This window comes from Poecilia reticulata, chromosome 12, assembly GCF_904066995.2.
Source record: "Poecilia reticulata chromosome 12, P_reticulata-male-v2, whole genome shotgun sequence".
Lineage (NCBI taxonomy): Eukaryota > Metazoa > Chordata > Actinopteri > Cyprinodontiformes > Poeciliidae > Poecilia > Poecilia reticulata.
This window is the reverse complement of record NC_088841.1, coordinates 3,513,856-3,574,803: the sequence shown is the minus strand read 5'-3', so window position 1 is coordinate 3,574,803 and position 60,948 is coordinate 3,513,856. Positions and strand designations below refer to the sequence as shown.

The following is a 60,948-nucleotide window of genomic DNA, read 5'->3' as shown; positions in this document are numbered from 1 at the left end:
ATGAATTTATGGTGACCAAAAGGGAAAGCAAGAGAGCGGTCAACCGTGGAGGGAAAAACCCTCACCAGCAGTCCATTGTACAAGCTTTAGATGAATATTGGTATTGGTATCAGTTATTGGCTAAATGAGTTTCAGCATATTGACATATCGGATATCGATCAAAAATCCAATATTGTGCATCCGTATTTAATACCAACGTCGCCACTATCCCACCCTACTTTACAATCTCTAAAGTTGCAAGTCAAGTACAATTAAATACAACTGTATAATACAAATAGTGGCAATTATACAGCAATTGGATGTAACTAAATATCAGTTAGTCTGAATTCTTCCAACTACAGTGAAACTAGAGTTAACAGCAGCTTCATTCAGACTCTGATTCCAGTGAATGTGTTTGATAACGAGGTCTTATAAAACGATCCAGCATCTGGGAAATGCTTTAGCCGTGAAATCATTTGGGATTGTGTCTGTTTTCATTTTAGAGGAATTACCTAAGACCAGGAGTAAAAATACGGCTGCTGTACAACTTTCTCTGGAAATATCCGAGAGCCAAGCAATCTTAAAAAAAACCACTCAGCATGCCTGTGCAAGTCAGAGTGAGTTACTGTACAGCTACGTAATTCACCTTAAACTCAAACAGATCGATTCCATCAATACAGTGCTGCGAAAGCCAGAGTATTTTTAAATCCTGTGGATATGTAACCTTAGTCACAGCAGCAAACAGAGCTGGATGTTCCTGCACTGCAGCGTGTTGCCTCATTGTGGACCACAAGTTGTGTTTCTACTATATTTTTATATTTATTGACACAGCTCTGGAAAAAATGAAGAGAACCTCATTGTAAACCTCGTGGTTATTCCATTTATCTGAACTCTTCCTGAGTTAAAACATTAGAATTGTTGTTTCTGTATGCTCCTGGGGCAGTCTGACATTTTAAAGATTGGCAATAGACGATGGCCAGAAAACTGCGATTGGTGCTCTCCTATTTATAGACAAACTCATTAAAGTTCATATTGAAATTCTTTAAGGAAGCCAGATGTGTATTATTACACAACCCAAAGCTTTGAGAAGTTTAACTGAGTTTTTTAGTTTATCTGACCTTTTTTTTTTTTTTTTTTTTTTACAACAGGAAAGTTTTAAACCGTTTGTACTTTGCTACCTCCCACAAGCTAAACCCTCTATAGTTTTGAACCGGGTTGCAGACTGGAGAGTTTACCCTTTTCTATTCATGTGGACAGCAAAAATGAGCTTTATAACCCTGAACTGATCTTACACGTCATACCAAACAACAATGGAAGATGACATTCAGATTCAAAAATATATTGAGCCCAAATGTAAATTAAATGTTCCTGTAAATTGAAAGAGTTATTTTAGATGCTGATGGTTGTGAACATGTTTGTCTTGTAGTGAATTAATTCTATAAACCAACCTGACAGAGAGAAAAGGCTCCACTTCGTCGTCACTTCACACAAAAGACTACTTCCACTTTGTTGTTCACCATTCTTGTCTTCTCATTGTTAACCGCTCGCCTCGTCTGGAGGATTTATGTCCTATAATCTATGTTTAGCGCAACTTACAGGTCTGTAGGAGTAAAAGTAGTCTTTAGGTTGAGGTCGTTTGGGTGAAAACTTTTCTGGAAACGGTCCCATGATGTGGATGTGGGTGTTTTTGAAACTGACATCCCATTTCAAAAAAAAGAAGAAAAAAATCCCATGTTGCCTTAGAAATGCAGTTTGAAATTCATGCTGTTTTATCTGACTCCTGCATCTCTGCATGTTTTTCGTCAGTCAGCCCCTATCTGATGTCATTTTCAAAAGTCTTGGAATTGATATGAACTACAGCATAGTATAAGTATTTTAGTTGTTTTATTTTAATAATTTTTAGCTAGTCTTTAGAAGACAGACATTGTATTTAATAAAAATAACTAAGTACATGTAATTTATCTGACTGAAGAAATAAATCTTATTTTTGGAAAAGTTCCAAAAGTTTTTAACATTTTTTTTACGTTCTTTATATTAGTAATAAAAGTTGATCCAGGTTTCATTTTCTTTCTTTCTTTCTTTCTTTCTCTTTCTTTCCTTCTTTCTTTCTCTTTCTTTCTTTCTTTCTTTCTTTCTTTCTTTCTTTCTTTCTTTCTTTCTTTCTTTCTTTCTTTCTTTCTTTCTTTCTTTCTTTCTTTTTCTTTCTTTCTTTCTTTCTTTCTTTCTTTCTTTCTTTCTTTCTTTCTTTCTTTCTTTCCTTCTTTCTTTCTTCCAGCCATCAGTTTATTTACTGTAAATAAATAAACTTTCCAATATCATTCAAAAGTTCTTGAACAACTCTGGATGGTACATTCCAGTAAAATGAAATATGCGGCTAAAATACAAGACTATGGTTTTGTGGCCTTTAGCTCTTAAGTTTAAGTTTGTCTTCCACACCAGTCTGTATTTGTATTCTCCTGGTGAAGTTGTGGCTGGGACGGATCAGCTGACCTGCTTGTGAAGCTGAAACACAATGTTTCCTGGAACAGCCTCTCTCTACCTGTCTGCACATAGCTGAGTGTTTCAGCTGGAGCCGACCTCAGCACAATCAGACTCTTGTACGACTCTGTTCCCCCCCCTCCCCATCCCTCCAGGCGGTTTGGATTCTTACGGCACAGCTGACTCCCAGAATCAGGAATGTTAAGTCAGTGGAGGCCCTCTCACATTTAAACTCCCAGCATGCCCTGTCAGCACACGTACACATGGGTTCCTGGCAGCTGCCAAAACTCACCCGCAGAAAAACCAGCAAACCGGCTCTGACAACAGGATCACCAGGAGAGGTGGGGGGAGGAGGAGGGAGTCGAATTACCCCTAACTACCATCCTGCCCCCAACACACCCCCTTCTTGTCCCTCACATGTTCAGCTGTACACTTTTTCGGTTGAGTGAACAGAGAGATGAGGCAGCAGAGAGTCATGGACTGCAGAACAAGCTCTTGTTGTGTGGAGCTGCAACCGTCCTGATTATCTCTGGTGACAGCAGAGTTCATGTTCTCCACACAGGTCACAAGTTCTTTATGAAAGGAACTTAGAATTGGTCAAAAATACCAACTGGATCCAAATTTAAAATGCAAACTTTGTCCTTTAAAAAAAATAAAATCTTTAAAAAGGGATTGCATCAGTCTAAACCAGAGGTGTCCAAAGTGTGGTTCGGGGGCCATTTGTTGCGCATAAAATCGTTTTGTTAGGCCCAGAACCACGAGTCAAGAATGCTAAAAGTTTGGCCAACAAAATAGAAAAAAATTGATGACCCTCAAAATTTGGAAATTGTCAGTTTTTCCTTTAATAAGGCAAACAGCCTGAAGGCATTTTTATGATTTGGATCTTTACTGATGTGCAGATTTCCAAAAAATATTTATGATTTATGTTTTATTGTTGAGCAGATAAAGCAAAGTGAAAAAAATTCAAATCACAATAAACATTTTATTTTTTACTTTTAATTGAATTAATTTTATGGCCCACTAGTAGCTTCAATTTTCCAGTTTTGGCCCTTGGGGCAACAAAAGGGTGTGGCTAAGTGGAGCAAAGACTGCAGCGCAAGTTCTGCTTTTCCCTGGACTCAGTTTAGACCAGAGGAGTCCAAACTGTTGAACTGACCAACGCAAGACGCTGATTTTCTGTTGTGTTGTTTCATTTTTCAATAAGGCTCTGGCCTTAGTCATGTGTAACAACTATGATGTGTTCGTATCCATGAACTTAAGAAAAAGTTTGAAGAGCCATTATTTAGCTTAACATTTTTTTGAACATAATGTTTTAGATTCTGGTGTTTGTCAGATTCACTCTCAGCTGGTTGCCACTAAATACATTTTGTATTACCATACTGTATTTTCCTTTGATGTTATTGCTGTTATAATATATGCAGCTGTTGTGATTTCTTGTTTTTCTTTCTGCAGGTTCAGTCACTTGTAGGGTGCTAACTTGTGTTCTCTCTGCTTCTCTCTCCTCTACTCCCGTCTCCTCTCTCTTTTTCTCTTTAAACCTTTTCTCCTCCTCTCACTTCTTTTTCATGGCAAGTCATAATGTTCCACTTGTGAAAGTAAACCTGTTGGTCCTCACTTTGACACTCAGACAAATGGGCACAAATTTTTGTGTTGTAGTTTCTCAACTCTACTTAAAAAGATGTTTTCTCTCATTTTTTTGCATTTGAATGAATTAGGGGAAAAAATGCACATTTTAGCTTTTCTATTGTTTCTGTTTTTCGTTGTTTTTAAAGCATTTTGTAGATGCACATCAACTTTGTCCAAATTCTCTCCAAGGTTTTAACTAAATAACCCAAAGAAAAAAAATACAGAAAAACAACTAAAGGTCAGAAGTTTGATGATACAACTAATAAAGTATTGTATCAGAATCGATATCGACCTAGTATTTACTTAGTATGATATCGATACCAAAATATGTGGTACTGCACATTACTCCATTACAGAAAAAGTCTATAATATACGTTTAATACCATAAAAATCACAACACTGAACCGTAAATTTAAACTTGTTTTAATCAAGGAAATCTTTATACTTTCACTCTGGGGGAAAAAAAATTAAAAAAAATCTGGAACTTTAAAATCACATCTTTGTTTTATGAAAATTAACTTTTTTTTTTTTTCTTTAGTCAGGAAATTCCTTTAGATAATACATTTTCTTTTATTTGTATTTGAAAATATCTTTTGCTGGTTTTGCTTTAGAATATATGTAAGCAGATTTCTTTTTATTAATTTCAATATACTTCTCATTTGGGGAGAAAAAAATAAAATTAAATCCATCAATGCATATCAGTCCAGATGTCGGATACAACAGCTGTACCAGACATCCATCATCGTTCCGGCCCCCGGACCACCACAGAGAGCCTGGTGGTGGGGGGGGGGGAAGAGAAAAACTCCTCGCCGTTTCTGATGTAGCGCTAGAAAGTTGGACCCTAGTGACCGTGTTGTTGCTGTGTGTTGTCCATCGTGAGGCCCGCTCCCCGCGTGTTTAAAGCAGCGACCACCAGGGATGCTCTGGTGCTCGCCCTACTGAAAACACCGTGAATTTTGCTTCGCTAAAACAATTGTATGTATAACATAAAACCCAGCTGATCTGCACTGTAACTGACTGCTGGAGTCAAAGCTTTAATTTATTCTATGACCCCCCCTCCCGCCCCTCTGGACCCCCCTGTGCTATGAAGATAATCCTCCCCCTTATATTTTGGGTAATCTTTTCAACGAAGAGCCTACAGATCTCAAGCTGTACGTCCCTCTCTGGTTCTCTCTGGACCAGAATAGGATGAATGCTCACCTCCTCTATTCTCCATAAAATCCAGCACAGGAAAAAAAAAAAAGATCTTAAGCAGGTCCTCGGTCTTTAAATATGAACTATATGTTCCAAACTGGATGGTGGTCATTGGTTTCAGTCCTAGTTATTAAAAACCAATCAGCTGGTTTTAGTAGCACCTCTCTCTTATTCTTTTTTCTTTAAACATAAAAGCATAACTCATCTTTTTTTAAAAACCAATGAGAAATATCTCATTTGCGAATTTTTTCCACTTTCAGAGAATCACACAACCACTCCAACCCTTAACCCTACAAACGTTTTTGAGATAATACACCAATAAGTCCCTGCACATGTACTTTTTACGCCACAATACTTTTTAGTAGGCTATTACAGCACGATTTGTCATGCATTTTTATCTGTCGCTTCTGCTTTTTTTTTTTTCTTCTTTAGTGAAAAATACCCCTAATGTCGCACATCTGTCGTGTAGCTTGGACTAACAGCTGCTGTAATTCTCCTGCTCAGTCGTCATCCACGTCGTCCCCCTCGGACTCCTCTCTCCTCTCGTACATCTTGTCCCTCTGCCGCTCCTGGATCTCCTTCATCTCCTCGGCGTACCTGCTGAAGGCTCCTCCGAACTTGCCCCAGGCTTTGAACGGGATGGTGATAGAGTTCCTGTAGCTGGGCTTCACCTCGCTCACGCGCAGGAACACTCCGTATTTGTTGGAGCCGACGTCGAAAAAGAACCGCTTAGAGTCCACCATGATGGAGGTGCCCTCGGGGAGCTCGCTGAAGCCCCCCGCGGCCGTGCCCCCCGTCAGCTCCTCGTCGTCTCCCCCGTAATCATCTATGAGCTTAGCCAGGGCGTCTCTGAACTCTATTAGCCCTTGCGCCGGAAGGGCAATGGTCTGGCCGGCCAGCATGCCACCCACGGGCCCCCCGACCCCAAAGCCAGGTCCGCGGTTTACGGTCTGCCGGATCCGCAGGAACCTACCCCGCTGGTTCTCCTTCAAGTCCAGGTAGTACTTGCGGTTTTCCCGGACAAGAAACTCGCTCTTTAGAGCTCGCCTCGGCCCACCATCTTCACCCGCGGTGGCCTGGGCTATTTGCTCCGGAGTGCTAGGCCCCAGCTGGGCGTAGTGCTCGATGAAATCCCCGAGGTAGTCACGGAACTCCGCCGCAACTGACAGCGAGAGGGTCAACCGACTTTTGGAGCCCCCGGCCCCTACCTCGGCGATTTTAATGAACCTGCCTTTACTGTTCTGTTTGACATCCAAATAGAAGCGCTTGTTCTGAATGTCGAGGCGCTTAGACGCCAGCTCCTGGGTCTCCTGGTCCCGCTGAAAGTGCTGAAAGCCGCCGCCGCCTCCTCCTCCTCCACTACTTCCACCGCGCTCACTCCCACTGTCGCCATCCGCCATCTTCAGCTCCACCATTCGGCTTCTGCCCCCCTCTTTCTGAGCAGCAACTCGCTGCGTGCAGTCGTCAAGCCAGTGTCGCGCGCCCTCCCCTCACGTTCTCCACTGAAGCACTGTGATTGGCCAAAACGCTTGCCACTTCGACCACTTCACACGTTTATGGCGTTTTTTATTGGTCAATAAATTTGCCTGCTAGCGTCCATCTATAATATCACTGGTCAGCCATTGGTCCACAAAACAGTCGAAGTTATGTCAGCGAATACGTACTTTTTTCAAACTTTTTATTTTATTTTATTAAAGCTGTAAAATCACAATAGTTGTGTAACATAATTTTTTTGTACTTTTAAAATACTTTTTTGAATAATAGGAAAAATAGTTTCTTCTTCAATAATGGATATAACATGACGTTACTGCCCAGCTCTTTAACTAAAACCTGGAGTATAGTTATTGGAAATATAAGTAACTATCAAATGGGCAGATTTTTTTACACTTGTTTTCTAAGCTATGGTGTTGCTACATTGTTGTTGCATTACCAGATTCTGCCAGTAGATGTCGCTCTTTATCCACCAGACCCTCCACTTCTCAGTCAAGTGTGACAGCATCCTCTGTAAGATTAAATGACAACTAAAATGTGGTTTGGTAATATGAAAAAAGTCAAATTGACAAGAGCTCTCACAGTAGTAACACTCGATTTAAGTCTTGCTCAAGTCATGTTTATTTGTAAAGCACATTTCAGCAACAAGGCAGTTCAAAGTGCTTTATAATGAATACATTATAGTGTTCAATTATGAAACAAGCAATAAACATTATATTTTGTCAAATATTATCAACAAAATTATCAGGCAAACAAACATCAAATACATTGGTCAATGTTTCACTTTCTACTAATCAAAGGCAACTCTATCTAAACAAGTGGGTTTTTAAGCCTTGTTTTTAAATAACTCAGTGTTTCTGTGGTTTTACAGTTTTAGATTAAGATGTTTTGTTCAGATATAAAAAATGAAAGATTTGAAGTTTAATCTACTATATCATTTCATCAGGTTCTCCTCCCTTTAAGTCACAGTCCAGTACAAACCTGTAAATCAAGTTCCAAACTTTCACCTGTACAGCCGAGCATTATGAAGGACTTTGTTTCCATGAAGCTGTCAGCTGGAAGTTGCTGGAACCTCAGTTTCAATTTCCACAATGGTGCAGCAATTACATAATTTCGTAGCATAATTTTAAAATTGTAAGGGTGCTGACCAAAAAGCACACCCTCAAGCTTGACTGAATACCAATCAAAATGTCTTCTACAGAAAAGGTTTACGGTAAAATGAGACAAAGTTTAAGTTGAAGTGATGAGAAGTATGAAAAAAATTTAGGTTTTCCAACATAATGATGTTACTTTCAAGTAGTTAAAATGAAAGTAACTAGCACACTTAAATACCAATCCGCATTTCAAAATCTTTTTTTCGTATGCTACTCTTGTAAAATTTAAATCAACAGCCGTAACAACACCAGTATAATGTAAGCTAATTATAAGTGACGCTAATGATAGTAGCTATGTTACACACATAGAGTAGTTTTGGAATGATCAAGCATGCTGTTGACATGTTGGTATGGTGGGCACCGTAAAAATTTATTAGGGCCCCAAAAAGGCTTGGGTCGGCCCTGGCATTAGTGCTGCCATTGTGTTCTCGGTGCAAACAAAGAGAAAATAAGTAAACAGCACAATTTTCAATTTTCAAATGATTTTATTTCTTCTAGACAAATGTGATCATATGTAAAAAAGAAAAAAAGTATTTGTCCTGGCTGTGCCCTGCCCTCTTTTACGGCTCAGTTTTTAGAGAAACATTTTTGGCCATGAAACTGATATGAAAGGAACTTGATTTTTTCTAACACATCACACACATACTATGCTGTTATGATAGCTTCAACAACTATGTAAAGAACATATATCTTTTCAAAATAAAAGTTACACACCGTAGCTTTAACAAAAATCACAGCATAATAAAGAAGCACACCTGCACAACAAAAGCCTACTTTCACTCTGCTGAGTAACTCGTTTACTCTAGCAGGAGCTGCTCACACAGAACACTCGCGATCATTTTTCTTTATTTAAATTTATTTTCACAGTCACAATAACACTCCACTCTAAACAAACAGCTTAGTCGGTCCAGTTTTAAATAGATCCAAACTGTACAGAGACAGATACACACACCCACACACACACACACACACACACACACACACACACACACACACACACACACTTCACATTATTGCACTCCACCCAGTTCAGGTTGGAGTTTTAGGTTATTTAAAGTCTTTTGGAGATGCACTGACCCCATATTAATAACTGTATTTGTCGCAAAATTGAAACCATTTGAAAGTAGGTTTATTTGAGTTTATTTTTTTTACATGTTTGACCAAGATAGTCAGTTTCTTTATTATTTATGTTAAATTGGCTGTTATACTCACAACTGCACTGATTGAACAGATTAAAGTTGGTTTTACATGTTTGACCAAACTTGTGAAGCTGTTAGTGTGTTTATGTGAGCTGTGCTGGTGCAGAGTTATCAAATTATGTCTCAGTTTAAAAAACGAAATGTTTAAAGTCCACTCAGCTGCACTGGATCGGAATCGGCCCATACTTAACTTCAGATATTGGCATCAGAAATGAAAAAAAGTGGATTGGTTAATCCGTATCGAATAACAGGATGACTTCAGTAGTTTTGTTAAAAAAAATAAAATCTGATGGTTCTAAAGTCGTTTCAAGCATCACTGATCAGTAGTACTGGGGGTACGGTGGGTAGGTTCCTCTGAGGTGAGAGGCGGCGGGCAGCATGACTCCTGGGAGGCTGCTGTACTCGTAGATGGAGTCCAGGGGCAGAGCGGAGGTGCTGGACAAAGGCGAGCTGTACTGAAGGCTGTGAGGGTGAACGTAGGTCGAGGGGGCGGCGGGGTCCGGCACCACCACGGTGGCGGCGGCGGCGGCGGCCGGGTGGTATCGGGGGTACGGGCCGGGCCTATAGGCCTGCAGCTCAGGGTAATGCAGGAAGTGAGACGCAACGTTGGCGTGGGCCAAGGCGTCCTGCACCGTCCTCTTCAGCTTCATCCGCCGGTTCTGGAACCAGTTCCTGATCTGAGACAAACATCACAGAGGGAACGTATGAGGCTGAAGCAAACCGGATGGATGATAAATAACGATTCATTGAAAAATCTATGTGAAGATGAAATATTTTATTTAAAAAAAACAATAAAAAGTTAAATGAAACTGACATTTTTAAAACCAATTTATACATTCAGATTTGTTTGGTAACAATAACTAATAAATCCTCTTCTGTCCCAGGTACAAGAGGGACAGAAAGGATGTTGAACTTAGTTGAAAGTAAGTAGTACTTTCAACAACTTACAAGATATTTTCACCCTGATTTATTATGAAGTTACTTGTAACCTGGTGACTATCTTATTTTTCTTTAGTTGTGCCACCCTAAAAGTTTTACTGGCCAAAACTGGTGATGAAAGATTACTGGAGACATCAATGCCAAAAATAACCTGCAATATATGGAGTGAAAGTTTAAAGTGAGGAAATTAAAATAAAATTAAAGTTTTGGAAGGGTTTAAAAAGGAATATACGAGTTCCAGACAGTCACTGCTTTACCAAAAAACAACCCAAATATCTACAAAGTTCAAAGTAATTCAAAGAAAGTCATTTTCCAGGGTTCTGAAAGTAACGTGAAAAAGTGAAAGTTCTTAGCTATTTTATTAAATGTTAAAATAGAGAACAAACAAAATGTCAAGAATGAATCCTGTTACATTAAAACACATTTTCCAAATGGTCATTAAAAAAATCATGAATTGAACTTAAAGTATTAATTACTTCTAATTCCAGTGCACAATTACTGAAGACATTTAGAATTGATGTCTGTTAAAGGTTAAAGGTCAGAACAAGGAAAGGATCTGAGTTTTTTCTTAAGCTGTCTGCAGAGCAGCAGTGGAACTGACTGAGGACAGTCACCTGCTTGTCAGAGAGGTTGAGCTTCTTGCAGAGCTCCGCCTTGTCCTGCGTTCCCAGGTACGCGTTCCTCTTGAACGCCCCCTCCAAGCTGCTGATCTGCTCCGCTGTGAAGGCCGTGCGGGGCCTCCTGCCCACCGGCGGCGACGGTTGAGACTTGGAGGAGGCGCTGACGGCGGAGGGGGAATGAGGCTGACCGCCTTCGCTCTCGTAGCCGGAGGTCTCCTCCTCGGTGCAGCTGCTGAAACCGGCCTCACTTCCTGCTTATTGCCAGAGACAAGCAGGACAGGACTTTACGGGAACCTTAACAACGAGCAGACACAGAGCTGAGCGCCACTGGTGGTGTTAAATGAAGGGAAACCCATGGTCCACTGTTTCTGTGAAGATTCACAGGAATGCTCAGCGGCGACCACAAGGGGGCGCCAGAGGGTGGGAATTGTCCCCTAGAGAGCCATGTTCAGTTCATACAAAGACAGTCATCTACCTCAATCAAAGCATAAATGTGAACCCCAATAAATACATTATAAATATTTTATTATTATTATTTTCACCTTTGCCACCCACAACTCTTTTACCTGGGCTTGGACTTGCCACCCCAAAGAAAAATTTTGAAATTTTAAAGCACATGTTGATGTATTTGTTTAGTCCTATGAGAAAGAGATATAATTACCTCAGTTAGTGCTTTGCAGATAAATATAGAGAATAGAATTATCTTATAAAACTAAATACCAGTGAAAACCAATGTGCTTTAGTTCTAATTTGTAATATTAAAGTCCTTAAATTATTCCAGCTGATACCAAAAACATACTATACTAGTTCACCAGAACAAAGACACACTAAACTAAGATAAGTGATTGAATGTTTTTGAAAAAGTGAAAAGCAAAAGGAAATTAATTACTATAAGAGTAGCAAAAACATAAATAACTACTATCAGCCTAAAAATGAATAAATAATAAATGAAAAATTGTAAATTCAGTAAGTAGTATATTTTAATTGTACTATTATTTATTAAAGTTAAGTGAACAAAAATATAAAGCTTTAAGTTTTAAAACCGAAAATTGATTAATAAAATAAAGCACACAGTTTAACTATCCTGATGTTGACATTTAAAATTTGAAATCCAATATTTATTAGTACTTTTAGGACAAGAGTCATTGGAAATGTTTTTTTTCCAATAAAGTGCATGAAAAAGCAGCAGATAGCAGATCTGAAGCTGCCACCTTCAACTGTTTACAGAGTGAAACTCTCACCCTGATTCCTGGGAGACGTTCGGAGCGGAGCAGCTTCCTGACCGATGGTGTCGATGTGCTGCTGCTGCTCCGGTTCTGGAAGCTTCTCAGGTTTTGGTTTGCAGTAAAAACCTGGCAGACTCTCTGAATGCGTCCCCCAAGCTGCCGGCCCGGATGCTGGCCCCGCCGGCTTGCTGCTCTGGGCCAGCCACTCGATGGAGAAATGGCCCTTCATCCTTACTGAAGGTTCAAGTTTCTCAGTGAAGAAAAAAAACACTTTTGTTTTATAAAAAGAAAAGAAAAAGAAAAAAAGAAGAATGAAAAGCTCAGAGTCCAGGTCACAGGAAGGTTCTCCTCAGGACGGTCACTTGCAAAAGGTCAGAGAGTTATGATTGTATCTCCAAGCAGGGGCCGCATTTATAGCAGCCGTCCCCAACCTGAAGATCAAAGCATGCTGCATCCCCTCCTTCAGTTTTCACAACTGAAGTAATTAAGATGTCCCATTCAGTCTCAATGAGGCTGTTAGAGCCAGGCTCCAGTGAGTCTGGGAAGGACCCCCTTCTGTCCTCCAGCACCCTCCTCCTTCCTGCCTGCAACAGATAATAGACTCACCTCACCCCAGACCGTCTGCAGCTCCTCCACAGCCGCAGCCGTGCGGCCGTAAAAACACGCGGAGCGGCCATTCTCTGCACGGGAGACGTTTCCACTCAGGACCGGTGTGGAAGCGCGTAAAGTTACAGCACCGAATTCATCTGAAGTAGTTTGGAGTCAGGGTTCAACACTGGTTTTAATGCAAGCCAACCTCAAATGGAATTAATGTTGCATCTGTTTTGAGAATATTTGCTTTTCGTTGCTGATTTGGCCCTTTTGGGTGTGTATATATATATATATATATATATATATATATATATATATATATATATGAAACACAATTTTAAAATAGTATACAAGGAGAAAAGCAGTTTAAATAAAAAGTTCCATAATCTAATAATAATTAATAACAAAACAAAACAAAACCAGTAGAGGATTAGAAGGTGTGACAGCTAATATTTCCCACATTCTTTGTTTTCATAAGACAATAGAATTATCCACTGTTTATTTTAACCCATCAGAACCTGTCAATCAGTTTAAAAAGACTGATGAACTTTTTAACTGCAGAATCATGCAGAATTTCCTGCTGATTAATCCGAGAGAAAATAATGACCGTTAGATGATCAGCGGGTGTCAAGCGGCTCGTCATCACAGCCAGTAAATCAGGATCAGCTGCTTTAGAAAGACGCTTCCTGCATCTCCAAGTGAGAAGGAGTCATCTGGTTAATAAGCAACATAATGAGCAGTGAGTGGTTTAACATACAGACAAGGGTTAATCCTGAGATCATCCTGAGATTAAAGGCAGACTGTAAAGACTGATATTACTCATGCAAACACACCACCCACACCCCTTAACACACACACGCACACACACACATTGTACGCATATTTAAAGTATAACTAACCCCCAAACCAACTTTTTTTTTTTTTTTTTGCTGTTAAACTAGTTAAATAGACAAAAACTGCAAATGTCCAAAACAACAATGGGGTGAAATGACCAGCAACTAGTACTACGGTGCCATAATAGGGCCATTGTAGATGGAAATAAAAAAGAAAAAGTACATTTCCACCAAAAAAAAAAAGCTCAGAATTTGAGATTAATGCCAGAAATTTTCTAGAAAAATCTTGAAGTGTCAAAAGTCGAAAGATTTTTCTAGCAAATTTTCAAACACTGGCAAAACAAAAGAGATGAAAACAGTTACCTCTGCCATCACCATGCTAGTTTAACTTTAAAGTTTTCTGTGTTCTGTATTCATGTGAGTTTTTTTTATACGAAATGCGAAAGAAAAGGGGAAAAGTGTAAACTTAAACTATATTACTCCTTCTACTGCCAAAAGCAAGTAGACCTTTTAGAGACAATATCCCTGCATTTAGACTAAAAGACAGTAGAATTTGGAAATAGATATATTAAAATAGGTTTAACTGACTCTATTTAGTTTTTCAGTGTTCTAATTGATTGAATTACTGATGATGATCCCAGCTGTGGGTTAACTCTTACCTCGCCGCCATGACGGAGCAGAGTTCATTGCGGTTAAAAGCTAGCTGGCCTGGAGACGCTATACTGTTCACAAATGCTGAGTGAATTCAACATGTTGTTCGATTGTAAAGGTATATTAAAGTCAAACAACAGACTCCGCCGCCATTGATAAGATAACAAGCGAGGTCGGGCGATGCACGTGGTAAGAAGTCACGTATTTTTGGCTCTCGATATATTTCCGCGCGGTATCTGCGCGCGAGGATGAAACGAGAACTGACCGGTGTTAAAAAGTAATTACCGGGAAACTTCAAAGGCAGTCGGCGCTTTGTTATCGACAGGCGGGATGAGGGGGAGAGAGGGCAATCATCAATCATGTTCAGAAAGTAAGTCTGAAGCTGGACCAATCACATGCAAGAATCCTTTCGGCTATTTCATATTTCCCGCTCCAGGAAATAAAATATGAAATAATCAAGCAAATAAGGAAATGCATGCGTTTCACGTAAAAAAAAAAAAAAAAAAAAATTAACACATGAAAATATTTACATAAAAAAATACGTTATTGATCCCGTAAAGTCATTAAATAAATAATATTCATAATATAATTATTCATATATTATTTACAGTTTTACTTTCATTATAATTTTTTATGAATACATGTTTTATTTATTCATTTATTTTGACGCTTTTGGGACAAAATAAGAATTGTGCATAAATTATTTTGTAAAAGGAATTAAATATAATTAGGTATGAAGAAATCTGAAGGTCTTTTAGGGCTAGTATATTTATTGATTTTAAACATTTGCTTAAAAAAACCCTCAAGATTAAGGAACTGAAAAGCCTATTTTATACATTGATTCCAGATTGATTCAAATACAATATATTCATTCATTTTTGTTTTGGCATTATTAACAATTAAAAATAATGTTAAAAAAGATAACCAGAAATAATAATATTTCTGAATGAATGTCATAAAATTGCTTGATTGTTGTGAGGAATCTGTCCACTGATTATTTAGAGATCTGGGTCCAGAGTTTTCCATAAACCCTGTAAAACTGGTTGCAGAAGTATGATTTATTAGGCGCTATGTCAATAACAGACAAAATAATGAGAAAAATTTTTCTTCCAATTCTTAGGAAATACTGTTGTAATTAAAATAAAACTGAAACATTTAACAGTCGTATAAATAAATTTGCATTGTTATCAGTGTCTTTGTCAACACTTGTTTCAGCCTTACTGCTGCCAGCAAAAATGCAACAAGTTGTTCCTTATTCACATACCAATGTTCTGGTGTGATTAACACCAAAGTGAGGCTCTAATCTGTGCGTTTTTGCAATATTGTTCCCACTTTTTCTCCCTGTACAGTAACAGAGCCAGATTTATGGGCTTCCATCTGATAACAGCCAAGATGACCCTTTTGGACATCTGTCATGAAAAAAAAAGATAATAATATATGTTCTAAATCTTTGTTTTCACTGTGTGAGGGATTAGTCATTCTAGGATGACTCAGAGTCCAAAGTGGCTTACAGCAGGTTGCATTTTTGAATGTAAATCTAAAATTGAGGAGCTTGACCAAAGTATTCCAAAGTAATCCTTTGGCTGTGTGTTTCTGTCAGTGTTTACCTTCACCGTCAACCAGAAATGACAAAACAGAGGAGACTGCAGATTGTTGATTGGTCCAGTCTAGAGTTCAAAGGACTGCTGGTTTTCACTATCACCTCCACCGCTGCCTGCCTCTGTCTGTCTGTCTGTCTGTCTGTCTGTCTGTCTGTCTGTCTGTCTGTCTGTCTGTCTGTCTGTCTGTCTGTCTGTCTGTCTGTCTGTCTGTCTGGATGATGATGATGATGTAGTAATAAGGTGGTGGGGTGGTTGTCTGATAATCTGCCTTCTCCTCTCCCTCTTCCCGCTCTTTAATCTGAGGTCTGCAGAGACAGACAACAGGACAGGAGACAGTCTGGACTTTCTGCTGTTTCTAAACTCAACAAAGACTCTGTGAAAACCAGACTAATCTGCAAATAATAAACAACAAACAAAAAAACTTCTAGTCATCAGAGGTTTAATTCCTGACCATTTCTGTATTTCTCTGCCCATTTCCTGACCGATTAACATAAATAATGTTTACTAGTGTCACAAAATCTTAAATCGGCAGTATTATGTATTTTCCAGGCACATTGTGCACAATCAAGTAACTGTTTTTCCTTCAGTTGTTATTAAAATGCTACATATATCAAATATGACTTGAAAGAAATTTGACTTTGTAATTTAATGGCCTGAAATTGGGCCTCTGTCTCTTTAAGAACACCTCCTCTTCCTGAAACTCCATCTTTTGTTTTTACCAGCATTGCACTGAGAAGTAGCTCGTATAATGAGCTCAGGGGAGGAGCTTCACCCCTGAAGGCAGAGCTTGGGCTATCCAGGCATTTTGTACAGTTCAAAGGTTGCCACGGGAGATTAAAGGAGTTCTCAAAGATGCATGAAAGCAACACTCCAGATATGTTTGTGGTGAGGGATTAACATTATAACATGATGTTATGCTCAAAATGTCAATTTTGCACAATACTACCCCTGTGAAATAATAATAATAATTCCAGATTTTGTCTAGTCCATGCCAAAACTGTCATTTTATGTTTTTGAACCATTCAGAACCATTTGGGTGGATTGATCCATAATATCGATACCAAGTCGGCATCAGCACTGGATCGATTGTAGTGTGCTAAGTTTGATACTTTTAGATTCAGACTACCTTGTGAATTTTTATTTCGCATTGTAGCTGCACCTCAAAAAATATTTTGCTCTCTAATGATAACGTTTTTCAACTTTGTCAAGCAAAAATGTACACAAATCATGTTAATATATACAGTAAGTAAAGTATCTTGCAGACACCTATAATCTTTGTCCAAATTGTGTCCTGTTGATTTGAAGAACATAATTCAAAGGAAAAACAAAAACACCCAAAGGTCAGAAGTTTGAGAATATATCAAACTGAAATAAAAAGTATCTATCAGTTTCAGTATCAGTTTCAGTATTGGCGATGCTGGCCGTGTATTTACTCAGTATCATATACATTTCGAAATATGGACTATAAACTAGAATGTCTTGCAGAAAGCGGCTACTTCTCCTTGAAAAATTTGCTCACAAAATAACAACTAGAAATGTCCCTAACGGCCAGCAGTCATCTGGTTGCAGCTGTCTTTGTTTACGTGTCATCTTGTCCTCAAACATGGAACATGGAGTCTGGTGAATGGCTAACATTCTTCTCTGAACGGTAACAGATTGTGAGTGAGATTGTGAGTGGTGTGTTTGTGTGTGAGCACGTCTTATCCGTGACGTTGGTGTGGGAGGGGCGGGGGGGGCATTGATCCTCCTTCGGACCTGGTCGCAGGCCACCGCTGTCGGTGGGGTGACGGACCCCCCTGCTGGGCCCCTCTTTGATTGGCTCCATTCTGAGTCTTTCATCTCTAATGGGCCTGTTTGCTGCTCTGTTATGGACACAAACGGACCTCGGCCGCCCCTCCCTCTCTTAGCCTGTCCTGACAGATCGCAGTCTCTGACTCCTTCATATTTCTTCATGTGATTCCCCAAACTGAGCCAGAATAATCTCACCTCGACTCCTCCTCTCCATGAACCGATTAAAAAACGCTTTAAAGTCAGCAGCTTTCAACTCCGAGTTCATCTTACCCCACTCAGAAACTCCTTTAAGATCTTATTTATGCCAAAAAAATAATAGTTTGTAAGGAATCATTTCTGCTATCCAAAAGTTTTGAGATTAATCTCAGAAATGTTCTACAAAAAAAAAAAGGACTGGGAAAGTTGTGAGTTTAAAAAGTCAAAAATTTACTAGAAAAAAAAAATCCTAAAAGGTTTTTAGATTTTTGTAACTCAAGAAATTTCCAAGTTTTTTTCAACAAAATTTCTGACATCAACCTCAAACTTTCTGAGATCTTTGATGGAACTGTAACTCCTTTTTATTTTCTGCCTACAATCGCCCCAATACGCTGTGATAGTTTTGACTTCTACTTCCACTGTTCCAACTAATCCGCATATTCCTCAGGTTGCCATGACTAAAATCAGCCACGTTTCTACGGTTACTATCCTGTTTGGTAGAATTTGCTCAGCAGCTTGTTCTCCCAGACAATTATTGAAACTTATCCTCTCTGTTAGTGGGGAAACGGCGCTCTTCAGATTCACTCCCAGAACCAGTACAGTGTGGCCCTTCTTTGCATCAACCGTTTAGAATAAACAGAACAAATGGGGGGGGAGAAAAAAAAAACAGGCAGAGATGTGGCCTTTGACACAGAAAGCTGGGATCTCCCAAACACCTCAGAAGATGGCCCTTTGATGCTGAATGGATTCCTCTATGCAGATCAAGGCGCTGATGGCGCCTAATAATCATTGATCTCCATTGCCGGCAGTCTCCAGCAGTTGCCCGCCCCGTCTGTAACACAGTCAGTTAAGGCCTCTACCCTCGTCCCATTGATCCCTATCAACCTCATCAAAGGCTCCCCGGGCTTTGATGGGGGCCAGCGAGACCGGTCCCAGTGGATGAGCAGGCACTGCGACTCCCTTCATCAGATGGGGCTGGATGGAGCGGGGCATTTAAATATTACCCAGTGATTGCAGGGCTGGAATACCAGCTGGCTGGGGAACACCTCCAATTACCCCAGCTGATTGCAGAGACCTGGCAGTCACTTTGGTTAAATGGTCCTTCATCATGGGAGCTAGCTGTTGTAGTCTGATGACAAGATAATCTTTACATAGCTTAAATATTCAGTTTTCATTCAGAATTTGATGGATTATTTCTGGAGTGAGTTTGTTTCGTAATAATTGTAAAATCCCAGTAAAATGTATTGAGTCATATTTATTTATTCAATGTCTTGCAGTCTTATTATCTTATAATTGAGTTAGTGAAGTAATTTCTTGAAACAAAGCTACAACAGTCTGAGATTTTGCCTCCCTTAAGGGGGCAGTGTTATATAAAATTGAACTTTACATCATGTTATAATGTTATTCAATCATCAGAAACTTACCTGGAGTGTTGTCTTGATTGTTTCATGCAGACATGCATGAAACAATAATCTCGATGGCAACCATTCAGCTGTGTAAAACACCTGTGTGGACCTAGCTCCGCTCCTCTGAGCTGCATTTTCTAAGCTTATAAAGCGTCCCTCTACCACAACTCCCCTACTGAGCTCCTTCAGACTAGCCAGCAGCAATTAGCAAACATCTGGTGATACTGCACACCTATTGAGCTCATTATAGGAGCTACTTTTCAGTCCAACAGTGGTAAATGGGTCAATAGAGGAGCCATGTTGGGATGACTTCCTGAAGACTGAGTTTCACACAGAGCAGGAGTTTCTTAAAGAGACAGAGGCCCAATTTCAAGGTGTTAAATTACAAAGCCAAATTTCATTTAAGTTGTATTTGTTATAGTATTTTTTAACAACTGAAGTTAACATAGTTTGAATGTGCTACAAAATTGCACTGTGCACCTTTAAAACACATAATATTGCCCCTTTAAGATTTTAAGACCAGTAAACAAACAAAAAACAGACATTTTTTGCAGAAATATGTCCTTAATGAAAGCTTGTTTATTATCTGCTTTACGGTTGCCAATTAATCTGACAAACAAGCGTCATTGAAAGGCAGATTTTAATTTATTGAATTGAGTTATAATCTTGGTGTATTTCATAGACATAAATAAACGTATATTTATTCTAACTTCATCTGCTTGGCATCAGAGAGATGGGGGCCTTTTGTTCACACATTCAGAGTCAAAGACAGTCACATGGAACATCTGGTCCAGAACATCGAAGGAAACAGTTTTTCAAACCGGTACCCTCCCTGGTCCAGCCTGCCACCACCAAGGTCGCCGTTCCTACAGCCGCAGAGGGACGTCGGACCTGCCTCTGCAGACCGGTCCATGCATGAGGAAGTGTGTGGACCCAGAGGAGATGGAGGTGTGAGCAGTGACGCCGGCTTTGATGTCAAACCGGTATTTAGAGGATAATGAGGCTGTTAGGAAGAGCAGAAGGAAACGCCTGCTAGTTCACACTCACGCCAAAAAACACACTCTCAGGAAACTGAGGAACTGACAGAAGTCTGCTGGAAGAAACCCAGTGAAACCTGGTAGCAAAACATTAAGACAGCGCTGTCTGAAACGCGGCCCATTTTAGAGGGCCCTCTAAAATGAAATTAAAAAAAGGATACGAATTTGACTCATCCAGGAGAGGTGGCTGATGCAGATAAAGACTTTTTAAAGTCTTTAATCAGCTGATTTGGGTGCAACAAAAATGTTACAGCAAAACAGCTTTTTCATGTCAAATTGCACTAGCAGGGTACATGGAAGCTAAATATATTGGAGCCTAGGTTGCCACCTGTTGAGCTCATCATACTGACTGTTTGTCCCACTGTAAACCAGATGACGGCCTTGCTGGACAGTTCAGGTGCTGCAAAAGCAGCTGTTAGTTCTTAAAGATGTAATGAAAAATGCTGCTTTAGGTTGGAAAACAAATATCCACTAATGTGAGTTACAACATTTAATGTTCCTTTGGGGTCAATAAAGTATTTTTAAATTTGCTAAAATTACCCACATGGCCATCACATTTATTTATATTTATACCCTCTGATCAACTCATAAAAGTTGATCAGAGGGTATAATAAAAAAATAAATAATACTTGGTTTTCATTTAATTAAAGTGAATGCCAGATTTATCAGTAATTGTAGAACTAATGATGTATTATTATTCAATAACCCTTTTTGCTGCTAAATTATTGAATAAAAGCTCAACAACTAAAATATTTATTATCTCAAGTGTTATTCAACAATCAGATTGGTGCAAAGTACTATTTTAGCCACTATTGTTATTCAGTTTTCAAGTGTTTCAAGGAATTTCTTTAGAAATGTGGACTGTGGACAGACATTGGCACTGCTGCATGTTTAGCTTTGGGATGCTACTTTAGGCTTTAATAGCTTCGCTAACAAGCTAACTCCATTTAGCACAACTTGAACACAACAACAGTCTTTTCCAGCCTCCAGTCATATTATTTTTGAAGCAATAGTTAACCCTCTGTGGGCCAAGAGAAGCTTGTGCGTCAGATTTACTGGCCTACCAGAAACATGGAAATACAGATGTTCAGGCCAGAGCCTTTGCTTGTTAAAAAAAAAAAATAAAAATTGTGTTATTTGTAGGCACGCGAAATAAAATGTAAAATGTTTCCACGTTTTCCAGGGATACCCTTGGTACATGTTGGAGCAGTTTTAATGAAACTCTGTAGAATATTTAATAGAAGTTTGCTAAATTTGCTGTTAATGGGTCATTCAGAGACTACACCAATATGTAGTTTATTTGTCAACTACAGCAGGCTGACTAACAATATTTGACTCTAATCTGGTGCATGATGGCTCTGAAGAACCAATCGTTTTACTATTAGAATGAACTGTCATGACTGTGTTGTGGTTTCTGTGCAGATAAACTGATAAGAACGGTCCTGAATGGATGTCAGTGTGACACAGGTGTGTTTGTGGGGAGAGTCATTTAACGGAATCCTCCATACACTAAAACTGAGCAAAATGTTAACATTTACATGCATAGCAAGGAAGTGCACCAAAAAAAACAACTGAAACCACAAAAAACCATCGCTTAACTGAACTGTGAAGGCTTGTTACTCTGCCGAATTTTAGTTTTCAGTTTATTTCTGCGGAAGTAAAGCTGTGAAAAATGGGATATACTAAGATTTTCAGAATTGTTTTGCTTCCCAGATTCAAAGCTATTTACATGTCAGACAGTTCTGTATTATTCTGAGGGATATTTTAGTATTTTAGGATTTAGAATGGTTCTGTTCAAACACTTAAGGGAGAGAAAACAGTCAAAGAGCCACAGGATGCTGGGAACTGAAGAGGAGTTTGGGAATGTTTACTATAACCACATAATACAATAAAATACAATTCAACTTTGTTTAAAACTGAATACAAAAACAAACACAAAAGAAAGAATATATTTGCAAAACATTTTATTAATTTTAATTGAAATAAGTCACTCCATATTTTTAAAAGCTAATGCTGCCCATGTTTATGAACATTGATAAAGCTAACATAAAGCATTAGAATTTGTATCCTGAAAGGATTTAATCTATTATGTTGGACATTTTTCTCCTATTATTTTTCATTTCTATTGGAATTTAAAAAAAAAAAAAACACCATTAAGGTGAGCTGCAAGCCATGCCAGGCTCGTTCTTTTGAGAATTACATGTTTTAACAGCTTTATAAAAGCAATAAAAATCTTTTGTATTTTTTTGTTTCATGATCAGCTGATTGTTCGTTAAAGCTGCTCTGAGATCTGAGGCTTCAAACTGTTCAAGTGTAAAATCTGAAGCTGAGCAGATAACTACCACAGAGTACAGGGGCCATACACAGAAAAAAGAATAAAACACAATTAGGAGAATAAAGTTGAAATAATATGACAATAAAGTCATAATGACAAGAGAATAAAGGTATATTACAAAATAAAGTTGAATTAAATGAGAATAAAGAATATGTGAATAAAGCTATAATACGAGAAATGAGTCATGAGTAAAGTTGTATTATTATTCTTGTAATAATTCAACGTTACTCTCATATTATAGTGACTTTATTCTCATATGACATTTTTCTTGTAACATTGTGACTTTACCCTTGTAAATTTATGATTTTTAAATAATGTTCTCTCACAATCATGCATTCAGCAGCAGCATCACAGAGAATGGAGTATCAGCTGGAGTTTCTCCAGTCGTCAGCAGAGCGCTCCTTGATGCTCCTGCAGGGAATCTTCAGGCATTTCTTTCCGTTGGAGGAATGAACTCCAGACCAAGATGAACAAATATCTCCTCCTCTGTAGAAGCTCTTATATATCGACCCTGCAAACATGATAACTGATTAATTTAGATCGTTTTTCTTTCATGGCAGAAACAGAGCTCATTGATCCGTTCACCTGTTTGTTGTCGTACAGGGCGTGGCTGCTCAGAGACATGCCCTTCTCATGCCCCGCCCACCGCCGCAGCTCCCTCTCAAACAGCTGCGGAGGAAGTGATGTCGGTCAGAAGGCGAGTAAAGGAGAACCCCGGAGGGCGAGTGACAATGCCCACCTTGGATCCGGTCCATCCCAGCAGAGCGAAAGCAAACTGGCTGATGGGAGAGACCACGAGGTCCACTCTGACCGCTCTCCACCGTGTCTCTGCGGCCGATGGAGACGCTGCGATTTCCTCTGACTGGACACCGCTTCCTGTTTGTTCTGCCGACAGCTTGAAGATGGATAAGCATCTCTCGAAGCGGTCGATGTTGGAGGGGGGCCGGCCCGGACCCTCGCTACACTCCAAATAGGAGTTCCTGGTGGTCTTCTGGTACAACAGCAGACCCTGTTCATGTAGAGGCAGAGAGCATCAGGCTCACGTCTGGAAATCTAAGTTGTTGTAGAGATTTATTCATTTCAAACAAGAAGCAGGAAACGGTTTTATTTAGATGAGAGGAAACCTAAAATGTTTGATGCTTTTCCTGGACTTGCTGATGAGCCCAAGTCAGGATCCATAATGCATCAAGTTCAGGGGTGGCTCTAACAGGAGTACAGTCCTGGGCAAGCCCCCGCCCCCCATTGTACATTAAAATGCTTCATTTTAATGTACAATGACTCCAAACAAACTTGTTCATAGGAGAAGATTAGGGCTGCGACTGACGATTACTTTGTCTTAATTACTGCTCTGAGTAAGTTATTCTCTTAGAAATTTCTTTTTGTTTTTTAAGTCTGTATACTCCAGTTAATGATTAATCGATTACTGGGGATTATTGTAGAAACCGATTCTTCACAATTAATCGTTTCAGCATGAATTATTTTCTAGTTCTTGGTCGACCCGCCCCTTTCTAATACCGCCCTGGATTTCTGCCCGTATAAAAAAATGCCACTGATCACATTTAACAGAATTTGACTGAAAGTCACAACGGATTTAAACATAACGACAATCATTTTGGGCTGTTTGCTTATCAATAAAGCAGCATAACCTAAATCTACAAAACAAACGAAGCAAACATTACTCACTGGCTACAGTAAATAGCAATTATCTGCAACGCAAAGCTAGTAGTTTTATTTTACACCTCTTTATTCGCTCCTGATTATTTTTTAATTTTTTTTAAATGCGCAGAGAAAAATGACGTCAGAGATTAAAAGCACATTTTGGAGATGACATAATACCCGTGACTCCAGCCAGGACACCAGTTTGGGCATCAGTCCCACCTCACTGCCCTCCTCAGGGTGAGTAATCAGGAAGTCAACATCGTGACCAGTTAGCTTCCCCCTGGAAAAAAATCAAAACACAGTGTTTACATCTGATTTATACGACCAAGTATTTCATTTTTTTTATTACATAAATAAAGTCATAATATTACCAGAATAAAACAAAAATACCAGAAGAAAGTCATAAAATTACTCGTTTGTTTTAATGAGAGCAAAGACTTTTTTGTATTATCACAATTTTTTTTACATTATTACAGCTTTTTTCTTGTTTTATTATGATGATATTCTTGTAATATTGTAACTTCATTCTCATATTATGACTTTTTCTCATATAACTTTTTTCTCAGTATATTGCGTTTATTCTTGTAGTACTATGAATTTATTTTCATCTTAAGACCAGCCCTAATACGCCATGGTACAGTTATCAGCAAAATATTAGGACAAAAAACCCTGACACCCGCAATCCCGGTTGAAGTACAGATTTCATTTTTGTTTTTTAGGTTGTATTAAATATATAATTCTCCTGAAGGTGTCATCAGATAAAGCTGCTGATTTCAGACCTTCTGAATCCTCCTGTGAGAACGATCTGAGACTCTGGTGAGACGGAGGCGACGGCTCTTCCCACAATCCCCCTGATGGCTTCAGCCTCCGCCAGGCTGACCGGCTGCTTGATGTGGTCGTAGTGCTCCAGACCTGCAGGACCACAGCATACAGTGGGAAAATGTATTTGCTCCACTGACATGTTTCCTCTGTTTTTGCTTTTATGCCACACTTAAAAAATGAAATAAAAATAATATATATAAATTTAAAAAATCACTGTTCCTGAAAACAAACGTGTCCTTGGTTCTGTTTTTCTGTGAATCTTTGTTTTGTTTTTTTCTTTTCTTTCCCACCATTTCTGTTTTGTTGCACTTTGAAACGTTTTGTTCTTTGCTATTAGCATTGCCTCCTTCACACCTAGTTGCTGATTGCCATCAACTGTTGATTATCCTCTTCCTCAGTGGGCCTACCATTTGTTTTACTTTGCTAGACTTTAATCACATTTGCTTGTTTTTGCCACAGTCTTGTTTTCTCTTGCACTACAGTCACACTGTCTCCTAGTTTCTATCTGTGGTGGCATATCAAACAATGACTTAATTGGGTCTCAATGAGAAAAAAATGAAAGCTAATTTTGTTAAACATAAATCCTGTCACATGTTGAAGCATGTGGGATGCACACGTTTTGCACATAGTGTGTATAATGTGATGAAGGACGTAGAACTCGATGTTCTGCTGGATCAGGACTCGGTTCTGAGTGTTACTTTTGTCACAACGTTCCTGTTTTGATTTTCTTTCATATTTAATTATCAACTGACGATCTGAAGAGGAAAGTCCACTGCTTAATGATCACTCTGCCCCCAGATAAATATTAGCCAAATTAATCAAAAAGTAAATCCAGTTGCAGATCTCAGCAGGTGAGTAAATCTTCATCAGTGCAGACTGAGCGTCTGCATAGGATAGCATGATGTTTGATGTTATTGTTGGAGAATTGCTTTAACATTTGAGCAGCAATTGTTTGACTTTTTATAGCACAATCCAGTAACTATGTTACGTTCAGTTGCTGTCAAATTACTGGATAAACAGCTCTCAAAAAAATGAAGAGACTTGAACCCTGAACCCCATTGTAAACCTCCTGGTTTTCCACCAAGCATTGATTTCTAAACTCTTCCTGAGTTAAAACATTGGTATTGTTGTCTCTAAATGAACATGAACTTGTTTTCTTTGCATTATTTGAGGTCTGAAGGCGCTGCATCTTTTTCATTATTTTGACCAATTTTCATTTTCTGCAAATAAATACTAAATTCTTGCTTGGCATTTCAGAAACATGTCAGTAGTTTGTAGAATAAAATAACAATGTTCATTTTACTCAAACATATACATATGAAAAATTAAATCAGAGAAATGGATCATTTTGCACTGGTCTCTTAATTTTTTCCAGAGCTCTATATTAAATATGACTTAAAAAGAAATGTGACATCATAATTTAACGCCTTGAAATGACCAGTTCCACCAGGTGTTTGTTAATTGTTGCTGGCTAGTCTGAAGGAACTGAGAGGGGGAGGGTTGTTCTGTGATGCAGAAACTTGGAAGCTTGGAAACTGCAGCTGAAATGAGGAGCTTTGCCCTTTGGGTGAACCCCTTCGTTTTGCACAGCTGAATGGTTGCCATGGAAACTAAAGGATTTCTCAAACCTGCATGAATCAACAATCAAGGCAACGCTGCAGGTGTGTTTTTGATGAGGGAATGACATTATAACATGATATAAACTTCCAAACTTTTACACAATCAAAGTTACTTAAAGGGTGTCAAGTGGTAATAATTTGGAGTCACGTTACATAAGAATATCGCTTAATAGTGTGTACTCTGGTCTGGGATTGATGTGAGGACCATTAGAGTTTATTAAATAAGATCTAAGGAATAACAGAACAGATTGAAAACACAAGTAGCTCATCTGCTATGAGAACCAGATCAAGTCAGATTTCAGCTGCACTGGATCAAATATAAAACAGGACAAAAACATACATGATGTTCACAGTTCCTGAGTGGTAGAAAGTAAAAACCTGCTTGTTGAGCACGGTTGAGCGTTTGCCCTGAGTCTCTCAGTTGTTGCAGGTTGTGGATCCCCTCTCGGATCCATCGGTCTGCTGTCTTTGACCCGACTCCAAAAATACCCGTCAGCACCTGAAGCACAGCAAAAGCTGCATTTACACACCATTTACACACCAGCTTTACTAGTAGAGCTAATTTTGTCGAATGATTACACAAAACTCACTTGTTAAATTGAATTAATGGTTTTCAGCTTAGTGTATTATTCATTTATTTTTAAAAGAACTGCATTACTCAGCTAATTTTATTAGACTCAAATAATGAAACTTATGCAAAGCCCTCTGAAGATAAATTGATTATCATCATTTTTGCTACTTCCTGTTTCAAATAAAGCACCTTTTGGAGGTCTGATCATTCCCCAAAACATTTAAACATCAATAAGCATCGGCAATATTGACTGAAAGTTTAATCTTGATATACACAATATACTTCTTCCAGACATATAAAAAAGCTCCACTTACAAATATTAAATATTTTTGTATCTGTAACAAAATCTTTACTTTTGTAATTGGGCCTTCAGATTTTTCTTGAGGGTAAAAATATGAACCATAATATTTACAGCTTTACAGACAAAGAGCTAATAAGAAAAGCATTAAAATCCCAATTGCAGGCTTTTCACAGACATAAGCATGACGTTTTTTTTTAAAACAGTTCTTCAGCAGACCAAGTTATCCATCAAAAAGTACCATTTTCATTTCCACACGCTGACACACCTTTAATGCTTTGAACCGCTCAGACTCCTTAGTGGATTCAACTTCACTTGATGCTCCATTCTCCAAAATGTCCTGAAAAACAGCAGGGATAAAAGAAGGTAAAATCAGTTCTATTTATTTAGAAAGAAAGAAAAAGAAACGCATCCACTGACTTTGATGACTCTGAGTGAGTGTCCTCCCAGGCAGGGCAGGCCTGTGAGTTGGGACATGTTAGTGACAGCGGAGGGAAGCGCCTTCAACACGGCGGCCGCCCTGCGGAACGCCACGCCTCGGCCGTCCTCGTCGCTCAGCTCTGCGTTTTCAGCCAGGAGCGACAGAGCATCCTGAGGCAATGACAAAAAAAACACAACACAGCTCTGATGTGACCTGGAGGTTTCAGGAAAAAGTCACATGACCCGAGTTAGCCGAGGGCAGGAGCCTACGGTCAGGACAGCGTTGTAGTTTTCCAGGGTGCTCCTCCTCTGACAGGCGTAGCTGGGAACGGAGAAGGGAGTAACCTCAGAGTCGCTCACTGCAAACTCCTGAAAAACACACGACCAACATATTAAAGAGGCAGTATTTTGTGTTTCCAGGCAAAAGGTTCCATTTCATAGCACAGTCAGGGAACTGTTACCTACAAATTGTTGTACATAAGAGATACGACTTCAAAGAAATTTGACTTTGCAATTTAACACCTTGAAATTAGGCCTCTGTCTCTTTAAGAAACTCCTGCTCTATTCGAAGCGCCACCTTCAGAAAGTCCTCACAACGTGGTTCCTTTATTGACCCTTTAACAAAGTTTTTTTTGCCAGTGTTGCTCTGAGAAGTAGCTCCTATCATGAGCTCAGCAGATGGACAGTTCCACTAGGTGTTTGCTAACTGCTGCTGACTAGTCTGAAGGAGCTGAGTGGGGGAGGAGCTACATCTTGAAGGTGGAGCTAGATCCACCCAGGTGTTTTTCACAGCTGAATGGTTGTCATGGAGACTAAAGGATTGAATGAAGGAATCAAAGCAACACTCCAGGTCGATTTTTAATGATGGAATAATTTTATAACATGATGTAAACCTCAAAAAAGTTTATTTTAAATAGTACTGTGCCTTTAATGTCTATAACAAGCAGATTTAAGTGAAGAAGAAACTTAATTTCTCTTCATTCACTGGATTGACTGTTGCTTTTTTAGCCTATATTTATGTGGATATAAATCTAATATAAATAATTTTAATATAATAGGTAACTGAATTTGACATATTTATTTGTCCAATTTATTTGGACAACATGTTTTCATCAACCTATTGTAATCATTTCTTCCCGTCTGTTACAAGATGACCTAAATAATGATTTCATCCACAAACTGAGCACTTATGAAAATGGTTGTTGCACCTGTAGCTTATGTCTGTCCAGTATCTCCACTGGGTGTCCGTCACGCATGCTCTCTGTGTACCAGCTGACGTCCAGCAGGTGGCGCCCTGCCTGCCCTGCTCCCTGCGCCTCCAGCCACATCCTGGCCTCCTGTGCAGTGTTGCTCTCACAGATAACATGCGTCACGTTTTCACTGTGGGGTGCAGACCGGTTTTCATCTCACAACCACAAACTGGAGACAGGCTGACACAAATTAATGCTTCATTTTAATGTACAATGATATCTGTGTATGGTTTTCTATTTTATTTGCCAGTAAAAATGTGAAAGGTTTTGAATTTGTTTTAATATTTTGTGTTGTTTTAACATTTTGTATATGTGCCACTAATTGGCACATATACAAAATGGGCCTAAGCATTTGGGCCTGCCAGGTCTGACCGGCTTCCTCCCCCACCACCAGAGCCAACTCGCCACCAGGTAGTGGTCAGTCGACAGCTCCGCACCTCTCTTCACCCGAGTGTCCAAGACATACGGCCGCAAATCCGATGAGACGATGACAAAGTCAATTATCGAACTGCGGCCTAGGGCGTCCTGGTACCAAGTGCACATATGGACTCCCTTATGCCTGAACATGGTGTTCATGATGGACAATCCGTGATGAGCACAGAAGTCCAACAACACCTCTTGAGTTCAGATCGGGGGGGGGGGCCGTTCCTCCCAACCAAGCCTCTCCAGGTCTCATTGTCATTGCCCACGTGAGCGTTGAAGTCCCCCAACAGAAAAACTAGCTCCGGTTCCTTCCCCACAAGAGAGGTGATGTTCCACATCCCAAGAGCCAGCTTCTGCAGCCGAGGATCAGACCGCCAGGGTCCCCTCCCTTGGCTGCCGCCCATAACACAATGCACCCAACCCCTTTGGCACCTCCAACAGGTGGTGAGCCCATCGGAAGGGGGTCCCACGTCTCCTCTTCGGGCTGAGCCCGGCCGGGCTCTGTGGGTAAAAGCCCGGCCACCAGGGGCTCGCCATCGTGGCCCACCTCCAGGCCTGGCTCCAGAGTGGGGCCCTGGTGACCCGCATCCGGGCAAGGGAAAACTAAGTCCAAAGTTCGTATTCATCATAGGGGTCTTCAGGCTGCGCTTTGTCTGGTTTCTCACCTAGGACCTGTCTGCCTTGGGTGACCCTACCAGGGGCATAAAGCCCCAGACAGCATAGCTCCTAGGATCATTGGGACACTCAAACCCTTCCACCACGATAAGGTGGCAGCCCAAGGAGATAACAAAATTATTGCGATTAACAATAATATTATCTTTCTGAGTCCATTTTCAATTAGTATAATATTAGCATTATTATATTAATAATGACATAATAAAACTTTGCCCTCTCAAAGACATAAAAGCCAGCAAATATCGTCGTGCCGACAAGTTGCAGCTGAAAATATTTTATTCATTTAATTTTATATCAATCTTCTACTTTGTGTTGGTCTATTGAAGTTCGACTGGTCAAAATGTAAAAAGTAACAATAAGAGATATTAACACATTTTCAATGCACTAAATTAGTACAGAAAGTTGTCTGTATTTTATTTCTTGTCACCGTCAGTGCGTGTTCCCTCACCTGAACAGTTCCTCCACCTGAAAGCCTTTCCTCCGTCCGAGTTGAGAGAGAAAAGCTCTTCGACTGGCTCCCATTTTCCTTTCCAATAAGAATAAAACAACTTGAGGGAACTTGGTTGGCTGTGTTGCTGCACTGTTGTGTGTCCCAGCGTTCAGAGTGCCCGAGTTTGCGACTTTCCTCCGCTTTAAAGGCACCATTTTCTTTTACCTGACCTAAAAACCTAAGTTTAATAACTTCTTATTTGATAAAAGCGGACATTGCGAGCGCGGTTGTCTTCAAATAAACATTTGTAAAAAAAAAAAAAAAAAAAAAAAAACGATAAATAGAACACATGACTGTAGTTTAGTCACTGAGTCTCATAAAGTCAACTGTCGCCCCAGCATCCCTCCAGCAGGTAGAAGTACCTGCAATGTTCCAGTGCAGAGGGGGTAAGCAGCATAGACAACAGATGCAGCTGTGCTTGGAGTGCCGCACCACCGGCGGAGCGTTACCAAAATAGTTCCGACTGGAAACAGCACGCAAAGCCTAAGTGTGCCGCGTAAATGTTTTTTCTTTATTTTATCTTCTTCCTCTTATTTTTCTTCTCCTTCTATAATGGCGGATTGCAAGCAACTTTGAGGTGCATACCGCCACCTACTGTACACGAGTGTGTAACAACATTTCTTTACATTATTAAATTCTATTTATTAATCTTGTATTTAAAAAAAATAATAATGCTATCCTTAATCTATAAATATCCATTATGTTTCCTTCATTTCCTAATATTCCTTTAAGACTCCATTCTTGACCTGTCCTTTCAACCATTCTTTTCAAATTCTCCCTTTCAGATTCATATGTTCTACAGTTCATTAATACATGTTCTACATTTTCTTTCTCACCACATCCTTCACATTTATCATTACTTTTCTTCCCTATTAACTGTAAGGTGTCATTTAAATAGGTGTGGCCTACTCTTAATCTGGTCATAATTATTTCTTCCCTTCTGTTTCTCTCATTAATATTTTTACATAATACTGACTTTTGTACTTTATATAATCTTCTCCCTTTTTTATCTTCATTCCACCTTTTTTGCCATTCTTCTATTTCTTTATTTTTAATACATGATTTCCCTTCCCCTTTCCCAAAAGGTGAACCATTGAAGAATATGTAGAACCATTATAAAAGTTTGAATCCTAATCCTAACCCTAATCCTCTGTTGTTTCAGTGGCACTCAAAATGGTATGAATCTGATCTGCTTGGATTTCTTTCATATCTAAAATCTTCCTACAGCTGTTATGATTGCTTTTATTTTATCGCTTTTCTTCTTCATTTGAACTGTAACATTGACAATATGGCACATAAATGCTACAAAGTTTTCTTTTTCTACTACCATTGAATTTTCAATCCACTCTGCATTTATGCGTGCATGCTTTTTGTATATTTGTTGTTGGTATTAAGATTTGTCTTTGATCATTCTGCCCTTGATTATTTAAACTCCAAGTTGTGTTTCTTTGACCTGCTTCTGCTGACCTAATTTCTCCTGAGTCATCTTTCCTTACTCTTTTTAAAGCTTCGGCATATGAAACTCTGTTATTTTAATTCTTTGAGCTTCTCTAGCTTCCTTTTGTATTTTGCATCCACCATATGCTGCACTATGCTCTCCTCCGCAGTTGCAACATTTGATTTTAGCATCTTTATCACATTTTCCATATTCATGTGGACCTCCACATCTTGCACACCTGGGTTTTCCTTTGCAATCCTTAGCAATGTGTCCCATTCTTTGACAAGCAAAACATCTGAGGGGTTTGGAATTTATTCTCTAACTCTGTAGTTCAAATATCCTAGCTGAATATTTTCTGGCATGATATTTTCAAATTGCAGAATTACTGCCATTGTGTCTTTAAGTTCCCCATCTCTTTTACTTTTAATCCTGGTGGCGTCTGTCATCTTCCCTCCTTTGATTTCTGTTTTCACATTCTCCATTGACATTTCCATTGGAAGACCTGATATTACTCCTCTCAGCCTTGCTAAAGACCCTGGAATATATGTTTTAATTCTTTCCCCCATCAAGTTTTTCATTCTGATTATCTTTTGTTGTTGTGTTTCACTGCTAGCATATATTAGCACTCTTCTGTTGTTCATGATTCTAGCCTTTTTAATTTTTCCTATTTCTTCCTCTATTGCTCTGGTCAACTTTATCGGGTGGATGAATCCTCCTTCTTGCTTGAATTCCACTATGACTTTAAATTCCATTTCTCTATTAAAGTCATTCTGTTCTCCTGACCTCGCCCTGTCGTTTGTTTTTGTCTTTTTGTTAGCTTCTTCTCTTGCTTCACTTTCTTCCGACCAACTTCTTGCCCTTTCTTGTCTCTTCCTAAGTGCTCTTTTCATTCTTGCTGATCTTGATATCATCCATTCCATTTCATTTCCACTATTCCCTCCTGATGTAGAAGCCATGTTGCTACATACAGTCAATGTACAGTTTATGTAATCCGCCAAATCAATCCTACCGCCTTCGTTTGTTTGCTATTTCACTCGCTTCTCCTTCCGCCTTCTGACGTCGACCGCCTTTATTTTATCTTTTTGCATTAACAGCATATATAAGAAATGTGGCATCGATATCAGATATGAACTTGAATAAAACTAGAATAGGCTGCTTAAAAAACACACATAAGTGGGGGGAAAAAGGAACAAACGAGATTATACATAACTGGGAAAAAAACAATGAAAAATAATAACCAAAATAAATAGGTAAATAAAAGAAAATTAAAATAAATAAATGACAACAACAACAACAACAACAATAATAATAATAATAATAATAATAATAATAATAATAATAATAATAATAATAATAATAATAATTAAAGCTCCGCGGAGCATCGAGCGGCCCTCGCAGCCAAGCGCCGCTCGGCCTATAGCCACCGCGTGGTCCCAGCACCGCCTTCCCCCCGCCACCGCCGATGCTCTGACGGAGCAGCCGAACCCGCCCTCCTTGAATTTACTCAATGTGTCATGTTTCGCTTTGCTCACAGAAAAGCACAAAAATCTGTTAAGGATTGGCTGCAGCATGTAGATCAGGGGTCACCAACCTTTTTGAAACTGAGAGCTACTTCGAGGCTACCGAGTCATATAAAGACTACCAGTTTTACACGCTCTTCTGAAATAACAAATTAACTCAGTTTACCTTAGACTTTATCTTTTAATCTCAGTAATTGTGTGATTCTATTTTTGTGGCAACATTTCGGCCTCAGGATTTTTGAAAAAATATATTGTTTTAAGTTTTACATATTTTGTTACAACACTGACATGTTTAACAATAAGAAATTAATATTGGGCAAGCTCAGGATTAGATAAATTAATAATTATATGTGTGGGGATTTTCACCATTGTCTCTCAATGTGTTCCACCCTGTTACAAAGAGTGTGTCCCTTTTACTATATAATATGTTTTATTCTTGAAATTGTAACACTTCATGAAGTTACAAATCATTTCTGACTGTATTGTAAAGAAAAATCTGTTTTTTAATTCATTATTACTGAGCATTGAAAATATTGGTAATTTTAAAAACTTATACCAATATTTGCATTTATTGGTCTTCAACTCCCAACATGGCTAAGAAAAATCCACAGTACTTAATGTTTTTGTAACAATATTTAATTAAAATGTGTGGAATGGAACATAACATGGTGGATTGTCCCATAACAGGGTGGAAAATAAAGTCTTTGATTTTAAAATCTGATAATTTTTATTATTAGTTGCAAGATTGGCTCTTTCAAGTCAAAGTATAGGTAGAGTATTTGTCCTGGCTCTATTTGGAAAGAACATGTGACATCTATATGACTTAAAATTATTTCTTTTCATCCTAATTTTTTCCTTATTTTGTTCATGAACATAACAGGGTGGAACATAAGAGGGTGGAACTTTTCTAACTAATTTACCTGTAGTTCTTTATGTGGTCAACATTTAGCTAGCTAACATTCAACCGAATAACAAACTTTTAGTGACTAAATCTAACATTATGTTTTTTAAATTCTACTGAATAACCATTTTTCACAATCTTTCCTAACAGGGTGGAACATAACAGGGTGGAACATGACATGGTGGAACTTTTCTAACAAATCTACCTTTTGCTCTTTGTGTGGTCAACATTTAGCTAGCTAACATTCAACCAAATGACAAACTTTTAGTGACTGAATCTAACATTATGTTTTTTAATTTCTACTGATTAAACATTTTCACAATCTTTCCTATCAGGGTGGAACATAACAGATTAGTTACAAAGCTCCACCCTGTTATGTTCCACTCTACCTGTAACTCTTTATGTGGTCAACATTTAGCTAGCTAAACTTCAAAAAAATAACAAACCTTTAATGACTAATTATAATAATAGGTTTTTTTTAATTCTAATGAATAAACATTTTTCACAATCTTTCCTAACAGGGTGGAACTTTAAGCTTTACATATAGAGGTTTAAGATATTTAAAATAAGAAAAGTACAGAGATGGTGACAGTTGAAGCTTACTTTGTTTTCCATGGTTGAATTCACATCACAACCAATTGATGTCACTTACATTAAATGGTTTTTATGGAATTTTAGACTTTTTGAATGCAGAAATGAAACATCCTAACAGGGTGGAAAGTTATTGCTGGCACATATATAATATGAAGAAAATATCAAATGAGAAAACAGTTTCAGTAGTTTAAATTGCATATTAAAATAAGATAAAGTCCAGCCAATCAAACTTATTGAAGAAAAACATAAATATAAATATATTTTATAGTTTAAATCTCATGATTAAGTTTATTACGCTTTACTGGGGACACATGAAATTGAACATGTCCATCAACAAAAAGGTGTGTAAAGAACAAAATTATATTTAAAAGGCATTTTGTTTATATTTGAATAATGGTAAACATCTAAATCCATCCATCCATTTTCCTGCAACCCTCCCGACCACACTAAGGGACAAGGGTCCCTTAGTGTGGTCGGGAGGGTTGCTGGTGCCCATCTCCAGCTGCAACCGTGAGTGCATCTTTCAGATGTGCATCAGTGAGACATGTTCTGTGTTTGTTCTTGATGAAGTTCATGTCAGAAAACACTGATTCACAGAGATCGGTTGAACCAAACAAGCTGGTAACCTTCATAGCTGCTGTGCATACACCACTGCACCATCAATTTTACTTGGCTTTCCACACCAGAGGGATCTAGTTTTAAATTGTATGTTTTGGTTTTTAAGCTGTATGTTTTAATTTTTTTAATAATATTGTGTTTTAATGTACAGCACTTTGTATCAGCTGTGGTTGTTTTAAAGTGCTTTGTAAATAAAGTTGGTTTGGTTTGATTCCACTTAACTTACAGGGCTAAGTGGAATCAAGTTATAATGTAGCTTTCACATTCAGTCTTCAGTTGTTTCAGTGGCTACCTGTATTAGCTGTGTGCAAGATTTCCTGCTGTGTTGCCCGTACTGGACTGTGTTTGAGCTTCTCTTTATTAAATTATAATAAACATCATCATCATCACCTGGGTCTCAGTGTTCATCCTCACCACCAACAACTACAAATCATGGCAGTTTAAGTTTTGGGAGAATGTTTGTGAATCTGAACAGCTTTATTGATACTTTATCTTTTCACTTGTGTTGACATTAGCTACATTATGTTTACAGCAGTGCTCCCTGCTGCAGCCTGCAACATCTCATGCAGATTGGCCAATGTATAGAGGAGATACAGCTATTTCATTAATCAAAAGGGTGCAGTGGAGTCAAGTTATAATCTAATCTTTAGAGGATCACCACAGTCGATCATAGAAAATCTGGTGCAAATTGGATGAAGCCTGGTTGATTTAGAGATGATCGTAGACATGGCTAGCATTGCTTTTTGCTAATAAGGAACGTCCACATGCTTCAGCTAGCAGCCAACATACACAGAGTTCATCATCATGTCATTTTATATCAATTTGCACAACACTGAACCCATTTGAGTCAGAGTAAAAGAAAGACTTCCGGTGAACAAAAACAGGTGACTTCCTGTTGGAGGGGGGCGTGGCTAAGGTGATGTCATCATATGACCTTGTGAATGTGATCAAGGCTGGCCAATAATGAGACATGGAAAGTCTGATGAAGTTGTCACTTTTCCTGTAGAAGTTATTGCATTTTAGTATTTCATGGCGCAAAGCCAAAGTTTGAGACTTAGCCACGCCCACATGCTTTAATGTACGAGAATTCTTTTGATAACTTTTCATCTTCAATGTCTTAAGTGTGTGCTGAGCGAGTTTGAAGTCTGTATCTCAAAAGCTGTAGGAGGAGTTCGATCAGATGCGACATCTATGAAAAACCGGAAATGGCGGCTTTGATCCAAAATGGCCGACTTCCTGTTGGGTTTGGACCATGGTCCCAAGAGACTTTTTTGTACATCCTTACAAGATACACATGTGTACCAACTTTCATAATTCTAGGTCAAAGCATGGCTTGGGGCTGATAATTTAAACTCTTCTAGGGGGCACTGTTGAGACATTAGGCCACGCCCACCAAATATTGCACTGGATTACTGTCCGGAGTTGGATAAGGATCGATCTCAGTGAGTTTGGTGCAGCTGGACTTACAATTGTGGAATTAACAGCCAAACGTATGGACACGGCGTTACAGGTATATTCGCCACGCCGCCACGCACACCTGCTGCATCCAAAACAAACAGCGTTGGAAACCATAAGAAACCAACATGTCTTCTGTTTGTGGACACAGTTTCATGTTGATTAGGTTAAAGAGGTCAGGTAGGGACCGATCACAATAAAACATGACACTTCCTGTTCTAAGGGGGCGTGGCTTATGTGATCTCAAAATTTCACGACTGAGTCTTGTAGGGCATCCAAAGGTGATCACACACAGAAAGTTTGATAGCTCTGTGAGTTTCTTTGTAGGGGATATAACTGTTTATTTTTTTATGGTGAGTCAGTGAACTTTGACCCCTAGTATCACCCCTTCAGCATGCACGAAAACTCACCGTTTTGATAACTTTTAATCGGGCATGCCTTCTGAACCAACTGACCAAGTTTGAAGCCGATCCATCAAAAGCCCTAGGAGGAGTTCGATCAAATGCGAAGGCTATAAACGGCCAAAATGGGGTGAAATTTGCAAATTCAATCCAAAATGGCCGACTTCCTGTTTGACATGCACTATGAGAACAATGATAAATTCTGAGTGCCTTGGGGAGTTCTACAAGTGTACCAAATTTCAAGTCTCTACAATAAAGTAAGTGAATAGGAAAGGGTCTTTTGAAATTTTCTAGGGGGCGCTGTTGAGCCAATTTTTTTGCGATTTTTGCACGGACCTTAAAATACGTAAATTTTTCACAGTCTCTATGGGCCTACCAATTTTGGTGAGTTTTTGAATATGTTAAAGGCCCCAAAAAGGCAATTCATTTGAGGCGAGAAAAATAAAAATAATTAAAGCTCCGCGGAGCCTCAAGCGGCCCGAGCAGCCAAGCGCCGCTCCGGCCTATAGCCACCGCGGGGACCCAGCACCGCCGCCCGCCTGCCACCGCGTACCCTTTCGCACAGTTGAGGCGCGCCTCCGCCAGGCAGTTCGCACCGTTCACTTCGGCATGGTTCCCTGAGGACACACTACAAATTTCGTGCAGATCGGTCGATGTAGAGAGGAGATATTGGTGATGGGATAACCTAGGGGGCGCTGCAGAGTAAAATCACAATTCAAACCTTATGGGCTCTTTAGCATTTAGCACAGGTCAAACGTATCCTGTTTGGTTCCAATCGGACGATGCGTGTTTGATTCAGAGACAATTTTATGCATATGGCGAAGGACAGCCAGTTGGCCACGCCCCCATGAGTCAGAGTTCATCATCACAATTCATCATCAGGTTATATTATGTCAGGTGGTAGAAGATTAATTCCATATGTATTACTCAGTGAAAATAAGACAAACAGTAGAAAAAACCGATGACTTCCTCTCAAAAGTGGGAGGAGCTAAGGTTACGTCATCATCTGACCATGAAAATGTAATGAGGGTTGGTCAGTATTGAGACATAGGAAGTCTGAAGCAGCTGTGACCTTGTATGTGGAAGTTATTTCACTTTGATGTTTTATGGCGAATAGTCAAAGTTTTGCACTTAGCCACGCCCACATGCTTTGACATACAAAAATTCCTGTGATAACTTTAGACCTTTAATGTCTCAACTCTCTGCTGACTGAGTTTTGAAGTCTGTATGTCAAACGCTGTAGGAGGAGTTCGATCAAATATGACGTCTATGAAAAACAGCAAATGGCGAATTTAATCCAAAATGGCCGACTTTCTGTTGGGTTTGGACCATGGCTCCAAGAGACTTTTTTGTAGGTCCTGACACGATACAGAAGTGTACCAAGTTTCATAATTCTATGTTCAAGAATGGCTTGGGGCTGATTATTTAAAATCTTCAAGGGGGCGCTGTTGAGACATTAGGCCACGCCCACAAAAAATTACACTGGATTCCTGTCGAGGGGCCCACAAGGATCAAACCTAGTGAGTTTGGTGCAGCTGGGCTTTAAACTGTGGAATTCAAGGCCAAACGTAAGGAGACGGCGTTAAAGGTCACTTCGCCACGCCACCAAACCCACCTGCTGCATCCAAACCAAACGGGGTTGGACACCCTAACACACCAACATGTCTTCTGTCTGTTGACACAGTTTCATGTTGATTAGGTGAAAGGGGTCAGATAGTGAACGTTCGCAGTAAAACATGACACTTCCTGTTCTAAGGGGGCGTGGCTTAGGTAATCTCAAAATTTCACAACTGGGTGTCGTAGGTCATCCAAAGGTGATCACACACAGAAAGTTTGGTGGCTCTGTGAGTTTATTTGTAAGAGATATAACAGTTTATTACATTCTGGCGAGTCGGTGAACTTTGACCCCTGGTACGACCCCTTCAGCATGCTCGAAAACTCACGAATTTGATAACTTTGAATCGGCCATGCCTTATGAACAATCTGACCGTGTTTGAAGCCGATCGATCGAAATCCCTAGGAGGAGTTCGATCAAATGCGACGTCTGTAAACGGCCAAAATGGGCTCAAAATCGGAACTTCAATCCAAAATGGCCGACTTCCTAGGATACTTGCACTATGACATTAATAGTAAATTCTGAGTGTGTTGGGGAGCTCTACAACTGTACCGAATTTCAAGTCTCTACGATAAAATAAGTGAATAGAAAAGGGTCTCTTGAAAGTTGCTAGGGGGCGCCCTTGAGCAGTTTCTTCTGCTATTTTTGCGAGGCCCTTAAAATACGTAAATTTTCACCAGGCTCTATGAGCCCGCCAAGTTTGGTGAGTTTTTGAATATGATAAAGCCCCCAAAAAGCCAATTTATTTTACGGAAGAATAATAATAATAATTTACAGCACGATTACAATAGGCCTTCGCAGCGCTTAAATAAGACAAACAGTAGAAAAAACCAATGACTTCCTCTCAAAAGTGGGAGGAGCTAAGGTTACGTCATCATCTGACCATGAAAATGTAATGAGGGTTGGTCAGTATTGAGACATAGGAAGTCTGAAGCAGCTGTGACCTTGTATGTGGAAGTTATTTCACTTTGATGTTTTATGGCGAATAGTCAAAGTTTTGCACTTAGCCACGCCCACATGCTTTGACATACAAAAATTCCTGTGATAACTTTAGACCTTTAATGTCTCAACTCTCTGCTGACTGAGTTTGAAGTCTGTATGTCAAACGCTGTAGGAGGAGTTCGATCAAATATGACGTCTATGAAAAACAGCAAAAGGCAAATTTAATCCAAAATGGCCGACTTTCTGTTGGGTTTGGACCATGGCTCCAAGAGACTTTTTTGTAGGTCCTGACACGATACAGAAGTGTACCAAGTTTCATAATTCTATGTTCAAGAATGGCTTGGGGCTGATTATTTAAAATCTTCAAGGGGGCGCTGTTGAGACATTAGGCCACGCCCACAAAAAATTACACTGGATTCCTGTCGAGGGGCCCACAAGGATCAAACCTAGTGAGTTTGGTGCAGCTGGGCTTTAAACTGTGGAATTCAAGGCCAAACGTAAGGAGACGGCGTTAAAGGTCACTTCGCCACGCCACCAAACCCACCTGCTGCATCCAAACCAAACGGGGTTGGACACCCTAACACACCAACATGTCTTCTGTCTGTTGACACAGTTTCATGTTGATTAGGTGAAAGGGGTCAGATAGTGAACGTTCGCAGTAAAACATGACACTTCCTGTTCTAAGGGGGCGTGGCTTAGGTAATCTCAAAATTTCACAACTGGGTGTCGTAGGTCATCCAAAGGTGATCACACACAGAAAGTTTGGTGGCTCTGTGAGTTTATTTGTAAGAGATATAACAGTTTATTACATTGTGGCGAGTCGGTGAAATTTGACCCCTGGTACGACCCCTTCAGCATGCTCGAAAACTCACGAATTTGATAACTTTGAATCGGCCATGCCTTATGAACAATCTGACCGTGTTTGAAGCCGATCGATCGAAATCCCTAGGAGGAGTTCGATCAAATGCGACGTCTGTAAACGGCCAAAATGGGCTCAAAATCGGAACTTCAATCCAAAATGGCCGACTTCCTAGGATACTTGCACTATGACATTAATAGTAAATTCTGAGTGTGTTGGGGAGCTCTACAACTGTACCGAATTTCAAGTCTCTACGATAAAATAAGTGAATAGAAAAGGGTCTCTTGAAAGTTGCTAGGGGGCGCCCTTGAGCAGTTTCTTCTGCTATTTTTGCGAGGCCCTTAAAATACGTAAATTTTCACCAGGCTCTATGAGCCCGCCAAGTTTGGTGAGTTTTTGAATATGATAAAGCCCCCAAAAAGCCAATTTACTTTACGGAAGAATAATAATAATAATTAAAGCTCCGCGGAGCCTCAAGCGGCCCGAGCAGCCAAGCGCCGCTCCGGCCTATAGCCACCGCGGGGGATCCAGCACTGCCGCCCGCCTGCCACCGCGTACCCTGTCGTACAGATGAGGCGCGCGTCCGCCATGCAGTTCGCACCATTCACTTCGGCATGGTTCCCTGAGGACAGACCACAAATTTGGTGCAGATCGGTCGATGTAGAGAGGAGATATTGATGATGGGATAGTCTAGGGGGCGCTGTAGAGTAAAATCACAATTCAAACCCGTTGGGCTCTTTAGCATTGAGTACAGGTCAAACGTGTCCAGTCTGGTGCCAATCGGAAGATGCGTGTGTGATTCAGAGACAATTTCATGAATATGGCGAAGGACAGCCAGTTGGCCACACCCCCATGAGTCAGAGTTCATCATCACAGTTCATCATCAGGTCATATTATGTGAGGTGGTAGAAGATTAATTCCATATGTATTACTCAGTAAACATAAGACATACAGTAGATTAAACAGGCGACTTGCTGTCAAAAGTGGGCGGAGTTAAGGTGACGTCAACATCTAACCATGAGAATGTAATGAGGGTTGGTCAGTAGTGAGACATAGGAAGTCTGAAGCAGCTGTGACCTTATATGTAGAAGTTATGTCACTTTGATGTTTTATGGCGAATAGTCAAAGTTTGGCACTTAGCCACGCCCACATGCTTTGACATGCAAAAATTTCTGTGATAAATTTAGTCCTTTAATCTCTGAACTCTCTGCTGACTGAGTTTGAAGTCTGTATGTCAAACGCTGTAGGAGGAGTTCGATCAAATACGACGTCTTGGAAAAACAGCAAATGGCGAATTTAATCCAAAATGGCCGACTTTCTGTTGGGTTTGGACCATGGCTCCAAGAGGCTTTTTTGTAGGTCCTGACACGATACACAAGTGTACCAAGTTTCATAATTCTAGGTTAAAGAATGGCTTGGGGCTGATTATTTAAAATCTTCAAGGGGGCGCTGTTGAGACATTAGGCCACGCCCACAAAAAATCACACTGGATTCCTGTCGAGGGGCCCACAAGGATCAATCATAGTGAGTTTGGTGCAGCTGGGCTTTAAACTGGAATTCAAGGACAAACGTAAGGAGACGGCGTTAAAGGTCACTTCGCCACGCCACCACGCCCACCTGCTGCATCCAAACCAAACGGGGTTGGACACCCTGACACACCAACATGTCTTCTTTCTGTGGACACAGTTTCATGTTGATTAGGTGAAAGGGGTCAGATAGTGAACATTCGCAGTAAAACATGACACTTCCTGTTCTAAGGGGGCGTGGCTTAGGTAATGTCAAAATTTCACAACTGGGTGTCGTAGGTCATCCAAAGGTGATCACACACAGAAAGTTTGGTGGCTCTGTGAGTTTTTTTGTAAGAGATATAACAGTTTATTACATTCTGGTGAGTCGGTGAACTTTGACCCCTGGGACGACCCCTTCAACATGTTCGAAAACTCACAAATTTGATAACTTTGAATCGGCCATGCCTTATGAACAATCTGACCGAGTTTGAAGCCGATCGATCGAAATCCCTAGGAGGAGTTCGATCAAATGCGACGTCTGTAAACGGCCAAAATGGGGGCAAAATCGGAACTTCAATCCAAAATGGCCGACTTCCTGGGATACATGCACTATGACATTAATTGTAAATTCTGAGGGTCCTGGGGAGCTCTACAACTGTACCGAATTTCAAGTCTCTACGATAAAGTAAGTGAATAGAAAAGGGTCTTTTGAAAGTTTCTAGGGGGCGCCCTTGAGCCGTTTCTTGTGCGATTATTGCGAGGACCTTAAAATACGTAAATTTTCACCGGGCTCTATGCGGCCGCCAAGTTTGGTGAGTTTTTGAATATGATAAAGCCCCCAAAAAGCCAATTCATTTGGCGGAAGAATAATAATAATTTACAGCACGATTACAATAGGCCTTCGCAGCGCTTAGCTGCTCGGGCCTAATTTACAGCACGATTACAATAGGCCTTCGCAGCGCTTAGCTGCTCGGGCCTAATAAACATTTGAAAAACAATAGGCCTTCGCAGCGCTTAGCTGCTCGGGCCTAATAATAATAATAATAATTAAAGCTCCGCGGAGCCTCAAGCGGCCCGAGCAGCCAAGCGCCGCTCCGGCCTATAGCCACCGCGGGGACCCAGCACCGCCGCCCGCCTGCCACCGCGTACCCTTTCGCACAGTTGAGGTGCGCCTCCGCCAGGCAGTTCGCAGCGTTCACTTCGGCATGGTTCACTGAGGACACACCACAAATTTGGTGCAGATCAGTCGATTTAGAGAGGAGATATTGATGATGGGATAGTATAGGGGGCGCTGTAGAGTAAAATCACAATTCAAACCCGTTGGGCTCTTTAGAGTTGAGCACAGGTCAAACGTATCCAGTTTGGTTCCAATCAGAAGATGCGTCTTTGATTCAGAGACAATTTTATGCATATGGCGAAGGACAGCCAGTTGGCCACGCCCCCATGAGTCAGAGTTCATCATCACAGTTCCTCATCAGGTCATATAATGTCAGGTGTTAGAAGATTAATGCCATATGTATTACTCAGTAAAAATAAAACATACAGTAGAAAAAACAGCTGAATTCCTGGAAAAGTGGGCGGAGCTAAGGTTACGTCATCATCTGACCATGAGAATGTAATGAGGGTTGGTCAGTAGTGAGACATAGGAAGTCTAAAGCAGCTGTGACTTTGTATGTGGAAGTTATGTCACTTTGATGTTTTATGGCGAATAGTCAAAGTTTGGCACTTAGCCACGCCCACATGCTTTGACATACAAAAATTCCTGTGATAACTTTAGACCTTTAATGTCTCAACTCTCTGCTGACTGAGTTTGAAGTCTGTATCTCAAACGCTGAGGGAGGAGTTCGATCAAATATGACGTCTCTGAAAAACAGCAAATGGCAGCTTTGGTCCAAAATGGCCGACTTTCTGTTGGGTTTGGACCATGGCTCCAAGAGACTTTTTTGTAGGACTTTACACGATACACAAGTGTACCAAGTTTCATAATTCTAGGTTAAAGAATGGCTTGGGGCTGATTATTTAAAATCTTCAAGGGGGCGCTGTTGAGACATTAGGCCACGCCCACAAAAAATCACACTGGATTCCTGTCGAGGGGCCCACAAGGATCAAACCTAGTGAGTTTGGTGCAGCTGGGCTTTAAACTGTGGAATTCAAGGCCAAACGTAAGGAGACGGCGTTAAAGGTCACTTCGCCACGCCACCACGCCCAGCTGCTGCATCCAAACCAAACGGGGTTGGACACCCTGACACACCAACATGTCTTCTGTCTGTGGACACAGTTTCATGTTGATTAGGTGAAAGGGGTCAGATAGTGAACGTTCGCAGTAAAACATGACACTTCCTGTTCTAAGGGGGCGTGGCTTAGGTAATCTCAAAATTTCACAACTGGGTGTCGTAGGTCATCCAAAGGTCATCACACACATAAAGTTTGGTGGCTCTCTCAGTTTATTTGTAAGAGATATAACAGTTTATTACATTCTGGTGAGTCGGTGAACTTTGACCCCTGGAACGACCCCTTCAGCATGCTCGAAAACTCACGAATTTGATAACTTTGAATCGGCCATGCCTTATGAACAATCTGACCGAGTTTGAAGCCGATCGATCGAAATCCCTAGGAGGAGTTCGATCAAATGCGACGTCTGTAAACGGCCAAAATGGGCTCAAAATCGGAACTTCAATCCAAAATGGCCGACTTCCTAGGATAGTTGCACTATGACATTAATTGTAAATTCTGAGTGTCTTGGGGAGCTCTACAACTGTACCGAATTTCAAGTCTCTACGATAAAGTAAGTGAATAGAAAAGGGTCTTTTGAAAGTTTCTAGGGGGCGCCCTTGAGCCGGTTCTTGTGCGATTTTTGCGAGGACCTTAAAATACGTAAATTTTCACCGGGCTCTATGCGCCCGCCAAGTTTGGTGAGTTTTTGAATATGATAAAGCCCCCAAAAAGCCAATTTACTTTACGGAAGAAGAATAATAATAATAATTAAAGCTCCGCGGAGCCTCAAGCGGCCCGAGCAGCCAAGCGCCGCTCCGGCCTATAGCCACCGCGGGGGACCCAGCACCGCCGCCCGCCTGCCACCGCGTACCCTTTCGCACAGTTGAGGCGCGCGTCCGCCAGGCAGTTCGCACCGTTGACTTCGGCATGGTTCCCTGGCGACACACAACAAATTTGGTGCAGATCGGTCGATGTAGAGAGGAGATATTGGTGATGGGATAACTTAGGGGGCGCTGCAGAGTAAAGTCACAATTCAAACCTGATGGGCTCTTTAACATTGAAAACAGCTCAAGCGTATCCAGTTAGGTGCCAATCGGAAGATGCGTGTGTGATTAAGAGACAGTTGTATGCATATGGCGAAGGACAGACAGTTTTCCACGTCCCCATGAGTCAGAGTTCATCCTCACAGTTCATCATCAGCTCATATTATGTCAGGTGGTAGAAGATTAATTCCATATGTATAACTCAGTAAAAATAAGACATGCAGTAGAAAAAACAACTGAATTCCTGTTAAAAGTGGGCGGAGCTAAGGTTACGTCATCATCTGACCATGAGAATGTAATGAGGGTTGGTCAGCAGTGAGACATAGGAAGTCTGAAGCAGCTGTGACCTTGTATGTGGAAGTTATTTCACTTTGATGTTTTATGGCGAATAGTCAAAGTTTGGCACTTAGCCACGCCCACATGCTTTGACATACAAAAATTCCTGTGATAACTTTAGACGTTTAATGTCTGAACTCTCTGCTGACTGAGTTTGAAGTCTGTATGTCAAACGCTGTAGGAGGAGTTCGAACAAATATGATGTCACTGAAAAACAGCCAATGGCGGCTTTCATCCAAAATGGCCGACTTCCTGTTGGGTGTGGACCATGGCTCCAAGAGACTTTTTTGTAGGTCTTGACAATATACACAAGTGTACCAAGTTTCATAATTATATGTTAAAGAATGGCTTGGGGCTGATTATTTAAAATCCTCAAGGGGGCGCTGTTGAGACATTAGGCCACGCCCACAAAAACTCACACTGGATTCCTGTCGAGGGGCCCACAAGGATCAAACCTAGTGAGTTTGGTGCAGCTGGGCTTTAAACTGTGGAAGTCAAGGACAAACGTAAGGAGACGGCGTTAAAGGTCACTTCGCCACGCCACCACGCCCACCTGCTGCATCCAAACCAAACGGGGTTGGGCACCCTGACACACCAACATGTCTTCTGTCTGTGGACACAGTTTCATGTTGATTAGGTGAAAGGGGTCAGATAGTGAATGTTCGCAGTAAAACATGACACTTCCTGTTCAAAGGGGGCGTGGCTTAGCTAATCTAAAAATTTCACAACAGGGTGTCGTAGGTCATCCAAAGGTGATCACACACAGAAAGTTTGGTGGCTCTGTGAGTTTATTTGTAGGAGATATAACAGTTTATTAGATTCTGGTGAGTCGGTGAACTTTGACCCCTGGTACGACCCCTTCAGCATGTTCGAAAACTCACAAATTTGATAACTTTGAATCGGCCATGCCTTATGAACAATCTGACCGAGTTTGAAGCCGATCGATCGAAATCCCTAGGAGGAGTTCGATCAAATGCGACATCTGTAAACGGCCAAAATGGGCTCAAAATCGGAACTTCAATCCAAAATGGCCGACTTCCTAGGACAGATGCACTATGACATTAATTATAAATTCAGAGTGTCTTGGGGAGCTCTACAAGTGTACCAAATTTCAAGTCTCTAGGATAAAGTAAGTGAATAGAAAAGGGTCTTTTGAAAGTTGCTAGGGGGCGCCCTTGAGCCGTTTCTTGTGCGATTATTGCGAGGACCTTAAAATACGTAAATTTTCACCAGGCTCTATGAGCCCGCCAAGTTTGGTGAGTTTTTGAATATGATAAAGCCCCCAAAAAGCCAATTTATTTTACGGAAGAATAAGAATAATAATTTACAGCACGAAAACAATAGGCCTTCGCAGCGCTTAGCTGCTCGGGCCTAATAATTTACAGCACAATTACAATAGGCCTTCGCAGCGCTTAGCTGCTCGGGCCTAATAATAATAATAATAGGGAGTTTCCAATAGCTTCAGTTTGTTTATCATATGACACAGTTACACTTCTTGTTGTTCATACATAAGAAGAAGTGACAGGGTTTTTTGTGAAAAGTGGGGAAAGATAGTATAAGTTTGGTAGGAAAAGGTTCACTAGCAACAGGAATAATTTCAACCTTGAGAGAATTATTAGGCAAAGTGCATTCAGGCTAAAGCTGGAGTGAAGGCACCAAGAAGAATCACTACGTACAGATGGATACAGTATAAATGTCACCCGGGCTGAGGAGGAGAGCAACTGGACTGAGAAGACAGTAAAGTTCAAGTTTAATTTAGAAATCAAGATCCCAGACATACAGGCTCACACAAAGAATCAAAAAGTGTTAAAAATATATTAATCATTATATATTTCAGTTTATATGATTACTTTTTTATCTAACTTGTGTAAAATTCTAAGTTTTTTTATTTTTATTTTCTGTAAGTCATAATTACAAGAAGGCTTAAAATATTTCATTCTAAGTCTATGTAATATGTGAGTTAAACCCTAGATTTGGGTCCATCCACCTTTTCAATGCCTGCTTAGACCAGCTTCCCTGTCAACTTTATAAAAAACACATCCCCACAGCATGATGCTGTCCCTACATCATCATGCTGTGGGGATGAAATTACCAAGATTGGTTCTTGGTCATTTCTGTCCAGTAAAACTATTAATCTATAAATCAATAGACAGGTTTATATAAAGATATGATCCATGTTTCTGTCTCCTATTTGTATGGCATTAAAAGGACCTGGAACTTTAGTTTTTCCACTGAAAGCTCTGGTTTGAACAATAAATGCCATGTGGGTGAAATTTTATGGAAGATACTCTGATGTCCCATTCTCCTGAAGGCATCACAGAGCTGCACCACCAGAAACCGACAAACACTGAAGAGAAGAAGAGTTATGATTAATGTAGTTACAGTTCTACCCATGTTTTAATGTTGCAGAGCTCAGTTGTTTTGCAAATAGTTCAAAGTTTAAACTGGCATGTTGTACATCTTTTATCTGGTTATTTTGTGGAATATTTAACAACTAAAAAATGACACAAAATAAGAATATTTTTCCACTCTGATTGGCTGCTGTTAGGCCTACCTATTTTAACTTGAATGTTCATTGCGTTTTTCGTAGACGCCTGTGAAAATAATTTCTATTCCCATGACTTTTTTGTTCTCTGGGAAATTATTTTTGATGATAAATACAGAAACAAGTATAAAAATCAAAACATCTACAATAGTGATAGTGATATTAATGATAAAATAATGGCCAGTGCAAAGTAGCCTGCAAATTCTTTGGTGGGGGGCGGTGAGGGACCTGGATAAAGGCTAGGGGGGCGCTGGCCCAAAAAAGGTTGAGAAACACTGGTCTAGGCAAAAATTCCCAGTCAAACAAATCGAAACCTGCGGTTGTAAAATAACAAAATACGACAAAATTTGTATACAAACTTTTCAAAACTAATTTAAAAATACAAAAAGTGTATGAATAAGATCCTTAGCGTTGTATTTTGGGTCTTAAATATGTAAAAATTTAAGACCCAAAAATTTAACACTGGGATTGAATCAGAATCTGTTGGTTTCTGTTTCTGTTGCTTTTTGAGTGCTGACCACAGGCTCTGTATGAGGCTTAGGATCTGAAAAGTTTAGAGAACCATGATTTCAACATTTCGGTGATCAGATGTCTGAGCCATGTTGTTCTCACTTTTGTCTTGTGATAGAATTTCATCTTCCTGAAATATTCCCAGACCATCTGATTAGTATAGGGCTGCCTGTAACTGTCGATTATTTATTAATCAATAAATCAGCTAAAAAATGGCACATTCTAAAGATTTTCATTGAACCACCTAAACTTTTTCTGTACAATTAGAAATACATGTAAAAAAGGAAAACCCCTCCCCACCCCCCCCCAACCCCCAAATAATTCAGTTTCTCATTTAAATGAGAAAATAATAATTTCTTACTTAAAATAATAATATGGCATTCCTTTAGTCTATGCTTGATTTGTAGCAAAGGATGCAGATGCAGATAAAAAATATTTGTAGCTTCAACCTGTGAAAAGCTCGGCCTTTTCTGCTTGGCTGTACAGTGTTGGGTTTATCTCTTTATTAACCAGTCAATAAGTCTATAGTAGAAAATGCTATGCGTAACCTGGTTGTAATTCTCTTTTATTATAATTACACAAAATGCCCTTTTTTGGTTATTTGTCTTGTTTCTTATCTTACTGAAACACCTCTGTCATTGTTTTAACCGTGTTACTTTAAGATTGGAAGCCCCGCCCTTTTATTTCTTCTTCTGTGGTATTGTCTTTAAATTGTTTGCGCCCCTTAGCCCCTCCCCTTTTGACATGTTGTCCTGCGGGAGAGGTGTGTGCTTTTTATTCTTTCATCTACATACATTCAGTTTATTTATAGATCTATTAAATTAATTTTTGTTTTATACTTTTGTTTGGTGTAGGACTTGGAGCGGGCAGCCTATAACACAGTTGTTTTGTCTGTATTTTCGTCAGGTATGTTGTACAAAAATGTTTATTTAGTTTTTTTTGTAAGTTGTGAGAGGTGTTCGCGCCCTTTTGACACGTTGTCCTGCGGGAGAGGACTTGGAGTGGGCAGCCTATAACACGGTTGTTTTGTCTGTATTTTTGTCAGAAATAAACCGAGAATCATCCGCTTGAAAGAAACTGTGTCACGGTCCATTCACTCAAAAACCAGCACAATGCAGAAAAGGATCTGGTTACACTTGGTGCCGTGACCCGGATCCTTTTCTGCGTTGTGCTGGTTTTTGAGTTAGCACATGCTTTCCCTTGTCAGGATCAAACTGCTAAAAGAGTTGCAAAGAAGTTATGGGATGGGTTTTTCTGTGTTTATGGCTTTCCTCAGCGCATTCACCTGGATCAGGGCGCGAATTTTGAGAGTGAGCTGCTGGCTGAGCTTTTGGAACTGAGTGGTGTCAGTAAATCACACACCTCACCCTACCACCCGATGGGTAACAGGACTGCAGAGAGATTCAATCGCACCCTGGGCAACATGTTGAGATCTCTTCCTCCACATTTGAAGCACAAATGGCCTCAGATGATCCAGTCTCTGACCTTTGTTTACAACTGCACTGTTCATGAGACCACTGGCTTTGCACCGTTCTATCTGATGTTCGGGAGGATTCCCAGGCTGCCTGTTGACCTCGTTTTTCGGAACGTTCTTCATCACGATGCTATTTGCAACTACCACTCTTACGTCAAATCACTGGTTGAAGATCTGCGTTCTGCCATGCTAATGGCTGAGAAGAGCACCAGTGCAGAGCAGAAACATCAATGTGACCAGTACAACAAGAGAGCCAAGGGTCACCCTCTGTCAGTTGGAGATCAGGTCCTGGTGGCGAACAAGGGAGAGAGAGGAAAGCGGAAGCTTTCTGATAAATGGGAGCCTGTCATGTACACGGTGGCTGCATCCAAACCTGCTCTCCACATTTATCGTATTAGAGACCGTCATGGCAATGAGCGTGTGGTGCATCGCAACCTCCTGCTTGATGTGAACTTATTACCTGTGGGACTGACCAAGGATGGCAACGTGAACCACCATGCTGACAGTGTGGTTAGAGTCCCCTCGGCTTCTGATCTACGTGGAACAGAATGTTTTAGTGAGGCTCCTAGTGCTGTTCCTGCTGAGCCTACCCTACCTGACTCCCTGTCCTGCAGTGATGGGGAGGACCGCACTGCTTCATGGGTTCAGGATGTGTCCTCAGCTCCATCAGTTGGAAATAGTGACCTGCCTCATGACTCTGAGAACTCCTCTATGGACACTGGAGTGCTGGCGACTGCTGGTTCCTTACCTCATCTTCCTGATGATGCTGGCTCTGTTCATCCTCCAGACAGTGTGGGAGGGGATGTTGTTCGCCGCCTAACTTCACGCTTTGGGAGGGTTATTAAACCAGTTTGTCGCCTGATAGAGTCCATGGTTGTCATTGAGGCACTTTATAATAAGGATAATGTTCAGCCTGTTATTGATGTGTGAGTTTCCAAATTCTTGTTGTATAATTCCTGCCATTGACTAGGATTGTCATTTTCTTTGTTTGCCTAAGCTTCAGTACCATCTATATGTTTATTCTGTATAGAGGGGTGTAAATGGTACCTCTTGTTGTCCATGGGATACCGTGATATTCCGCTAGTTGTTGAGCGATCTCTAGTCTCCTGACCTTATTTTAGGGTAGCTGTTATGCTGATGTGTTACACTGTTACAGGAAAGAAAACTATTTTGTACTGGTACTGAGTGTCTTTTAACTGTTTTTCATTTTGTGTAATTCTAGGGGGGTGAATGTAACCTGGTTGTAATTCTCTTTTATTATAATTACACAAAATGCCCTTTTTTGGTTATTTGTGTTGTTCCTTATCTTACTGAAACACCTCTGTCATTGTTTTAACCGTGTTACTTTAAGATTGGAAGCCCCGCCCTTTTATTTCTTCTTCTGTGGTATTGTCTTTAAATTGTTTGCGCTCCTTAGCCCCTCCGCTTTTGACATGTCCTGCGGGAGAGGTGTGTGCTTTTTATTCTTTCATCTAAATACATTCAGTTTATTTATAGATCTATTAAGTTAATTTTTGTTTTATACTTTTGTTTGGTGTAGGACTTGGAGCGGGCAGCCTATAAGACGGTTGTTTTGTCTGTATTTTCGTCAGGTATGTTGTACAAAAATGTTTATTTAGTTTTTTTTGTAAGTTGTGAGAGGTGTTCGGCCCTTTTGACATGGCCTGCGGGAGAGGACTTGGAGCGGGCAGCCTATAACACGGTTGTTTTGTCTGTATTTTTGTCAAAAATAAACCGAGAATCATCCGCTTGAAAGAAACTGTGTCACTGTGTCGTTGTGCTGGTCCATTCAATCAAAAACCAGCACAACGCAGAAAAAGATCCGGTTACATATGCATATATATACTTCTCTCAGAAAATACAGTTTTTGGGGGGTAATGGGATGCTGTCAACTGCAAACTTCATTTAATGATTGTAATTATGTAGTTATTAAATAATGATTAACGGTTGATTATTTCAACAATCAAATCATCATGATTAAGCCGATTAATCGTTCCAGACCATATTATTACAGGAAAAACCTGGAAGAAAACATATGACAAGCTGGAAAAGATTGATATTTTGTTTTGTTTATTAAAAAAGGAAAAAGAAAACCAAAAAATAATTTTAATTCCATTCAATTGTAATTCTATTACATAAAATACACTGACATTTATGGTTGTGACATGGCAAAATGTGACGGAAAAAAATATAGTGAAAATGTATTCTGGAAATTATGAAATCATTCTGTTATATTTATAAGACAGACAAGTTTTATATAGGCCAAATGCAACAGAAACTGCATCTGACTATTTTAGCTCGGTAAAGTGTGACTGAATTTGGTGAGGTGTGAAGTTGGTCAGCAGTTGTTGTTCTCCGTCTCCTCCCCCTCGGTCTCAGTCATATGACAGCTGGCTCTTGACTCCACTTCCTCAAACTTTTAAAGCCTGACTCCGGGATTCCAGGCACCGTGTGTGGCTTGTTCTCGCTCTCCCCGCAGCACGAACCTGAACGGGGCCTTCATCTGAACGGCAGCGGCGGTGTGAGAGCGTGCGACAGCAGCAAGGCCCGGAGCTGCACCGCGGAGGCTCCCGTAGCGGTTCGAGGTTCCCCCGGCAGGCATGAGCGGAGGCAGGGGCGGCGGAGCTGCGGTACACCGGCGGCGGAGAGGAGGAAGCGCCGTAGCGCTGACGCTGCTGACGGCGTGGCTCACCTGCTGCGTCAGGTACGCGGAGGGCGTCAAACCGAGCAACATCGTCCTCGTGCTGGTGGACGACCAGGACGTTGTGCTGGGGGGGATGGTGAGTCGGTGCACCCGGAACCACATGCTTTATCGATTGCATTGATCCTGATGGAGCTCGTGACAGCAGTGTGACATCATCATAAAAACTTTGCACGAACACTTTGAGCTTCAAACATAAACATCCTAAAGTGCAGTGATATTATAGCTACTCTGGGGTCTGAAGTCATGAATCACATGATCTCTAAGTCTTATCAATAAGAATTACCCACTTTGTTTCGGTGATTAATAATCTCTTTAACCGAGACAAATACAGATGGTGTCATTTTTCTACTCGGGGCGAGCAGATGTTTATGCAGATAGATCAGAAATGTCACACCTTTAACTGATCATCTTTAAAATGGAGATGATGACTGATTTAGTCTTACAACACTCTGACACGAGTGCATTTGGGGAATGCACCGATCAGGCTTCTCTCCAGCGATATACCGATCTGTGGGTTTTTTTCTGTCTGACCTGTTGCTTACGATGTTTTTCCCCAAAAGATAAAACGTAAAAAAAAAAAATGTGCTGCCAGTTTTTAATGATGGCTTTTCTATCTTATAGAATATTAAGTCACCAAGATTATAATCAAAGCCCATATTTGTAATGTTTGCAGGATTTGTACAAAAAAAAAAATGCCCTCGAGTATATACTGCATGTTGGGCATGGCCCGGTAGGAAATTCTCATTGTATGGTAATCATAAGTAAAACTGCCACAATGTCAAAGTATTGTGATATTTACACAAAACCTTTTCCTCCAGAAAAGTTATGTGTAAGTCAGTTTTATCTTCATATTTTAAGTGTACTAAGATATTTACACTAGAAACTAGACAAAAACACTGGATTAGATTTATGTTTTTCTTGTAACTTTCATTTAAAGCAGAAAAGCTAGCCAACTTTAGTGTTGAAACTACATTAAAGATGGCGGGTGTCATTACTTTTGTTTCCTTACCAAGACTATGTTTTTTTCATTTGGGACAATAAATATTGTTAAAAAGCCAAATTTGTATTTGTTGTAAGATGCACAACAAACCATAGCAGCTGTTTTTTTCTATCAACAGTAACTGATCTCTCTTTAAATTGTTAGAAATTAAGCTGCTTGGAAACGGTAACATTTTAAAACTTGGTACATCAACAGTAAGTGTCCGATGCCTACTGTACCGCTGTGGTTACTGCCAGTAAGGAACACTGGAAAATCGATCAAACATCACACTGTGTATTCATTAAAAGACTAAATTCTTGCGCAAAGATGGCTGACACACTCCTTACTGGTTGGTGGCAGTGATGCTTTATATTGTTGTTTGCCAACCACCATTAAAATCAAGAAGAAGAAAGATCTGAATGCATGTACAGTATGACGTTCCATCCCTACCAGTGTTGACTTAAACACCATTAGTCAACACTAGTGTTGACTTAAATTTACAAATTTTGACTCGTATGTATACATTTTTAAAATTTACATTATCCTCACCTCGTACATCACCTGTTTTTATGAAGCAAAAAAAATCAATAGTTATAGTTCATTTGATGGGGGAAAAAAAGTTCAGGTTTATTTATTTTTGACCTGCCAATCACCAATCATACCAATGTCTGGTCGATTGATCGCTGCATCTTTTAACTACTTTTGTCAGCTTTCTAGTTTGTTTGCATGCTGGGACACGAGCAGCTCTGCGTGTCTCACACTTCTTGTTTCATTTCGCCAGACGCCTATGAAGAAAACGAAAGAACTAATAGGAGAAGCAGGAGCAACTTTTGTGAACGCTGTGAGTATTTCAGTCTTCTTACTGCTCGTCCTTTTCACAGGAAAACCAGTTTTTCTTTTTAGCTACAAAGTCTCACAGATGTGTTCACTTTGGTTTTTGTAAATCAACAAGCTTACACAAGATGGCTCTTCGTTTTAATTCAGCAGGAACAGTGTGATTAGTTTAACCAAAACCACAAAAATCTCAGTATTTGCCTTTTTTTTTTTTCTGTTTCAATACGATAGCTTGATCATCCATTTTAGTGACACGTCCTGTTTTCTGCTGTTTTTCACTCTCCTTTCCCAAAGAGGAGGAAATATGTTTTGTACATATGTGCCCTTCAGAACACTCAGTCACCTTGCAATAAAGGCATCATGAAAAGCATATAGTACAAAATAAGAAAATGTTCTGTAGAGGTTTATTTGTCACATAGTCATTTGTATGAGTTAAATCAGTAGATATCTGTTTTCGTGAGCAGTAGGTGCGTGAACATACATCGATTAAATGATTCAGTTACTTCAGGGCAGAAAGGAAAATTATTTATCTAAATTATTATATTTAGGATTTTTCAGGATGATCAAGCTGCATTTGCACTTTGAAGAAAATGCTAATCCTAAAATATTTTGTTTGAGGTTCTAAAAAATGGTGAAAGTTTAAATTCTGCTTTAATGTATATAAAAAGGGAATTAAAGGTATGTAAATTTTTTTCTGTTTGTTTCTTTATGACTTTTAAGTTAACTGATTAAAATAAAAAAGGAGAAATGTGAAACTGTATTGAACAAATGATCTGTTTTTATGTCTTTTGAGATAATTATGAAATATATATTTTGAAATTTAAATGCCCGATGTGTGTAATAACTTAGAAATAAAATGTTTGAATCATATTATTTCTTTGGGTTATGCTGAGTCGCTCTCTTCCTTGTTGCTCCTCCTGTGTAGTTCACGGTCACGCCGCTGTGCTGCCCCAGCAGGAGCAGCATCCTGTTGGGTCGGTACCCCCACAACCACGAGGTGCGGAACAACTCCCTGTCCGGGAACTGCTCCAGCACTCAGTGGCAGAAAGGACCTGAAGCCGAGGCGTTCCCCGTCTACCTCAGCAAGCAGAAATACCAGACGTTCTTCGGGGGGAAATACCTGAACCAGGTCTGGGTTCCCGTCCTGATTTATCCAGACAAAAAGTCTTAGAACAAAACAAAAGGCCTTCAACAAGCTCACCGACGGCTGTTCCGTGTGCTGAATTTTGTAATTTCACATTAGAGGTGGGCATTTATCGTATCTCTTATCATTTATCATGATACATTTTTTTATTGCGATAAGAATTTAGATTTATCGTCGCAATAAATCCAGTTAATGATCTTTAAAAACCCAAAGCCATCCATCTTGTTTCAGTAAATTCTCCAGTGTTTATTCAATGAGAGTATCATTACAATACATTTGAAAATATTAAATGCAGTTACTGTGAGCAGCTTGGTGATGCACATCACACTTTTGTTATGTGACTGGGGTTATAAAGTTTGTGTTTGTGGGGCTACAGTCACAGCCTTACAGTCATCTAAAAAAGACGTTTTTATCATCACTTTCATTGTTATCAGAATAGAACCACAAAACATCCGTCCATCCATTTTCTTTACACCCTTGTCCCTTAATGGGGTCGTGAGGGTTGCTGGTGTCCATCTCCAGCTAACGTTTCGGGCGAGAGGCGGGGTCACCCTGGACAGGTCGCCAGTCTGTCGCAGGGCAACACAGAGACACACAACCATGCACACACATACTCACACCTAGGGGCAATTTGGAGAGGCCAATTAACCTGACAGTCATGTTTTTGGACTGTGGGAGGAAACCGGAGTACCTGGAGAAAACCCACCATGCACAGGGAGAACATGCAAACTCAATGCAGAAAGACCGGAACCGGGAATCGAACCCAGAACCTTCTTGCTGCAAGGCAACAGCTGTAACAACTGCGCCACTGTGCAGCCACCACAAAACACATTTTATGGATTAATTACACACAGATGGATGTTTGAATGCCTTTATTTTTATATTTGAGCCTATGTGTGTCATTTTGACTACATTAACATGGTGGTGTATTAGGGCCACTGTAGATACAAAAACGACATACATTTTTCTAGAAAAACAAGGACATTTCTGAGCTCCTAAAGTCAAAACTTTGCTAGGGATAAACTCAGAAATTTTGTCATTAATCTCCGAAATTTTCTAGAACGATGTGGACATTTCTGAGTTCGAAAAGTCAAATATTTACTAGAAAAAAATCAGAAATTTGTAGATTTATCTCAACAATCATCTGGGAAAAACTTTAAAAAGTAAAAAAAAACATCTGACTTTTTGAAACAACTTTTCTTGTTTTTCTAGAATATTTTTGAGCTTAATCTCAAAGATTTTTGGCAGAAATTTACTCCTATTTTATTTTTCGCCATTGCATTAATGTCCAAATTGCACTCAGAAATTTTGAGATGAACCTCAGAAAAGTTGAATTTTCTTCTATAAATTTTCTGAACTAGTACAGTGGAATTTTTTCTAGAAAAAAAAACCCCTCAGAAATTTGAGGGTTTCAAAAGCAAAACATTTTTGACTTTTGAAATTCAAAACCTCGCAAGGTTTTTTTTCTAGAAAATCTCTGAGATTGATCTCAAAAAGCTTTTTTTGGCAGAAATGTTCTCTTCCTTGCCGTTTTTTCTCCCCCATCTATGCTGGCCCTAACCGCTGCATTAACCCCTGACTCTCGCTGTGTGCTCCATTTTCACCAGTATGGCGCCAAAGCCGCTGGAGACGTCGACCACGTTCCCCCTGGTTGGGACCAGTGGAACGCCTTGGTGAGTGCTGTGTTAAATCATCCGTTTGTCCTGCGGTCCGCCGCGGCTCTCACCTCACCAGCGCTGTGATGCTGCAGGTGGGGAACTCCCAGTACTACAACTACACTCTGTCTGTGAACGGCAAAGCGGAGAAGCACGGGGACAGCTACGAGAAGGACTACTTGACCGACCTCATCGTGAGTCACAGTCACACCCACATACCTGTGACTCCTGTTCACACTCAGCCTTGTGATCGGCAGCATTTCATGAAATCAGTGGCTGTTTACGCAAGAATTTATGGCACAGCTGTACAAATCAGCTGCTGCAACGCAGAAATATAAAAAGCTCAGTGATGTGTGAAGTTAATCATCTGCCAGAGAAACAAGTTGCAGCAGTTGCTTACTGAGCTTACTCAACATGTTGGACGTCTATGTAGTGATGAGGTTCCCTCATCAGGTGATGGTTAATAATCCTTTGGTTTAACCAGAATAACCAGCTGTCTGCTCATGTAGAATTTGAGATCGGCAGTTTATATAAGAAAAAAAAAAAGTTCCTGTAAAAGTAAAAAAAAAAAAATTTAAGGAATTGTGCTACTAAAGAGCAGAATGAATCTGTTTTTGTGGGAGGCTTGCTTTTTGCCCTAATTCACTTCCTGGGTTTATGTATCAGGACTCGTCTCTACTTGGCTCTAAAACCATCAGAATGAAACCTCACGTGTTCAAGTTTATCCAGTTGTCTCTTCTGATGTTCTGTTATGCTACAACCACCTACTTCAATGTATTTTATAATAGTGAGCTGAATGAGTGCATAACTGAAGTTGATGGATGTAACTTAATTGTTTTCTGAATCTGAAAGGCTGTTGTTTTCAACCCCCGATTCATAACTTTGTGGAATCGTCTGCTGCAGTTTCGGATGCAAGGCTTTTAGGGAATGTCTCACCAATCGGCTTATACACCTACAGACATTTGGCGTATTGATCTTTGCAAAATAACTCAATCTCACACCTAGTTCACACGTTATTTAACACCATTTAAAAGTAACTTAACTTTTATAATTGTCCCCACAAATTAACATCCTGGCACCATGTTTAATTTGCAACAGGAAGTTGTGGTTGTTCTGAAGCAATCTGGTTGGCTGAGATAGATTTGGCTTTGTGCTACTCTGCCCCCTACGGGTTTGGCATGCTTAAGACGTATTTGTGCGGATTCATGTGGATGAAAACTCTTCTGAAACCGTTCCACTGTTTACGATGTTATTTTTTTAAAACGATGTAGTGGAGATATTAACTTTTATAAAGACCCGGTTATGTGTCGCATTATCAGATTGGAGAAATTATTTAAACGTGAATTCTCTTACCTCAGATTCCTCAGATTCCTAATTTGATTCCGGCCTGGACTTTGACTGGGTCAGTGGATGGAGCATGCTCAGCTTTCTGCATGTTCTCCCTGTTGATTCGCAGGTTCTCTCTGGGTATCCTTGGCTTCCTTTCTGGCGTCATAAGGATGTAACTTTAATCACACTCTCTAAACTTCCCTTGCGTATTTTACGTGCGTCTCTCTTCTTTTCTCTTCAAGTCACTGTAACACGCAAACTGAGATCAGTAGAATGTGAATGATATTTCACGCTGTGAAACGAGGAGCATGATTTCCAGCAGAAACCGTTTCCGTTCTTTACTAAGCGAGCGGTGACCGTCCTGGCATGTCGACACGTGCTGATGATGAAAATGTTAGATATGAAAACATTGGTTTGCATATCTACAGAGCTGATCCAAATCATCAGAGCGCTCGAAGATTGAACCAGAACCATAATCGTCTTGTCAGCTCATAAACCAAACAGATGCGTATCTTGTTATCACAGGAAGTTGCGCTCCCTTATCTCCTGATAACGAGATAATGTTCTTGTTATCTCCAGGAAGCCACTTTAAACGGACTCTTAAAGGGCAAGGCAGATCTCTGCTTCCACACAGTCCCACTCTACAAGTGAAGATGCACCGATTTTTAATGGCCAAACAAACCGGTTCAGAGGGCGAGTTAAATTTAACCAAGAGAGAAATGCTAAAACAAATCACCATGGTTCGTGACGGTGAGTCGGAGGTTTGGCTTCTGTGGGCTTCTGAGAAGAAGGAAGTGCTGTGTGGTGCAAAATAAATCAGTACTATCACGAACAGAAATGCAATATGCTAAAATAAAAGGTATTCACCGCCTTGGATGTTTTTATCCTTTGTTGCTTTTACAAATCAGTCATAATCAATAAATTTTTTTGCCAAATAAACATCCTTTAGTGCAGGTGTGTTCAAACGTTTTTTGCCGTGGGCTAAAGTTGGCAAGGTACCCCCCGCCTCCCCAGCTAAAAACGACCAACAATTTTACTGTTCATTTTTGTCTTTTTTCAGCATTAATTTAAACACACAATGCTTAGATGAAACAGTATAAAATAACTAATTATTGTAAGTCAGGAAAAAGGATCTTGGATGTTTATCTTGATAACGTACATTCTCGGCCCGAAACTTTTCCATTTTTGTTGATCTAGAAAATATATTCAGCAACAAAATGGAAAACTTTCTACTATTGCTATACTTAGTCAGCTTTTAATGAATGTGTGTGTAAAATAGTTATTCTTTTTTTTTTTTAGTAAAATGTTGCTGGATTTTTAAAAAGGTTGTCTTGCAGCTGAACTTTTCCCTTTAAGAGGATAAAAATTAGTCATTAAAAAAAATCTAAATCATCATTCTAAATATTTGACCAAATTTGTAATATTCTGGAGCCGAAAATGGCCCCAGGGCCTCACTTTGGACACCTGTGCTGTCCAGGGCATTGTGATTACACTTATTTGTAATCACAATGAAACCAGAGTTGAGAGACTGCTAGCACCAATTGGCTGGACCTCTGTTGAATTAGGTCAGTAAATTGAAAGGGGGTAAAAATAAATAAATAAAAAATTAATTACATTTTTATTTTAGTTTATTTTTTTTTTGTTAAGAGGATGAATCCAGACTTATTTGCAGAGGAGCCAATGCTTACTCACGCAGGAAATGAATGTTGGAAGGTGGTGCACCACCAGAGATTTTCCTGTGTGAAACGCATACTGAG

At 40.0% G+C, this 60,948-nt stretch overlaps 4 protein-coding genes across 6 annotated transcripts in view; 1 reads left to right on the top strand and 3 right to left on the bottom strand.

Moving 5' to 3' along the window:
* Window positions 1-4,490: 4,490 nt before the first annotated feature.
* On the bottom strand, window positions 4,491-6,765 carry purbb (purine-rich element binding protein Bb). Its single transcript, XM_008423251.3, has one exon. The coding sequence runs from the start codon at window positions 6,690-6,692 to the stop codon at window positions 5,778-5,780; it is 915 nt and encodes a 304-aa protein (XP_008421473.1). The 5' UTR covers window positions 6,693-6,765; the 3' UTR covers window positions 4,491-5,777.
* Window positions 6,766-7,282: 517 nt separating this feature from the next.
* Window positions 7,283-12,779, bottom strand: ved (ventrally expressed dharma/bozozok antagonist). Its single transcript, XM_008423250.3, has 3 exons — window positions 11,922-12,779; window positions 10,675-10,931; window positions 7,283-9,798 (listed from the first exon to the last, which is right to left on the bottom strand). The coding sequence occupies exons 1-3, from the start codon at window positions 12,133-12,135 to the stop codon at window positions 9,442-9,444; spliced, it is 828 nt and encodes a 275-aa protein (XP_008421472.2). The 5' UTR covers window positions 12,136-12,779; the 3' UTR covers window positions 7,283-9,441.
* A 9,181-nt stretch (window positions 12,780-21,960) lies between these two features.
* On the bottom strand, window positions 21,961-31,121 carry polm (polymerase (DNA directed), mu). Its single transcript, XM_008423249.3, has 11 exons — window positions 30,532-31,121; window positions 28,944-29,115; window positions 28,006-28,104; window positions 27,736-27,906; window positions 27,584-27,655; window positions 26,825-26,945; window positions 24,785-24,917; window positions 24,183-24,285; window positions 23,086-23,355; window positions 22,932-23,015; window positions 21,961-22,857 (listed from the first exon to the last, which is right to left on the bottom strand). Exons 1-11 carry the CDS (start codon window positions 30,726-30,728, stop codon window positions 22,771-22,773), a joined length of 1,509 nt encoding a protein of 502 aa, XP_008421471.1. The 5' UTR covers window positions 30,729-31,121; the 3' UTR covers window positions 21,961-22,770.
* Window positions 31,122-52,059: 20,938 nt separating this feature from the next.
* gnsb (glucosamine (N-acetyl)-6-sulfatase (Sanfilippo disease IIID), b) overlaps window positions 52,060-60,948 on the top strand; it is a 15,652-nt gene continuing 6,763 nt past the window's right edge. Inside the window, exons 1-6 of one of the 3 annotated variants that reach the window (XM_081613634.1) lie at window positions 52,060-52,138; window positions 53,026-53,326; window positions 55,011-55,070; window positions 55,989-56,192; window positions 57,815-57,880; window positions 57,958-58,056. In XM_081613634.1, the coding sequence (XP_081469760.1) occupies window positions 53,147-53,326; window positions 55,011-55,070; window positions 55,989-56,192; window positions 57,815-57,880; window positions 57,958-58,056 (609 nt within the window). In that variant the 5' untranslated portion in view covers window positions 52,060-52,138; window positions 53,026-53,146. Of the gene's footprint in view, window positions 52,139-52,638; window positions 53,327-55,010; window positions 55,071-55,988; window positions 56,193-57,814; window positions 57,881-57,957; window positions 58,057-60,948 lie in introns of those variants that run through there. The other 2 variants (XR_014090207.1, XM_008423248.3) reach the window with 2 other exon arrangements.

Coding starts and splice junctions, on each gene's coding strand:
- polm (XM_008423249.3), bottom strand. CDS start 30,728: ATGGTGCCTTTAAAGCGGAGGAAAGTCGCAAACTCGGGCACTCTGAAC. Junction 27,907..28,005: donor ACTACAACGCTGTCCTGACC/GTAGGCTCCTGC, acceptor TCATTGCCTCAG/GATGCTCTGTCGCTCCTGGC. Junction 24,286..24,784: donor CTCACAGGAGGATTCAGAAG/GTCTGAAATCAG, acceptor ATTTTTTTCCAG/GGGGAAGCTAACTGGTCACG.
- purbb (XM_008423251.3), bottom strand. CDS start 6,692: ATGGTGGAGCTGAAGATGGCGGATGGCGACAGTGGGAGTGAGCGCGGT.
- ved (XM_008423250.3), bottom strand. CDS start 12,135: ATGAAGGGCCATTTCTCCATCGAGTGGCTGGCCCAGAGCAGCAAGCCG. Junction 10,932..11,921: donor AACGTCTCCCAGGAATCAGG/GTGAGAGTTTCA, acceptor GGCAATAAGCAG/GAAGTGAGGCCGGTTTCAGC. Junction 9,799..10,674: donor TCAACCTCTCTGACAAGCAG/GTGACTGTCCTC, acceptor TGTTTGTCTCAG/ATCAGGAACTGGTTCCAGAA.